Genomic DNA, 72,089 nt, shown 5'->3' with positions numbered 1-72,089 from the left:
GAATCAAAGGCTTTGGCATAGTCAATAAAACAGAAATAGATGTTTTTCTGGAACTCTCTTGCTTTTTCCATGATCCAGCAGATGTTGGCAATTTGATCTCTGATTCCTCTGCCTTTTCTAAAACCAGCTTGAACATCAGGGAGTTCACGGTTCATGTATTGCTGAAGCCTGGCTTGGAGAATTTTGAGCATTACTTTACGAGCATGTGAGATGAGTGCAATTGTGAGGTAGTTTGAGCATTCTTTTGCATTGCCTTTCTTTGGAATTGGAATGAAAACTGACCTTTTCCAGTCCTGTGGCCACTAGTAAGGAGGAATTTTAGTTCAGAACGCTTACTGTAATGGGGGAGGAAGAGTACTTTAAAGAGGCAAGTAACTATTGCAATACGGAGGCGGCGTTGACCGAAAGACCTGCAAATTTCTTCAGAGTTAGGCAAAAAGGGTTTTCCTTTCGCAGAGCAGTAAACAAAGCTAGAGAGACCCAGGTGCAAGGAAGTGGGATGAAAAGATGGTGAGATTAGATAGTGGATCAGAGATTGTTTTATCCTGAGGCTAGTTTATTTTCTGGGAAGGATCCTTTAAGGGGCTATATACTAGTTCAGGCTGAGGGTGAACAGGAGTTCAGGGCACTGGAGAGGGGAGAAAAGCTTAACAGAAAATTTGGTTAACAATAGCAAGTCTTATTCTGATTGATCAATAGGGACAAGCAGTTCAGCTACGCATTTGTAAAACAACAACGAATAAGAATTTGGAGACTGTGTGACCTCAAAATAAGCAAACAAGGAAGGCATCTGCACCCTTACAAAATCTTATGGGGAGGGGTGGGTCCTTGCAAGGAACACAAAGGGTGTGAGGATTTCTTAATCTTCACTGGGCTCAGGTTAAATTCCATATTGTCCAGGAAGCAGGTTTAGAAGTCAAGCAAATTGGTTAAGGTCACACAGCTAAAACAATGCTGAAATGAGACTCAGATAAGATCTGATAGACTCCAAAACCACTGTCAACTAAGGGCTTCCCTCATAGTCAGTTTGTAAAGAATCTGCATGCAATGTAGGAGACCGGGGTTCAATTTCTGGGTTGGGAAGATTCCCCTGGAGAAGGAAATGGCAATCCACTTCAGTTTTCTTGCCTGAAAAATCCCTTGGACAGAGGAGCCTGGCGGGTCCCAAGAGTTGGATATGACTTAGCAACTAAACCACCACCACTGTCAACTAAAGTCAACTAAAAAGGATGCACAATGTGAGAGTTGTGAGTTAAGTTTTATCTGGGGGCAAAATGAGGACTGCAGGCTGGGAGACAGCACCTCAGAGTTCTGAGAAACTGCTCCGAAAAAGTAGTGGAAGAATGTCAATATACGGTGATTTTGGTGAAGGGGAGTTCAATGCAATCAAGCACTTATTTGACAAAAGGTTTTCTGCTAGTTAAGAGGAGCTGATGTCATCATGAAGGGATTTAGTGCTCTTCTAGATATGAGGAGATACAAGGACTGGAATCCTGAAATCAGTTTCTGAAAATATCTAACTATCTAAAGATCTGTTAAACCAGTTTCCCTGGGGCACAAGGTGCCTCACTCTATGTGACACGAGTGTATGTTCCTCGGTTCTTTGTCTCGTCACAACAAAGATTTGGAGTGACAGACGTTAAAGCCCTCTCGTCGTGTCACAGCTCTCAGGTCTTGGATAGACCGTGTTATAGCTCTCAGGTCTCGAATGGACCATGTTATAGCTCCTAGACAAATCAGTGTTACAGTTCAGTGTTACAGCTCTATTTTATTTAGAAGATAGCAAGAAAATCTATCTTCGAGGCGTGAGGGCACATCGATTCAAAGACAGGAGGAGAAGAGCGTCCCAGCACACGGGAGAGAGAAAGAGAGCTGGCTCTGGCTCCTCTATTTATATGCTTATTTCTCCCTGGGCCTGTCCTGTGTAAATTGGGCCAGCCAGGAGTGTTGTTTGTTTTACCTGAGGTCCTCACTGGTTCCTTGGACCTTTGTTTGTTCTATTTTCGCAGGCTTTCCCCTTCCTTGTCTTTTAGCCACCGCCATTTTGGACTCCTTTTCCCTGTTCTACCTACCTGACACTCTCCAACTGAACTACCTTCAGGGCGTGTTGAAGGTCAACAACTCAACAGCATAGGATTCAGATAGCAGATGGCAAATGTCCTTGTTGTTGTTCAGTCACTGACAAGTACCCATTTGTACTTGCCAACTCCTATGGGCCTCTCTAGTCTAAAATTGTATAAATGGGTTTATCAATTGGAGCATTTCTCATATCACTAGGTGGTGTCTTGGTCAGGTGTACCTAGTAGGTTCTTATTGCACAGAACTGTCCCATTTTGCCGATGATGATGGTGAAACTGTGCAACTCAAATTGGGACTTGAACCCAAGGCCTTTTAATTGGGGTCACACACCTGATCTCAGAACTTAATGAAACTCAAGTTCCTTATGTATCATCACAGAGAGAATTCAGGAGAGCAAAGTGTGAGAAGTGGATTTCTGTAGAGTGAAACACTCCACAGAGTGTGGGTCATTTCAGAAGGCAAGAGGCATTTGGGTATGGAGGTTGTCAGTTTTTATAGGGATGGGTAATTTCATAGGCTAATGAGTGGCCAGTCTGGTCACATGGACCACAGCCTTGTCTAACTCAACGAAACTATGAGCCATGCCATGTAGATGGACGGGTCATGGTGAAGAGCTATGACAAAACGTGCTTCACCGGAGAAGGGAATGGCAAACCACTTCATTATTCTTGCCTTAAGAACCCCATGAACAGTATGAAAAGGCAAAAAGACAGGACACTGAAAGATGAACTCCCCAGGTCGGTAGGTGCTCAATATGCTACTGGAGAAGAGTGGAGAAATAACTTCAGAGAGAATGAAGAGATGGAGCCAAAGCAAAAACACCACCCAGTTGTGGATGTAACTGGTGATAGAAGTAAAGTCCGATGCTGTAAAGAGCAATATTGCATAGGAACCTGGAATGTTAGGTCCATGAATCAGGGCAAATATGAAGTGGTCAAATAGGAGATGGCAAGAGTGAACATCGACATTTTAAGAATCAGTGAACTAAAATGGACTGGAATGGGTGAATTTAACTCAGATGACCATTATATCTACTACTGTGGGCAAGAATCCCTTAGAAGAAATGGAGTGGCCATCATAGTCAACAAAAGAATCTGAAATGCAGTACTTGGATGCAATCTCAAAAATGACAGAATGATCTCTGTTCATTTCCAAGGCGAACCATTCAATATCACAGTAATCCAAGTCTATGCCCTGACCAGTAATGCTGAAGAAGCTGAAGTTGAATGGTTCTATGAAGACCTGCAAGACCTTCTAGAACTAACACCCAAAAAGATATCCTTTTCATTACAGGGAACTGGAATGCAAAAGTAGGAAATCAAGAAACACCTGGAGTAACAGGCAAATATGGCCTTGGAGTACAGAATGAAGCAGAATTAGCAAAGGCTAATAGAGTTTTGCCAAGAGAACGCACTGGTCATAGCAAACACCCTCTTCCAACAACACAAGAGAAGATTCTACACATGGACATCACCAGATGGAGAACACCAAAATCAGATTGATTATATTATTTGCAGCCAAAGATGGAGAAGCTCTATACAGTCAACAAAAACAAGACTGGGAGCTGACTGTGGTTCAGATCATGAACTCCTTATTGCCAAATTCAGACTTAAATTGAAGAAAGTGGGGAAAACCACTAGACCATTCAGGTATGACCTAAACCCTTAGGTTTGTACAGTGGAAGTGACAAATAGATTCAAGGGCTTAGATATGATAGACAGAGTGCCTGATGAACTATGGATGGAGGTTTGTGACATTGTACAGGAGGCAGTGATCAAGATCATTCCTAAGAAAAAGAAATGCAAAAGACAAAAGAGTTGTCTGAAGAGGGCTTACAAATAGCTGTGTGCCAGGAGCCACCACGGGAGATCCCACCCATGACAGGGTCACGTGGAAGAGAACTGTTAAGCAAGGCTTCAGGACTCAAGGGCTCCCTAGGCTTTCTCGAGCACCTACCCCCAAACCAGAATCTGTCTGTTTTACTATTTCATGACTTTCACCAACTCCTCTGACATTAACAGAGGGCTATCCCTGACCACTTTCTCTGGAGAAAATCAACTTAGGGCTATAGCTAATAAGTCTCCTGGACATGAGAGGAATATTTCAAATCAAATCCCCTCTGTTAGCATTCTAGCTTGCTTGGCAGGTATATCCAGACTCTTGCAGCTACACATATGATTATTTACAGCCTCCCAACTATGAGAGGCACAGAAAGCCTAAAACATAGAGCCTTTCAAAGAGTTAAAAGTTATTAGAGTAGGGCTGGTGTAGGATTTCATTATTGGGCCAATGCTTGTTGCTAAGTTCCCGTATCTCTTATCCACTGTGCACCTGGGAGTGCATTAGTTAACATAGTTGGAATGTAAGAAAAACCAAATAGTAGCCTTGAAATTAACCACATCAGACTTCTGAGGTAATTGGTTCTTTCTTGTAACTCACTGCACCTTTGCTCGGTGAGAAATGTGACTCTGTTTGGCATTTTCTGAGGCTGACATAGATTAGAAATATAAAGAAAAAACACTTTGAGCGAAAATAAGTTTTCTGGTTGAGCAGCCTTTATCAAAAGAGGGTCATGAAATGTTCATAGGTCTCCAAGGCCAGAAGATAATGTACACAACATCATTTGTGGGAAAGATTTGCAGAAAAAATCCTGGTTTCGATAAGGGCAAAACTGCTGGAATGTTTGGGCTGACTCTGTATGACCTTGCATCTTTCATTTCCCTCTATGTATAAGGCAAGGTATAAAAGTACCTTTTGAAAAATAAAGCTTTTGGGCCCTGCTCACCGAAGCAGCTTGGTTTCCCCGTGCGAATCATTCTCTCTCTCTCCCTCTCCCTCTCTTTTTCAGACTAATCCCTTGGAGCACAGAGGCTCCCTGCATTCACTTATCTGCCTGGATTTCTAAGACCTGAATGGAAAGACGTTCTGCATCTTCACTCCCTCGGGAGACCAGGAGGGCACCTGTGGCCTCCATGAACAGGGCAAACTTCTTGTCTCGGAGTTTTATTGGCTTTCTATGTAAACCAAGGAATGTCAGCCTCTTTCTCTCCTCTATTTTCTTATCTTCAACATTCTTTCCTTGTCTCTCTCTAAATCTATCACTGACACCATTTCTCCTTTGGGTTTCCCTGGATCCTTCACAGGCTGGACCCCAGTGGCTGTGAAAAGAAGAGAAGTGAAAAGCAAAAAAGAAAAGCAAAGATATAACCATTTGAATGCAGAGTTCCACAGAATAGCAAGGAGAGATAAGAAAGGCTTCCTCAGTGATCACTGCAAAGAAATAGAGGAAAACAATAGAATGGGAAAGACTAGAGATCTCTTTAAGAAAATTAGAGATACCAAGGGAACATTTCATGCAAAGATGGGCACAATGGCATGGAACTAACAGAAGCAGAAGATAGTAAGAAGAGGTAGCAAGAATACACAGAAGCACTATACAAAAAAGATCTTCATGATCCAGATAATCATGATGGCGTGATCACTCACCTAGAGTCAGATATCCTGGAATTCAAAGTCAAGTGGGCCTTAGGAAGCATCACTACAAACAAAGCTAGTGGAGGTGATGGAATTCCAGTTGAGATATTTCAAATTCTAAAAGATGATGCTGTGAAAGTGCTGCACTCAATATGCCAGCAGTTCAGTTCAGTTCAGTTCAGTTCAGTCACTCAGTCGTGTCCGACTCTTTGTGACCCCATGAATCACAGCATATCAGGCCTCCTTGTCCATCACCAACTCCCGGAGTTCACTCAAACTCATGTCCATTGAGTCAATGATGCCATCCAGCCATCTCATCCTCTGTCGTCCCCTTCTCCTCCTGCCCCTAATCCTTCCCAGCATCGGAGTCTTTTCCAATAAGTCAACTATTTGCATGAGGTGGCCAAAGTATTGGAGTTTCAGCTTTAGCATCAGTTCTTCCAATGAACACCCAGGACTAATGTCCTTTAGGATGGACTGGTTGGATCTCCTTGCAGTCCAAGGGACTCTTAAGAGTCTTCTTCAACACCACACTTCAAAAGCATCAATTCTTCAGCCCTCAGCTTTCTTCACAGTCCAACTCTCACATCTATACATAACCACTGAAAAAACCATAGCCTTGACTAGATGGACCTTTGTTGGCAAAGTAATACCTCTACTTTTGAATATGCTGTCTAGGTTGCTCATAACTTTCTTTTCAAGGAGTAAGCGTCTTTTAATTTCATGGCTACAATCACCATCTGCAGTGATTTTGGAGACCAAAAAAATAAATTCTGACACTGTTTCCACTGTTTCCCCATCTATTTCCCAGGAAGTGATGGGACCAGATGCCATGATCTTATTTTTCTGGAAAAGGTCAGTTTTCATTCCAATCCCAAAGAAAGGCAATGCCAAAGAATGCTCAAACTACCAAACAACCCAATTGCACTCATCTCACATCACTAGTAAAGTAATGCTCAAAATTCTCCAAGCCAGGGTTCAACAGTACGTGAACTGTGAACTTCCAGACATTCAAGCTGGTTTTAGAAAAGGCAGAGGAACCAGAGATCAAATCGCCAACATCCACTGGATCATCAAAAAAGCGAGAGAGTTCCAGAAAAACATTTACTTCTGCTTTATTGAGTATGCTAAAGCCTTTGACTGTGTAGATCACAAGAAATTGTGGAAAATTCTTAAAGAGATGGGAATACCAGACCACCTGACTTGCCTCCTGAGAAATCTATGTTCAGGTCAAGAAGCAACAGTTAGAACTGGACATGGAACAACAGACTGGTTCCAAATAGGGAAAGGAGTTCGTCAAGGCTTATTTGATGAACTTATTTAACTAATATGCAGAGTACATCATGAGAAATGCTGGACTGGATGAAGCACAAGCTGGAATCAAGATTGCTGGGAGAAATATCAATAATCTGATATGCAGATGACACCACCCTTATGGCAGAAAACAAAGAACTAAAGAGCCTTTTGATGAAAGTGAAAGAGGAAAGTGAAAAAGTTGGCTTAAAACTCAACATTCAGAAAACTAAGATCATGGCATCGGATCCCATCCCTTCAAGGCAAATAGAAGAGGAAACAATGAAAACAGTGAAAGACTTTATTTTGGGGGGGCTCCAAAATCACTGCAGATGGTGACTTTAGCCATGAAATTAAAAAACACTTGCCCCTTGGAAGAAAAGTTATGACCAACCTAGACAGCATATTAAAAAGCAGAGACATTATTTGCCAACAAAGGTTTGTCTATTCAAAACTATGATTTTTCCAGTAGTCAAGTATGAATGTGAGAGTTGGACTATAAAGAAAGCCGAGCACCAAAGAATTGATGCTTTTGAACTGTGGTGTTGGAGAAGACTCTTGAGAGTCCCTTGGATAGCAAGGAGATCCAACTAGCCCATCTTAAAGGAAATCAGTCCTGAATATTCATTGGAAGGACTGATGCTGAAGCTGAAACTCCAATACTTTGGCCACGTAATGCAAAAAAACTGACTCATTTGAAAAGACCTTGATGCTAGGAAAGATTGAAAGTGGGAGGAGAAGGGGATGACAGAGGATGAGATGGTTGCATGGCATCACTGACTCAGTGTAAACCCATTTACCACAGATAAGGATTCAAAGCCACATGGCTGGGACTTGAACCCAGCCAAAATCCAGGTTGGGACTTGAACCCATGTGGCTTAGGCTTGAACCCAGCCAAAACCCACAGTACCTGGTTTTAGGACCTAATGAACCTCAGATTCTTCATGTCTCATCACAGAAAGAATTCAGTGAGACAGTGATAGGTAAGAAGTGGTTTTATTCAGATACAGAGAGAAGCACACTCCATAGACAGAGTGTGGGACATTGCAGAGGGTGAATGTGGTGGTGGTGTAATGTGGCATGGCTAGTTTATATAGGCTGGGTAATTTCATATGCTAATGAGTGGGAGGACTATTCTAACTATTTTGGGGAAGGGGGCAGAGAATTCTTGGATGTGGGCCACCACCCACTCCTTGGTCTTTTAACAGTGCCTTGGAACTGTCATGGCACCTCTGGGTGTGTCATTTCATTTGCGGATTTAGGATCAAGGTCTTGTCTGCCATCTTGGTCCCATTTGATTCTAATAAGTTTATGTTGTCTTTGGGCTATGTCATTCTTTTGAAAGTTATGCCCTGCCCTGAAGGGTTAATAGGGTAGCAGAAATGTGCCTGCAAACGGGGCTCTCTGCTCAGGCTGAGCGTCCTTGCATACGAGGCGTTCTGCCAAAGAGTCTGGACACAGCCTTGAGTTTAATGGTCTCTTGCAAACGAGGGGAGCATTCCCTTCTTAAGATAAGAAGGAGATGGGGGCTTTGGGCAGACTCTGCAGTAGACAAAGATTTCACTCCCCTTTGCTACATGATAACATGTATGCACCTGCGCTGTGCTGAAAAGGCTTATTCATGTAAGTCTGGAATTCTGCCTAGGGGGCTTTTATGATAAAAGGCAATTAGTTTTTTGCCCAGTTCTGTTCCTCTGGCCAGAGTGGTGTCCTGTCTGTCTCTTGTGTGTCTCATATGTTCTGTGTCATTTCACTCGTAATCACCGGTAATCTACACTGCCCCTTTCCCTCCTGTTACAAATGGACATGAGTTTGAGTAAACTCTGGAGTTGGTGATGGATAGGGAGGCCTGGTGTGCTGTAGTCCATCTGGTCGTGAATGACTGAACTGAACTGAACTGAATTCCTCCACTCATGCAGTTCATTCCATTGAGTCGGTGATACCAGCCAACCATCTCATCCTCTGTTGTCCCCTTCTCCTCCCACCTTCAATCTTTCCCAGCATCAGGGTCTTTTCAAATGAGTCAGTTCTTTGCATCAGGTGGCCAAAGTATTGGAGTTTCAGTCTCAGCATCAGTCCTTCCAATGAACACCCAGGACTGATCTCCTTTAGGATGGACTGGTTGGATCTCCTTGCAGTCCAAGGGACTCTCAAGAGTCTTCTCCAACACCACAGTTCAAAAGCATCAATTCTTCGGCACTCAGCTTTCTTACAGTCCAACTTTCACATCCATACATGACTGAAAAAACCATAGCTTTGACTAGATGGACGTTTGTTGGCAAAGTAATGTCTCTGCTTCTTTTGGGAAAGAGGTGTGGATTTCCAAGTGTTGGGCTACTGCCCACTTTTTGACCTTTTCTTGTTGTCCTTGGAACTGTCATTGTACCTGTGGGTGAGGCATCCTGAGGTGTTACAATGATCATACACTGAGGCTCAAGGTCTGCTGAAAGTTGAATCTCCCTGCTATCTTGGATATAGTTAGTCCTAACCAGTTTTTGTCATGTCCTGTGGCTGTTATTTTTTTTAAAGGTTGTGCCCTGCCCACTTCTCTCCTGTTTCAGTGTGGGTTGGAGTACGTCGTGAATTCACTGCTATTACATCTTTTAAAATATGTTTACTCCCAATACTTTTAGACGCTAATGAAAGAAATTGTAAGACCACAGAAACAGAAGGAGAGACATTCTATTTTCTTGTATTTAAAGAATACAAGAGGGAAGTGGGCAGAGTATAACCTTTAAAAGAACGATATAGCCCCGGGACACAACATAAACTGATTAGAGGCAAATAGGTCCAAGATGGTGGATGACTCAGCTTCCACTAGACCTTGAGCCTCAGTATATGCTCACTTTAACACATCAGCAAGCTAAATGGCACACCCACAGGCATCATGACAGTTCTAGGGTCAACCATCAAAGACCAAAAATTGGGGCAGTGACCGAATTCCTGGAAATCTCTGCCCCTTCCCTCAAATAGTTGCAATAATCCTCCCTCTCATTAGCCTATGAAATTACCCAGCCCATAAAAGCTAACCACATCACATTTTGAGGCTGCTCTTTCTTTCTGAGATGGTCCACACTCTGCCTGTGGGAGTGTATTTCACTCTAAATAAATCCACTTCTTATGTATCACGTTGTCTCTCATTGAATTCTTTCTGTGGTGAGACATCAAGAACCTGAGCTTCACTGGGCCCTGAAATCAGTGTGTGATCTCAGTTGGAAGACTGTGGGTTTTGGCCGGGTTTGAGTCCCAGCACATGGGTTCAAGTCCCAATTTGAGATGAATGGTTTCAATACCACCCAAGGCAATCTACAAATTCAGTGGAATTCCTGTCGAATTACCAAAGGCATTTTATATACAACTGGAACAAAAGAATTTATATGGAAACACAGGAGACCCAGAATAGCCAAAATAATCTTGAGAAAGAAATGGAGCTGGAGGAATCATGCTTCCTGACTTCATACTATATTATAAAGCCATAATAATGAAAGTACTATGGTACTGGCACAAAAAAATAGAAATATAGATCAATGGAACAGGAAAGCCCAGAAATAAACCCACGTAGCCATTACTCAATTAAGCTATGACAAAGGAGACAAGAACAATGGAGAAAAAATAATCTCTTTAACAAGTGGTGCTTGGAAAACTGGACATAGCCAGAACCCTCTTTGACATGATGTAAATTGCAGCAATATTTTTTTGGCTCCATTTTCTAGAGTAATGCAAACAAAAGCAAAAATAAACAAATGGGACCTCATTAAACTCAAAATCTTTTGGACAGCAAAAGAAACCATATCCAAGGAAACAAAACAAAAAGATACCCTAAAGAATGGGAGAAATCATTTACAAATGATGTGACCAACAAGGGCATGATTTCTAAAATATATGAACGGCCTATACAGCTCAATAGCAAAACACAAACAACCCAATTAAAAAATGGGCAAAAGATCTAAATAGACATTTCTCCAAAGAAGACATACAGATGGCCAACAGGCACGTGAAAAGATGTTTAACAGCACTGATTATTAGAGAAATGCAAATCAAAGCTACAATGAAGTACCACCACTCACAGGTCAGAAAGGCTAGCATCAAAAAGTTTACAAACAATAAATGCTGGAGAGGATGTGGAGAAAAAGGAATCTTCCTACACTGTTGGGGATGTAAATGGGTGCAGCCACTATGGAGAGCAGTATGAAGGCTCCTTAAAAAACTAAAAATAGTGTTACCATATGATCCAGCAATCCCATTCCTCTGTATATATCTGGAAAAGGCAAAAACTTTAATTTAAAAAGACACATGCACCCAATGTTCATTCAGCACTATTCACAATAAGCAAGATATGGAAGCAACCGCAATGTCCAGAGACAGATGAATGGATAAAGATGTGGTTCATATATGCAATTGACACCTGTGCGTGCATGCTAAGTCACTTCAGCCGTGTCTGACTCTTTGCAAGCCCGTGAACTGTGGCGACCACGCTCCTCTGTCCACGGGATTTTTCAGGCAAGAGTACTGCAGTGGGTTGTCATGCCCTCCTCCGGGGGATCTTCCCGGCCCAAGGACTGAACCTGCATCTCTTACATCTCCTGCGTTGGGGGGCAGGCTCTTCCCCACTAGCACCACCTGGGAAGCCTATGAACTAGTACTCGGCCATAAAAAAGAATGAAATAATGCCATTTGCAGCAACATGGATGGACCTAGAGATTATCATACTGTTGCAGAAAGGAGAACTCCTTCCAGGGCCCAAGAATGGGCTCTTGTCTAACACTTAGAAGTGAATTAGCCGAGGAGACACGTGCGCTGACAAAACAAGATACTTTACTGGGGAGAGGCACGTGGGCAGAGAGCAGCAGGGTAAGGGAAACCAGGAGAACAGCTCTGCTATGTGGCTTGCAGTCTCGAGTGTTATGGTGATGGGAATAGTTTCCGGGTTGTCTTTGGCCAATCATTATGACTCAGGGTCCTTCCTGCTGGTGCATGCATTGCTCAGCCAAGAGGGATGCCAGCAAGAAGGATTCTGGGAGGTGGAAGGACAGGTAGTATCTCCTTTTGACCTTGCCTGAATTCTTCTGGTTGGTGTTAGCTTATTAGTTCTGTGTTCCTTACCAGGACCTCTTGTCATAAAGCAACTCATGCAAATGGTTAGTATGGTTCCTGGCCAGGGTGGGTGGTTTCAATCAGTGTGCTTCCCCTAACAATACTAAGTGAAGTAAGTCAGACAAAGACAAATATAATATGATATCATTTACATGTGGAATCTAAAAAGATGATGCAAAAGAACTTATTTAGAAAACAGAAATAGACTTGCAGACATAGAAAACAAACAAGGTTATTAAAAGCGAAAGCAATGAGTGATAAATTGGGAATTTGGGATTAACACATACACAGTACTATATATATAATGGATAAACAACAATGATGTACTGAATAGCACAGGGAACTTTTTTCAATATCTTATTAGAAAAACCTAGAATGGAAAAGAATCTGAAAAAGAATATATATATATATATATATAATAAATATATATAATATATATATATATATACAGGTGACTTCCCTAGTAGCTCAGTTGGTAAAGAAATCTGCCTGTAGTGCAGGAGACCTGGGTTCGATTCCTGGGTAGCGAAGATCCCATGGAGAAGGAAACGGCAACCCACTCCAGTATTCTTGCCTGGCAAATCCCATGGACAGAGGAGCCTGGTGGGCTACAGTCCACGGATTCGAAAGAGTTGGACATGACTTAGCAACTAAACCATCATATATGTATACATATATATATGTTGTTGTTGTTTAGGTGCACAGTTATGTCCAACTCTTTTTGCCACTCCATGGACTGTAGCCCTCCAGGCTCCTCTGTCCACTAGATTTCCCAGGCAAGAATACTGGAGTAGGTTGCCATTTCCTCCTCTATGGGATATTCTTGACTCAGGGGTGAAACTGGCATCTCCTGCATTGGCAGGCGGATTCTTTACCTAACAAGCCACCTGGTAAGCCCACTTGCATGATTAGATTTAGGTTAAACATTTTGGGCAAAAATTCTATATAAGTGATGCTGTCTACTTCTGCTATCATTCCTTAATCTCACAACTGTGACTCTATATTCATTTTCTTCTACTTTTATCCGTAATGCCATTTCTTTCTTGCTTTCTTGGAGAAGAATCTCGTCTAGCCCTTCTCCTTTAGTATTACTCTTTTATCTTCCCTCTGAAGATACATTTTTCAAACTGTGGGTGTTAAGTCACTAGTGTGTAGTGAAGTACATTTAGGGGATTGTAACTAGCAGTTTAAAGAACAAAATAAAATAGATTTAGAATGAAAGAAAAAATATCCGAATGCATGGCACATGGTAAGGATTAACAGCACTTTTATGAAAACTTTTCTTTCTGTTATATATATGTAAAATCACAATTTTTACTGGGGTTAATGGTCAAAAGAGTTTGGAAAGGCCTGCTCTGGAATGTCATGTTGGGCAGAGGTCTCGGTTCTGTTGAAAACACAGGTTTACAGATCCAGTCTATGGCTGAACATCAAAGTCTTCAGTATTCTTCACTTATCTCTGACATCTATCTTTGGATTTATCTACTGACACACTTCCCTTTTCTTTTCTTTCCTTCTCGTCTCTAAATATTGTGGGCAATCCTGCTATCTCTCAGAGGTGCCATGGCAGGCCGTGATTCAGTGTCTTTGAGGTGTGAGGTAAATAATTATTATTGTTGTTGGGAATCTTGTATTTCTCTCTCTCCCACTGTTATTACGATGGTAGGCATAGTGGAAACAACAATGATAATGCTAATATCATTATTAGCATTGATATCAATTAGCATGATTAGCAATGATAATAATAATTCATGGAGCCTGCTGTGGGTCAGGCTTTGGGGGCAGAGGACTGGTGAGCACCCATAAGAAGACCTCTTAGGGGGCAGCGTTCAGTGTATTCTGCAGGAGACCTGAGGCTGGTCACACATGTTCTTAACCCAAGGGGCTCTGGTTCTCATGACACTGAAGGAACTTTGGTTGAAGTCTTTGAGTCTGTGATGGCCTTAAGCCTTCCTTTCTCTTGGACTCATATTCTTTATCTGTAACATGAGTGGGATTGGATTAGACCATCTCTATGGTTCTTATCAACTTTACTCCCTGTGACACCCTTTACCAACAGATGAAGAGTCTCTTGCTAATTGGGAAACATATCTGGCAGCCAAATTTTGAAGAGTAAGAGTAGAGGAGAGATATGTTCTGAGACCTTGTCGAGATTGGGGGGAGGTGGTAGGGATGGAGGGGATAAGTGGTGAAAACAGTGGCAGTTAAAGGGCATTAAGATGGCAACTGGCTTCCCTGATAACTCAGTTGGTAAAGAATCCACCTGCAAGGCAGGAGACTCCGACTCAATTCCTGGGTCAGGAAGATCCCCTGGAGAAGGGATAGGCTACCCACTCCGTTATTCTTGGGCTTCCCTTGTGGCCCAGCTGGTGAGGAATCCACCTGCAATGCAGGAGACCTGGGTTCAGTCCCTGGGTTGGGAAGATCCCCTGGAGAAGGGAAAAGCTACCCACTCCAGTATTCTGGCCTGGAGAATTCCATGGATGTATGGGGTCGCAAAGAGTTGGACACAACTGAGCAACTTTCACTTTTTCATGATAACATAGTCTCCCAAGGAGACCAGGGACAGGAGAGAAGCTTTAAGAGAGAATTCAGGGAGTTACTAAAGACTGACTTCATCTGCTATAAACACAGACTACTTTAGCTGCTGTAAACACCATGCAGTGCAAGTTTTAAATATATACTTGAGTTCAACAAGAAGAGTATGCAATAGATTTGACTGACTCTAGGTATGAATGAGTGTGTTGGGTGAGTCAAGTACTGGCCACATGAAAATGTCCATGAATGACTGTAAATACAACAGCAGTTGTCCTTTTGGGCTGCAAATAAATTTTACTGAGTCAGTAAGAAAAAAGAAAAAAAGAAGAGTATGCAAATAGCCTAGATTAAGTTTCTCTTGGGGATATAAGAATATCAGTGAACCTCACAAGAGGTTTAGACATCTCAGGTCCAAGTACATGGCAAGCACAAGCAGCTTATTCTTCTTCTGACCTTGGACCACTGTGAGTCATTGAATCCTGAAGAAATGGAAAGGTTGCCTTCAACATTTAAAAATAAGTCTGCATGCTTACTTGCGTCATTACAACACCATAACTTAGACAGTACTGGGGAATTATTGTGCGCTGGCAAGGGAGGTTGCCATTCAGGAAGTCAGTGTGGAGGTGAGTGAGAGGGGCTGAAGGAAGGAAGGGATGGGCTGTCATCCACTGGGCTTTGGGGCCTCCAGTTGCTGCCCGTGGCTCCTGGCCAGGAACACAAGGTGGGGAGGCAGGATTCTCGGGTTCCAGCTAAACTCTTAGCAGACTTGCAGGGTGGCCCCATCTGAGTACCAGATAGGATGGGATACATTTATGCTCCCAACATGAGGTGAGGTTGGTAATAATGAGACAGATAATCAGTGGGACTCTCTCTTCCCTGGTAGAGGCATGGTGACTTGCGTAGCAAGGGGCCAGGTGAGCACATTCTTACTAGAAGGACAAGAGATAGGAAGAATGCCCTTGGTTCACCTAGGCTAGCCCAAGACGACCTCAAGCTACCCAGAGGGGAGTGGTACAACCCTCTCAGGACGGAGGCATAGGGTGCAGTCCAAACTGTGCACAGGGATAAAAAAGCTAAGATGTATTTGATAGGGAGATGTGAAGAAGATATTACACCTCCTGGACAAACACACAAGGGTGAGATGTCTGAATGTGGTGGGGGGAGGGTGGTGGAAAAGGGAAAGGAACTAGCTAGCAGGTATCCAAAGAGCTGCCTGGAATACAGACAGGTTGTCTGCGCAGGAACTGTGGTATTGGAGAAGACTCTTGAGAGTCCCTTGAACAGCACGGAGATCCAACCAGTCCATCCTAAAGGAAATCAGTCCTGAATATTCATTGGAAGGACTGATGCTGAAGCTGAAACTCCAATACTTTGGCCACCTGATGCTAAGAACTGATTCATTTGAAAAGACCCTGATGCTGGGAAAGATTGAAGGTGGGAGGAGAAGGGGACAACAGAGGATGATATAGTTGGATGGCATCACTGACTCAATGGACATGAGTTTGAGTAAACTCTGGGAGTTGGTGATGGACAGGGAGGCCTGTCATGCTGCAATCCACGGTGTTGCAAAGAGTCAGACACGACTGACTGACTGAACTGAAGTGAAGTGAAGGTTTATATCTTTCCAGACATGACTAAAAAGGAAAAGGAGGACCTGCTAGTTCTAATAGGAAAAACCCTGAAAGGGACTTCCCTGGCGATTCAGTGCTAAGACCCTGAGCCTCCACTGCAAGGGTCATGGGTTCAATCCTTGGTCTGGGAACCAAGATCCTGCATGATGCATAGTGTAGCCAAAAAAAAAAAAAAAAGAATCCTGAGAAAGAACTCTGATTGTCCTGGCTTGGGTACCAACTAAACTTTGGTCTAGCTGCTGTCATGAGGTGGCTTAGGCACTAAGATGGACTCTGCCTCATACATGTGTACCTGATGGTCAAGACTGCGGGTCTCTCATCAGATAAGGTGTGGGAGAGGAGTTAATGGATAGAGTTTTTTAAAATAGCCACTAACATAAATAAACAAATTCAACACATTGTTATGAAAAATAAGATAACAATAATATACATACCATAGCTAGTTCAATAAAGATAATTAAAGTAAGCTATCAAAAAATGGACCTAAACTTAGATAATAATGGAGAACTACAATTATTAAAATATTATGTAAAATGCCATGCTAATATGTTTGAAAACCTTGATAAAATTCTTTTTTAGAATAATATAAATTATCAATATATGTTCAAGAAACTTCAGCATAGATGAGTTCTTTTGAGTCTTCTAAGAAAAGAATTCTCATGATATATTAAGTGTTGGATAGCAGAAAATTTTGTGATCTGAAGAGACAAGTAGAGAATGAAAGATTCCCCCACCAGCAAACAAACAAACAAAAAGGCCTTATAGACTAGTGAATGAACGTGAATGCAAAAACTAAGGGGACTACTTCTGAATAAAATCTAGGAGTAGATTAGTTGATTATTTCAGGTTTTAAAGTTTTTGTTTTTAATGAAAAATTGTGCATTACAGTAATTAAAATCATTTGAAAGTGAAAGTCACTCAACCGTGTCTGACTCTTGGGACCCTATGGACTATAGCCCACCAGTCTCCTCTGTCCATGGAATTCTCCAGGCGAGAATACTAGAGTGGATGGCCACTCCCTTCTCCAGGGATCGAACCCAGGTCTCCTGCATTGCAGGTGGATTCTTTACTTTCTGAGCCACTAGGGAAGCGCCCAAATTTGAACAGCAACAAAATGGCACTCTGATTAAACAGCATTTTACAGCCTGCAGGACACCCTGGGCCAACTTGCTTGCTTTTTTTTTTTTTCCCCACCAGCTTTTTATTTTAGATTTATTTTAGATTAACTTTTTCCTTTACCAACAACCAAGTTCTTTTCCTCCCTTGCCAGGCAGGCAGGCAGATGGGAGAGGCAAGCCCAAGCTTTTGCCAGTAGTTCTCCATTCTTTGATGCGAAAAGGGGCAGCACAATCATTTTAACTTGCACCATCCTCTTTGCATCTACAGAGTCGAACAGTTAAAGAAGTAAAATAAAAAAGCAAGGCTTGTGGCATGTACAGTGCACTTTGGTTACGACTCACTTGCTGGCTTCTCTTGTTCAAGCGTTTCTTTTGAAGGCAGGGATTTTCCTGTTGTGTTTCTGTTTCCTTCCATTTCTACTTGTCAAATTTCTCAGTCTCAGTCATACCGGGTTTGTCAGACACGGTCCCTTGATGAAGTGGAGTGAGGCTAGGGGAGTCCAGTCTGCAGTGGCCACAGCCTAGTGTAGGAGTATAGTTAAAGAATAAAAGTTGTGTTCAAGTAAGGTTTGTTCGAGGAATGCTGATATAGCTCAATATAAAAGATCTGTTAGTTTATATTGTTCATTTCATCACACCCACAGGTTAAAGGCAGCAAAAGTGATCCAATGATTATTTCACTTAGTTCAAATATAATTAAGTTGTGCTCATGCTTAAAACACAAGCATGGCTTCCTAACACATTTAATGTTAGTCCAGTGTATCAGGCCCTTAATATTAGTATACAATCAGGCCTCTTTCTATAGTCTTGTCCCACCCCATCCCACCTCCATCCCACCTCTCCTTGGTGTGCTGTGATCCAGCCCTATCGGCCTGTTTCCTTTTTCATTTGCACTAGCTTCCATCACATCACATTTGCAGGTGCTGTTCCCTCCACCCACAACACTCTTCCTTCTCATTTAGGCTTAGCTAATGCCTTCTCTTTTTTCAGGTCTAAGTATAGTCTTTGCTTTCTCAATACCTGTGGCAGATTCATGTTGATGTATGGCAAAACTAATACAATACTGTAAAGTAATTAACCTCCAATTAAAATTTAAAAATTTATATTTAAAAAATAAATAAATAAAAAGTAAAAAAAAAAAAAAAAGGAAAGAAAAAAATCTTTCCTGGGCTTCTCTGGTGACTTATGGTAAAGAATTCACCCATCAGTGCAGGAGACACGGGTTCCATCCCTGATCTCGGAAAATCCCACTTGCTGTGGAGCCAGTTAACCCCTGAGCCACTACTATTGAGCTGGTGCTATCGAGCCCGGGAGCCACAACTATTGAAGCCCGCGTGCCCTAGAGCCTGTGCTCTGCATCAAGAGAGAACACTGCAATGAGAAGACCAAGCACCGCAACTAGGGACAGAGGGAACGGCCCGCACAGAAGCAAAGACCAAGTGCACCACATATAAAAATGTGTGTGGGTGCATGTATATATGTGTGATGTGTGTGTGTGTGTATGTGTGATATATGTGTGATACGCATGTATATATATGTGTGTGGGTGCATGTATATATGTGTGATGTGTGATGTGTGTGTATGTGTGATATATGTGTGTGCATGTGTATATATATGTGATATGTGTGTGTGCCTGTGTATATATGTGTGATATGTATGTATATATGTGTGTGTTCATGTATATATGTGTGATGTGTGTGTGCATGTGTATGTGTGTGCATACGTATATATGTGTGATATGTGTGTGTGCATGTGTATATATATGTGATGTGTGTGTGTGCCTGTGTATATATGTGTGATATGTATGCATATATATGTGTGTATGTGTATATATGTGTGTATATATACATATGTGTGATATGTGTGTTCATGTGTATGTGTGTGCATATGTATATATGTGTGACATGTGTGTGTGTATATGTATATATATAAATCTTTCCTTACCTCTCTAATCAGTGAAATCTTTCCTACTCTTGTGCTCTTCAAGCTGTAATGTATAGATTCTGTTAAGATACATGTTAAGATATAGATCCTGACTGGGGAGGCCTGAAGGGACTGGAGTTTCTATTTTCTAGTAAGCTTCCTGGTAAAGCCCTTACTGGTGGTACATGGACCATACACTGAGTGTTGTGACCTTTTTCTTTCTCACACCTATTGTGATTGTGCTTTTACATTCATTGTGTGATTTAAAAAAAAAAATATATATATATATATTTATTTTACTTTTGGCTGTGCTGACTCTTTTGTGTTGGACTTCCCAGATGGCTCAGTGGTAAAGAATCCACCTGTGATGCAGGAGATGTGAGTTCAATCCCTGAGTTGGGAAGCTCCCCTGGGGGAGGGCATGACAACCCACCCCAGGGTTATTGCTGGGAAAATCCCATGGACAGAGGAGTCAGGTGGGCTACAGTTCATGGGGTCACAAAGAATCCAACATGACTAAAGCAAGTGTGCGTGCACACAAGGGAAGCATTAGGAGCACACGCGGCAGATAAAGCATTTATATAAGGAAAGAGACCAACCAAAGAAAGAGACAACTCAATAGGAACCTGAGCAGCTCACCACAGGAAAAAGAAATACACATGGTCAGTACACAGTGTTGTTCTGACTTGAATTGTAACAAAAAAGATACATTGAAGTCCCAACCCCGAGAACCTTGGATTCCTCCTTATCTGGAAATAAGGTCTTTCCAGAAGTAACCAGTTAATGCAAGGTCATTAGGGCGGGCCCTAATTCAACAGGACTGTGCGAAGTCACTTCAGCCGAGTCCGACTCTTTGTGGCCCTATGGACTGAGCCACCAGGATCTTCTGTCCATGGGATTCTCCAGGCAAGAATGCTCGGGTGGGTTGCTGTGACCTCCTCCAGGTTCTCTCTCAGACCCCGGGACTGAACCTGCGTCTCTTATGTCTCCTGCATTGGCAGGTACATTCCTTACCATTAGTGCCACCTGGGAAGCCCCAAATATGACTGGTATCCTTATAAAAAGGAGAAATTTAGACCCAGAGACAGACATACACAGTGAGAGGAGCACGCAAAGAGACACAGCTCAAGTTTCCCAAGGAAGGCTCCCAGAAGCTGGGAGAGAGGCCTGGAACAGATCCTCCCCTAGAACCTTCAGAGGGAGTGGGCTCAATGCCACCAACACCTTGGCTCTGGGCTTCCAGCCTCTATAACCTTGAAACAGTACATTTCTGTGGTTTTAACCCATCCAGTTCATCATAGTTTGTTACAATAGCCCTAGGAAACCAATGTACTGTGAAATAAGATTCAGTTTCACTAGAAATTTAAGAAATCAAAAAGAAAACAGAGCACTGTTTTTTACAACATTGTTCAGCTTCTGAGGTGGTGGCAGGATAAAATCAACTATCAGTGAAGATGAAAGGAAAATGGAACGTTTATACAATAATAGTGGATGCAAAGGGTACAACTTATCCATAGCACAAGGAAGGCCATTTGCAGTGTATATAAAAACCATAAATACATGAAACCTTCTAGACCCAACAATTCTTCTAAAAAGAAAAACCTAAGGAAATAATCAGACATGTTTGGAAAGATATGTGAACAAGGATGATTAGCACTTCAGTTCAGTTCAGTTCAGTTGCTCAGTCGTGTCCGACTCTTTGCGACCCCATGAAGAGCAGCATGCCAGGCCTCCCTGTCCATCACCATCTCCCGGAGTTCATTCAGACTCAAGTCCATCGAGTCAGTGATGCCATCCAGCCATCTCATCCTCTGTCGTCCCCTTCTCCTCCTGCCCCCAATCCCTCCCAGCATCAGAGTTTTTTCCAATGAGTCAACTCTTCGCATGAGGTGGCCAAAGTACTGGAGTTTCAGCCTCAGCATCATTCCTTCCAAAGAAATCCCAGGGTTGATCTCCTTCAGAATGGACTGGTTGGATCTCCTTGCAGTCCCAAGGGACTCTCAAGAGTCTTCTCCAACACCACAGTTCAAAAGCATCAATTCTTCGGCGCTCAGCCTTCTTCACACTCCAACTCTCACATCCATACATGACCACAGGAAAAACCATAGCCTTGACTAGACGGACCTTAGTCGGCAAAGTAATGCCTCTGCTTTTGAATATACTATCTAGGTTGGTCATAACTTTTCTTCCAAGGAGTAAGCGTCTTTTAATTTCGTGGCTACAGTCACCATCTGCATGATTTTGGAGCCCAAAAAAATAGTCTGACAGTTTCCACTGTTTCCCCATCTATTTCCCATGAAGTGATGGGACCAGATGCCATGATCTTAGTTTTCTGAATGTTGAGCTTTAAGCCAACTTTTTCGCTCTCCTCTTTCACTTTCATCAAGAGGCTTTTTAGCTCCTCTGCACTTTCTGCCATAAGGGTGGTGTCATCTGCATATCTGAGGTGATTGATATTTCTCCCGGCAATCTTGATTCCAGCTTGTGTTTCTTCCAGTCCAGCGTTTCTCATGATGTACTCTGCATATAACTTAAACAAACAGGGTGACAATATACAGCCTTGACGTACTCCTTTTCCTATTTGGAACCAGTCTGTTGTTCCATGTCCATTTCTAACTGTTGCTTCCTGACCTGCATACAGATTTCTCAAGAGGCAGGTTAGGTGGTCTGGTATTCCCATCTCTCTCAGAATTTTCCACAGTTTCTTGTGATCCACACAGTCAAAGGCTTTGGCATAGTCAATCAAGCAGAAATAGATGTTTTTCTGGAATTCTCTTGCTTTTTCCATGATCCAGTGGATGTTGGCAATTTGATCTCTGGTTCCTCTGCCTTTTCTAAAACCAGCTTGAACATCAGGGAGTTCACAGTTCATGAACTGCTGAAACCTGGCTTGGAGAATTTTGAGCATTACTTTACTAGCATGTGAGATGAGTGCAATTGTGCAGTAGTTTGAGCATTCTTTTGCATTGCCTTTCTTTGGAATTGGAATGAAAACTGACCGTTTCCAGTCCTGTGGCCACTGCTGAGTTTTCCAAATTTGCTGGCATATTGAGTGCAGCACTTTCACAGCATCATCTCTCAGGATTTGAAACAGCTCAACTGGAATTCCATTACCTCCACTAGCTTTGTTCGTAGTGATGCTTTCTAAGGCCCACTTGACTTCACATTCCAAGATGTCTGGCTCTAGATTAGTGATCACATCATCATGATTATCTGGGTCATGAAGATCTTTTTTGTACAATTCTTCTGTGTATTCTTGCCTCCTCTTCTTAATATCTTCTGCTTCTGTTAGGTCCATACCATTTCTGTCCTTTATTGAGCCCATCTTTGCATGAAATCTTTCCCTTGGTATCTCTAATTTTCTTGAAGAGATCTCTAGTCTTTCCCATTCTGTTCTTTTCCTCTATTTCTTTGCATTGATCGCTGAAGAAGGCTTTCTTATCTCTTCTTGCTATTCTTTGGAACTCTGCATTCAGATGCTTAAATCTTTCCTTTTCTCCTTTTCTTTTCGCTTCTCTTCTTTTCACAGCTATTTGTAAGGGCTCCCCAGACAGCCATTTTGCTTTTTTGCATTTCTTTTCCATGGGGATGGTCTTGATCCCTGTCTCCTGTACAATGTCACGAACCTCATTCCATAGTTCATCAGGCACTCTATCAGATCTAGGCCCTTAAATCTATTTCTCACTTCCACTGTAAAATCATAAGGGATTTGATTTAGGTCATACCTGAATGTTCTAGCGGTTTTCCCTACTTTCTTCAATTTGAGTCTGAATTTGGTAATAAGGAGTTCATGATCTGAGCCACAGTCAGCTCGTGGTCTTATTTTTGTTGGCTGTATAGAGCGTCTCCACCTTTGGCTGGAAAGAATATAATCAATCTGATTTTGGTGTTGACCATCTGGTGATGTCCATGTGTAGAGTCTTCTCTTGCGCAGGCGGCGGCTGCGGGCCGGCGCACTAAGCGCGGCTGAGAGGAGCTACCCCATATCCGAGGTCAGGGGCAGAGGTCTAGAGTGCCAGGCTGCGACGGCGCAGGAATGGCCAAGAGGAGCTACCCTGCGTCCGAGGTCAGGGGCTGCTGGGAGGAGCTACCCCGCATCTGAGGTCAGGGGCGGCGGCCGAGAGGAGCTACCTCTTGTCCCAGGACAGTGGCGGCCGGGAGGAGACACCCCATGTCCGAGGTCAGGGGTGGCCGGGAGAAGCCACCTCATGCCTGAGGCCAGGGGCAGTGACCCTGAAGAGCCACCCTGAGCCCAAGGCCAGGGGTGGCAGCTGGGAGGAGCCACCCATGCTGGAGGCCAGGGCCGGGGGCCGGGAGGAGCAACCCGAGGAGCAGTGGCTGAGCAGGCACAGGAGGGCCTAGAGGAGCTATCCCACGTTGAAGGTAAGGAACGGCGGCGGTAAGGAGATACCCCTCATCCAAGGTAAGGAACAGCGGCTGTGCTTTGCTGGAGCAGCCGTGAAGAGATACCCCACGCCCAAGGTAAGAGAAACCCAAGTAAGATGGTAGGTGTTGCAAGAGGGCATCAGAGGGCAGACACACTGAAACCATACTCACAGAAAACTAGTTAATCTAATCACACTAGGACCACAGCCTTGTCTAACTCAATGAAACCAAGCCATGCCTGCGGGGCAACCCAAGACGGGCGGGTCATGGTGGAGAGGTCTGACAGAATGTGGTCCACTGGAGAAGGGAATGGCAAGCCACTTCAGTATTCTTGCCTTGAGAACCCCATGAACAGTATGAAAAGGCAAAATGATAGGATACCGAAAGAGGAACTTCCCAGGTCATTAGGTGCCCAATATGCTACTGGAGATCAGTGGAGAAATAACTCCAGAAAGAATGAATGGATGGAGCCAAAGCAAAAACAATACCCAGTTGTGGATGTGACTGGTGATAGAAGCAAGATCCGATGCTATAAAGAGCAATATTGCATAGGAATCTGGAATGTCAGGTCCATGAATCAAGGCAAATTGGATGTGGTCAAACAAGAGATGGCAAGGGTGAACGTCGACATTCTAGGAAATCAGCGAACTAAAATGGACTGGAATGGGTGAATTTAACTCAGATGACCATTATATCTACTACTGTGGGCAGGAATCCCTCAGAAGAAATGAAGTAGCCATCACGGTCAACAAAAGAGTCCGAAATGCAGTACTTGGATGCAATCTCAAAAACGACAGAATGATCTCTGTTCGTCTCCCAGTCAAACCATTCAATATCACAGTTATCCAAGCTTATGCTCTAACCAGTAACGCTAAAGAAACTGAAGTTGAACGGTTTTATGAAGACCTAGAAGACCTTTTAGAACTAACACCCCAAAAAGATGTCCTTTTCATTCTAGGGGACTGGAATGCAAAAGTAGGAAGTCAAGAAACACCTGGCGTAACAGGCAAATTTGGCCTTGGAATGCGGAATGAAGCAGGGCAAAGACTAATAGAGTTTTGCCAAGAAAATGTTTAGCACTTATAATATTCCATATTTGGAAGCAACTAAATGTGTAAACATAGAAAATTGATTAATAACTAATGAAAGTGCTATATAATGGAGTACCCTGCAGACAAAGAATGAGGCTGAGGAAGCAGTTTCTATTGATGTGGAAAAATGCATATTTGATTGATTGAGTTACTTGTGAAGTCAAATAAGAAAATATTCTGTGCAGAAAGATTTTATATCTATAAGAAACAAACAGGTTTATATGCACAGAAGAAAGTTTGGAGGGTTACACAGTAAAATGTGTTAAGGTTTGTTACCTGTGGGTGGTGAAATTATTTTCTCCTGTATGTTTACATTTTCTTCAACACATACGTCTGCCTTGGTTATATAAAAAATATTTCACGTTAGAACATTCCACCATAATTAATGAGCAAGAGTTAGGACTCTTAGGGTTGCCAAGTGTGACGGTTTCTGCCACGCATTAGCGTGATTCAGCCATAGGTATACATATGTTCCTTCCCTCTTGAATCCCCACTCCTGCCTCCCCATCCCACCCCTCTAGGTTGTCACAGATGTCCGACGTTGGGTTCCTTGCATCATACAGCAAACTTCCACTGGCTGTTTATTCTACATACGGTAATATATGTGCTTCAGTGCCATTCTCTCAAATCATCCCACCCTCTCCTTCCCCCACTGTGTCCGAAAGTCTGTTCCTTTTTTCTGTGTCTCCTTTGCTGCCCTGTTAGCAGGATCTTCAGTACTACCTTTCTAGGTTCATATCCTGGCATTAATATATGATATTTGTCTTTCTCCTTCTGATTTACATCACTCTGTATAATACGCACTAGGTTCATCTACCTCGTTAGAACCAACTCAAACACATCCCTTTTAATAGCTGAATAATATTCCATATCAGCAATACTTAAAAATTATTATTATTATATTTTTCTATCAGGTGCCTTCCCCACAAAACCTTAAGGCCACATTACCGCTCAGATGTAGCAGGTGGACAAAAAGGCAGCCTGAGAAAGCTCTGACCTCCAGCAGGGAACTGGTGCTGCAGGTTGGGTTTCCATCTCGATTTCATCTGTAGTCACAGCTCTGCCCAGATTGTCTTAATGACAGGCTCTCCTCACTTGGTTTTCTGAGTGACGTGTATCTTAGAGGTGGGAAGATACACAGAATGCTGTTCTAATTCCAGCCTTGCTCAGTGCCTCCTTGCTGGGGACCTGCCTTAAGTCACTCTATCTTTGTACCAATAATCTGATTATTGTAATGAGATTTTTTTTTTCTTCATACCTCCTTCAACTCAAAGGAAACACCCTCCTACTCAGTGTCTCCGTCTGTTCTGCTCATATGAATCACTTTAAGGGTTAACAGAATTATCTCCCCTCTGTCTGTAGCTTTGGGAAAGCAGATATGTGCATGTGAGCTGGAGAACAGAAGACAGGTGGGGCACACTGGAGCTTTGATTTCTGTTCTGATGGGTTGCTGGAGAATGCTTCTGTTAGAAGAGGCATCCTGGTAGAAGTTAATCATGAGGATCTTTGGTTAATCTCTCCATATATACGTATGTACCCACACATAGGGTATACAAGATGTTCTATAATTATTAGTTATTTTATTATCAGGGATGATTCTGGCTGACTTTTTGCTTTGATTCTGCTGAACACAGTGAAGTGGAACAGAAAAGATTAAGGACAGACATTGGAATAGCTTTTGCTCTTCAAGCGAGATTTGGGACCAGAGCTTAAGCCTCCCAATCAATGGAGCAGGTCCTGCCTTGTCTTTTTGCTGCTTATAGACCACTGCAGGGAGAAATGACCCCTGGTGTGTGCCAGGCACATTAATAACCACCTTGGTTCCTAAGCGCAATATTGCGTGACCTCACCATGTGACTTTTAGGACCCCAAAACATATTTGATGAAACTTGTTGTTGTTCAGTCGAAAAGTTGTGTCTGACTCTTTGTGACCCCATGGACTGCAGTACGCCAGGCTTCCCTGTCCTTCTCTATCTCCTGGAGTTTGCTCAAACTCATGTCCACTGAGTCGGTGATGCTATCTAACCATCTCATCCTCTGCCGTCCCCTCCTCCTCTGGCCCTCAGTCCTTCCCAGCATCAGAGCCTTTTCCATTGAGTCGGCTTTTCACATCAGGTGGCTGAAGGACTGGAGCTTCAGCATCAGTCCTAGAGAATCAGTTAATAAAGAAATTTTCCTCAAATTTACAAGTTTTATAACAGTTTGAGGTGTACTGGCACATTTGCAGAGTTTTTTTGAAGGCAGAAACAGGTGAAATTGTGTTTTTCTGTCTACTTTTCAGTATTTCGCCAAATTTTCTTTAAGAACAATGCATAACTTTTATAAATGTGAACATCATGAGAAAAAAGAGAGCCCTGAACCCAAAAGCTCCTGGGCTGACGGCTGAGGTCCTCACATCTGAGCTTCTGCCCCATGTGGAGACCTTTACCACGAGCAGGTTGCCCTACCCTGGGTCAGGTCACAGCCAAAGAGGTGGCAGGTCACAGACCTCCCTGACCCCACAGTCCTTCTGAGTTCATTCAAGGATGGGCAGCTGCTCTTCTGCCCCTTGGCCACCTCCTCTTTTTCCAATACAAGCAGGTGTGGGGGCCTTTAAGCCTTCCTTTTAGCTCTACCCACCCCCAGCTCCATCCCTCAATGGCAGATGGAGCAAGTGGGGCAGTCAGTCAAACTCATAAGGCCTAGTCATCCGGAGTTGAGGCCCAGGGATCTCATTGTTTTTCAACCCAAACCTGATCGTATTTGGAGGTGGGGGGCAATTTTTTCACACCAGAAACAAATTGCTCTCTGAGCCTTGCAAACCCACCTTGAAACTCTGGATCATACCCATCTATCCAGGTACAAACAGTCCACCCAATGTTTCTCCAACTGGGGAACTGCTGGGGGCCTCAGTGTATTCTCAGAGTTTGTGCATCCTGTAGAAGTTTTTAATATTTTCATTTTATTAATACTCTTAGATAAAATAATATAAATATATAAAATATTTAAAGCTATTTTTGTAAAATATAAAGTAATGCTTTATACTACCCAGCTGACCAAATCGTGAATAGGTTCTTCTGTATAACTTCAGGGTTCATGTTTTCACGTTTGCATCTTTGATTACTGTCACTTTGGCTCTGAAGTGATTCCCCAAAGTGATAATTTTTTAAGTTTATAAATTGAAGTATTGGGACTTACCTGGTGGTCCTGGGACTCCACACTCCCAATACAGGAGGTCCAGGTTCAATCCTTGGTCAAGGAATTAGACCCCACATGCTGCAGCTAAGACTTGGTATAGCCAAGTAAATACTTAAAAAGAAGAAATGGAAGTGTTTTCTCTAATCATAGCCTTGAATAGGCTAGTGGAAAATCTTCAAAATCAGCCTCAGGCCTGGAACTTTCCTCAGAAGTAGTCTATGCGGTTCTCAAATGTGGACCTAACTGCCCTAGGTTGTTCTGCCCAAGCCCACTCCCTCTGCTGGGGACTCCCCTTTCCTGTGCTCACCTTGATGCCTCTCAGCTGTCCCCTGCTTCCTAGGCTTCTCTCATTGTGCCCCCCTAATTAATTCAGGGTTCAGCTGGAGCCCTCATGAACACCTGACTCAGTTGTGGGCTTTGCTGTGGGTGAGTGAGGGCCTTGGGCCAGATCTGTGGGTTCAGGATGAACAGAGGGGCCAGAGCCTCTCCCAAGCAGGCTTACGGTTTTCATGTGTATCTCAGGTCTCAGCAGCAGGGGTCACTGCACGAAAGATTATAACCAGGTGGCAGCTTTTCAACCAGCCTCCTGGTGTAACAGGGGAAATCAGCAGCTTAGCACCAGTTGTTTATCCCATGAGGGTCTGTTTAACTATGTGCACAGGGGAGCTGAATGGAATTGACTTCATCGCGGCTTCTGCTAGCATCATCACCCACTCCCCAAGTTTTGCTGAGACTAAGGACACAGATTAGACCCACCCAATTAGACTGCAAGTTATTTATAAACTCACTCAATTGTTATGCATACTAAGAAAATAATAAAATCTCAAAATAAGGCCCAAAGATAAGATCTCTGTTTTAGATACTTAACATGTCGCAAGTTCCAGCAATAGCTCGGCTCTTCTCACCCTCCCCACGACTCCGAGTAGCCTACCAGTCTGTGTGGGCCCCAGAGTCCCCTCAAGGTCAGAGAGGTGATCGTATACTTAGCATGCCTATGAATCTTCTCCAAATCTTTTTTCCTCCTGAGATTGTGAAACAAAACCTTTACCATCCTGCAGGTCATTTACTCTTCTGGGACTCAGCCTATCCAACTGAAAATGGGGCTGGATCCATGTTTCTAAATTTTTCTTCTATGAGGTGATTCTGAAATCATAAAACCAACCAAACTCTCAAAATAATACAGACGGTATTTTTTTCCTTAAACATATTTAAAAACATGTAATAAAATAGGAACACACACATATGGCAATGATTATTATGTAGTAAACTATCTTTAAGGGATGGCGAGCCCAGCCTAGGCACACAAGGTGGGGACGTGCTGCACAGGTGAGCAGTGATTATGATGGTGATGGTGGGGTCCAGACCCACTGTCCATGCGATGATCACTGCTCCATGCGAGGCTTTCTGTCTTATAGTTATTGTCCAATTTTATCATGGTTTGCGCCTTTTGTTCTTCATGCAATAAAAATAGTTGCGTTTTTCTTAGTATTTTCACTCCAACATATGAATATACTTGGGATCATTTTGTGTAGCGTTTTCCTCTGTGAGACTGTTTTGGCTGATTAGTTGAATCCAAGTGATTCCACTCACATTCTGTCAACAGATGATGATTTTTAAAAAAATTACATGTCAAATTTCTTAAGAAAGCACACTGGTTATAAGATCTGTTTATTTCCTTTTAGATCAGGGAATCTATATTCATGTGGATATAATTCAGGGAATGAAAGAAGAAAAAAAGTTCAGAGGCCCCATTCAGTAGGAACTTAGGGATCTACCAATCAAAGCAAAGTGTGTGCATGTGTGTGTACATGTGTGTGTACACCTGGGTGCACAATGTGCATACACCTGGGTGCAAAGTGTGTGTGAAGGAAAAACACTCAGAACAGGAAGACTTGGAGTAACCGGAATGGACAGGGCCTACTCCCAGAGCTTGTCAGGAAACACCGTACCGAAGGGACTGCTTCCAAGGCCACCTGAACACAGAGAGACAGACACAAGCACACAGACACAAACAGAAACGTACTCTGAAACACACACACTCAGACAGGACTAGAGAAACACACGCAGATATTCTTTTATAAGAAGGTTTTAGTCAGGTGCAGGCATGAGAGGAGACAGAGGAGGGGCTCAGGAAAGCAAAGTTGATTGCACTCATGAGTCCTAGAGACACAGGGTGTTGTGCAGGGCCACAGGGAGAGAGACACCAGGACTGTGAGGAGGCAGGAGTGAGGGATGGGTTTTCTCGGGGCTTCCACGAAAACAGCAAGGCAAGGCAGGGTGAGCATTTTAGAACTGGTCAGTTTGAATAGTTTCAGTGGGCTTTAAGGTTGGTTCCAAGTCACTGGAGCAGGCTGGGTACCCCTATCAAACTTGTAAGACCTGGTCATCCAGAAGTGAGCGCCAGGGAACCCTTTGCTGCTTATCAATCCAAATCTGCACTTATTCAGTGCAGGGGATGGACAATTTTGGGGGTACCTGGCCTAGAGGATTAAGGCATAGAAATATTGCCTCCAGGTCAAGGAGATGTGACCTGGCTCCAGAACATTTAGTTTGCATCCTGGCTGGATCCTTTGCTATCCTCAGATATGCAAATAACACTACCCTAATGGCATAAAACGAAGAGGAACTAAAGAGCCTCTTGATGAAGGTGAAAGAGGAGAGTGAAAAAAAAAAAAAAAAAGATCATGGTATCCAGTCCCATCACTTCATGGCAAATAGATGGAGAAACAATGCAAACAGTGACAGACAATTTTTCTTGGGCTCCCAAATCACTGTGGACAGTGACTGCAACCATGAAATGAAAAGACACTTTCTTCTTGGAAGAAAAGCTATGGCAAACCTAGACAATGTATTGTAAAGCAGAGACAGTACTTTGCCAACAAAGGTCCATCTAGTTAAAGCTATGGTTTTTCCAATAGTATGTACGGATGTGAAAGCTGGACCTGAAGAAGGCTGAGTATCGAAGAATTGATGCTTTCGAACTGTGGTGCTGGAGAAGACTCTTCAGAGTCCCTTGGACAGCAAGGAGATCCAACCACTCTATCCTAAAGGAAATCAGTCCTGAATATTCATTGGAAGGACTGATGCTGAAGTTAAAGCTCCAGTACTTTGTCCACCTGATGTGAAGAGCCAACTCATTAGAAAAGACCCTGATGCTGGGAAGGACTGAAGGCAGGAGGAAAAGGGGCCAACAGAGGATGAGATGGTTGGATGGCATCATTGACTCAATGGACATGAGTTTGAGTAAACTCAAGGAGATGGTGAAGGACAGGGAAGCCTAGCGTGCTGCAGTCGATGGAGTCACAGATTCAAACACAACTTAGCAACTGAACAACAATGAAAGGAGGGGCTGTCTTTCCATGTGGTCTCTCTACATGGGCTAGTTTGTGCTTCCTCACAGCATGGCAGCTTGAGGGTACTTGAATTGGTTACATGTGGCTAAGGGCTCTAAAGCTGAAAACAAGAAAAACGGTAGCCTAGCTTTGCATCTAGCATGACTTCCTCCATAATCGCAATAGAATATATTGATATTCTTCTCCAATAGAAGAAAATATAATATAAAAACCACCTCTTTTAAAAAAATATTTATTTATGCACTGAGTCTTCATTGCAGTGCAAGGGCTCAGTAATTGCAGTGTGCTTAGTTACCACGCCACATGTGCGGTTTTAGTTCCCCGACCAGGGATAGAACTTGCATCTCTTGAATTGGAAAGCAGATTCTTAACTACTGGACCACCAGTGAAGTCCCTAAATCCATCAAGATGGAGTTTTGGTGTTGGGTGGAGTGCCATATTGTAGGCAGAGTAGTTGAGATGGGAGACACTGCCGTCTGTGGAAAATGCAATCTCCCACACCCTCCTAGAGGGTACCATTGCAGTTTGGACAATCGTCCTCTAGAGGGCACTCTTATGATATGACATTGGCTCCATTTCACTATGAGAAATAGGGCGGAGAGATGGGTGGGGTGATGGAAAGAGAGAAAAAGGAATTTGGGTGTTGGCTAAGGTGGAGCAGCTCATCCTTTCTGAACTGGTCATTCTTTCTGTTGCATAGAGCATGCTGGCAGGGATGTGTGTATGCGTGTGTGTGGTCATGTGGCTATCGTAGGACGAGGAGGGCTGGTGACAACTTTAGGGCTTTATGCCTGTGTGCGCTCCCCATTCCCCACCCCTTTGCCTAGCAGAAGGCCTTGTACAGGGATCTGCTGCGACAGCTAGGCATAAAGTGCCTGTGGGTCACCAGGCAGAAGCAAGTTTTCCCAAGCTTTGGGAAAGGAGAGTGCCACCCGTAGCGCCTCCATGGAACCTGCAATTCCCAATAAACTGTGCCTGGCTCCATGCCTGCAGTGCTCAGAGACTGGGATGGTGGTTATTTGGGAGAATATGGAAGGTAAGTTAGTAAATGAGCCTGTCCAGGAAGTGTGTATACAGTGAGAAGAGACTAAAGGTGATCTATAGCCTGATACAGGAGGAAAACCTGGTGAGAATGGTGGCAGGGGCTGGGATAGAGTTTTCAGGAAGAGGGAGTGGGCCTGAGGGTCAAGTATGGCAGCAAAATCGAGACTGAAGACACCATCAGATTTGGCAACATGGAGGTTGTTAGTGACTTTTATGACGTTTTGGGGAAGCCAGCTGGGCAGAGTATTACAGGAGTTTAGTAGTGATGGGAGGAAGGAGTAAAAGGGTGGAAACTGGAGAGGTGGACAGGTCCAAGAACTGTTTTTTAAAAATCTTGGCCACAACTAAACACGTGGAAGGGAAGGAAAGGAAACAGGGGAAGGGAAACCAGACTAAAGAGGAGTAAATGATACATCCTGGTCCAGAGAGGAGTGGAGTCTAATGCTCAGACCAAGCCATGAGGCTTGGAAGGTGGCCAATTTTTAAGGAACTTGAAACAAAGAAGAGGTTGAGGTTTAGGGAGAAGGGGTGATGAGCTGAGCTAGTTCAAGTTGCCTCTGCTTCCAGAGTGAGAAGTGAGAAGGGGTAAATGGCTTGAGAAGAATTCATCAGCCTGTTGGGGAGGAATGAAAATCTGTTTAGTTTCAGCTCACACATATTTAGGACCTATTCTGTATAAAGTGTTTTCAATGAAATTGCTTTATCCTTTTCCAACAGTGTGTGAAATAGGAAGTATCCCTATTTGCAGGCTCTAACCTCTTCCTTAGTCAGACACGACTAAGCGACTTCACTTTCACTTTTCACTTTCATGCATTGGGGAAGGAAATGGCAGCCCACTCTGGTGTTCTTGTCTGGAGAATCCCAGGGATGGGGGAGCCTGGTGGGCTGCCGTCTATAGGGTCGCACAGAGTCGGACACGACTGAAGCGACTTAGCAGCAGCAGCAGCAACCTCTTCCTTGGTGAGTTTCTTGCTTCATCTAAGCTTGAAAGGAGTATGGCCATGAGGAAAAGAGGGGTGTGCTGGTTCCAGGTCAGTCCTGGAGCTCAGAGAACAAACCGTAGTCTTAAGTCATTTTCTAGTGTTCTCTTTCCTTGATTTTCTTCATTTTTTCTTCCTCTTCTCTCCTCCTCAGGTTGCTTTCAGGAACTTCAAAGTCTTCTGTGTCTGAAGACCAGTTTACCTGCTAAGAGCATCCTTTTTAATAAAATAACCAACAACTGGGAGTATTCTGTAGCTTTTACTATATATTTACATGTGGGGGGTGTGTATGTGTATGGGTGTCTGTGGTGGGGGTAGATTTTGGTGGCCTCTCTTATCTGATCCAAGAGCACCAAGCTTAGACCCAGCTCAGCTCTTCCTTGTCTTCCTCAGGACAAGCAGCTGAAAGAGCTCTGGGAACCGAAAAATACCAGCCTGCAGATGTCCCTGCCTGTAAGGAATACCCAACCAACCCTAGGGCCAAAGGATAGGGACAAGAAGCAGAGGACTACTTAGTGATTTCTGCTTTGCTCACCTCAGTCAATGGGCCTGTACTTTAGGAGTAGAGAGCTAAATGCTTAATGGGACTGTCTGGGCCATAGGCTGGCAGTGGCTGCCTCTCTCTATTGAAGGCCATGCTCTTGGACAGTTCTTTTTCGTATCTGTGGGTCTCTTTGGGTTACAGTGACCATTCCCCCATTCTTCTCCAGAACTAGAGATAGTAAGAGGGCCCCACAATTGCTTCACAGGATACAATGCAGGATTGTTGCTTTCCCTTAAGCTTGTCCATGTTGCTGTAACTCAACACTTTATCTCAGTCAGTTCAGTTCAGTCGCTCAGTACTGTTAGACTCTTCACAACCCTATGGACTGCAGCACACCAGGCTTCCCTGTCCATCACCAACTCCTGGAGCTTGCTCAAACTCATGTCCATCGAGTCGGTGATGCCATTCAACCATCTCATCCTTTGTTGTCCCCTTCTCCTCCTGCCTTCAATCTTTCCCAGCATCAGGGTCTTTTCCAATGAGTCAGTACTTTGCATCAGGTAGCCAAAGTATTGGAGTTTCAGCTTTAGCATCAGTCCATCCAATGAATGTTCTGGGTTGATTTCCTTTCGGATTGACTAGTTTGATCTCCTTGTAGTCCAAGGGACTCTCAAGAGTCTTCTCCAACACCACAGTTCAGAAACATCAATTCTTTGATGCTCAGCTTTCTTCACAGTCCAACTCTCACATCCATACATGACCACTGGAAAACCCATAGCTTTGATTAGACGGACCTTTGTCAGCAAAGTAATGTCTCTGCTTTTAAATATGCTGTCTAGGTTTGTCATAGCTTTTCTTCCAAGGAGCAAGCATCTTTTAATTTCATGGTTTCAGTCACCAACTGCAGTGATTTTGGAGCCCCCCAAAATAAAGCCTCTTGATCTCATTCTCCTCAATTAATTCGCTGCTGGGTGTGCCCTTTCTTTTCCCCTCACTCTTTCTTGAGTCCTTTGTGCCCTGGTTGTAGTTTTATGAAAGTCTTGCCCAGCTTTAGGAGTCCCAGTGGGCCTTTCAGATGTTGCTTCCCTGAGGCCCTTCCTTGAGGAACTTGGGGCTGTGAGGGTAGAAGAAGGAGGCTTTGTAAGCAATCATGCAGGCCCCTCATTCTTTCTCCCTCTCCTCCATTTCCCCCACAGGCCCTAAAACCCTTAAGAAGCCCAAGGATGCTCTGGAATGAACAGATGATGGATAGGTCTTTTAGTCTGTTCAGAGGGCTCAAGGCCCTTTAGAATAGGAATCAGAATAGGATAATGCCTGGGACCTGACCTTTTGTTACCAAGACTGTTTCCCCAGAACCAAACCCCGACCCCTCTCTTGAACAGAAAACAATTACTCTTACCTAAGTTTCAAGAAGAAGCTGCAAATAGAAAAAATAACGAAATCTGCTTAGAACCAACTAAGCCCAAGATACCAGAAGACTTGACTTCCAGCAGACCTTGAACCTCACTACACACTCATTGTAATATTTTAGCATGCTAAATGACCCGCCACTGCCATGACAGTTGATAACTGCCATGACAACAACCGGAAAGCCTAAACCAAGACTGAAAAAAGAGTTGCATCAGTTCTGGATTCAAACCACACCCCAGTTATCAGATCACTCATGAATATTCATTTCTCCCACCCTTTCCAATTCCGTCCCCTTTACCTCAACCCTTCTATGTATTTGGTGTCTCCACCCAAACTGGGTTGAGAAGTTGATTTGTGAGCTACGTCCCCCTTCTCCATGCTTTGGCCATTGAATAAAGCTTGTATTGTTCCAGTCTCAGCACTGGTTTTGTTATTGCTATGAATCTAACCGGGAAAAGAACTTCCTGGGTTGGGAAAAGAGGTCTTGGGCCAGGCCAGGACCCAGGCATGGGTCTGGTTGACCAATTCGGTAACAACTTTATCCACTGCCTCCATTCCCCTGTTTTTCCCTCTTAGTGGAGGCTCCAGACTTCTTATACCACAGGGTGTGTAGGGGCAGTGAGGTCTGGTTGGAAGAAGGTTGAGAAGACTTAGGTTCAGCTTTCCTTGAAACTGCCACTGCAGGGGTTTGCTGGAGATTTGGCATTTTATGAGGAGGCTTGTAGGGAGCAGTAGTGAGAATGGGGTGTTGATGAGATTTTAGAGGGAAGCTTTGAGCCTTGCTCACTCACTCCTTAGCCCTGCCACTTGCTCCCCTTTTGCAAGAAACTGGTGATGCCAGTTCCCAAATAAAAAATTATCAATTTAATGTAATTTAAGTTGTGGGGGATCAAATCTTGCCACTCCAAAATGTCTCTTTTGCATGCAAATTATTTCGAGCTGGAAACAATCAAGGCCCAAAAGACTCACGAAAAAGCTTTGACCTTCTCCCTAACTGTCTAAAAGAATGCAGACAGAGAATATATCCCAAGAAAGAAGTTATCACCATAGATAACTATAGTATGAATTAGGTGTACAGATAGAGAAATGCAGGAGACGCAAGAGATGTGGGTTTGACCCCTGGGTTGGGAAGATCCCCTGCAGAAGGAAATGGCAACCCCCTCCAGTATGCTTGCCTGGGAAATACCATGGACAGAGGAGCCTGGTGGGCCACCATCCATGGAGGGGCAAATAATCAGACACAACCAAGCACACATGTACGCATGTGCACAGGGAGGAACCTAGCAAAGTCTCTCTGTGCAAATTCCTGTGTCCCACTGTCTCTGCATGGCCCAGCAAACATTTATTTACCAAACATTTGCTTGTCCATCTCTGTGTCAATGGCCTTCCTCCCCTCTGAAGTCCCGAATCACCACCCTCAATATTCTCTTTTGTCTTTAGCTGAAGGGAGTATTTAAACTAAGGTTTCAGCCATTTTGGCTTGTTACTCAGTTTTTCTGGGCCTCTTCCATGTGTACGTGTTATTAAACTTTTGTGTGATTTCCTCCTATTAATCTGCCTCTTGTCAATTTAATTCTTAGACCAGCCAGAATAACCTAAAGGGTAAAGGAAAATGTCTTCCTTCCTGACAAGGTGAAACTTTGAGAAGGATTTTGATGGAATTTAACAAAACTAATGTTAAAGGTGTCAACTACGAACTGACACTTACCATAGTCACTTGCATCTACCTCTACAAGGATTAAATCACGTGCTTCTGCAGCTGCTGATTTTTAATGCCCCTTGAAAGGAGTTCAGGGTGAAGAGCAGAAATGAGACACTCTGTGCTTGAGGTCAGAGGTGGGGTAGGGGAATGGGAGTGGGGTGGAGGGGGTAGAAATGGGTGGGGGTCGGGGAGGAGAAGGGAACTGACAAAACAGGTCTTCTGATAGTTAGATATTTTCAGGAGCTGATTTTTTTTTAACTTTTTATTTCAGAAATATTAAGATTATGGTACACAGAATTGCTTATAAGCATGTTGGTTAGTCCTCTTGAATTGAATCTGCGTCTCCTGCTTTGGTAGGCAGATTCTTATCCTCTGCGCCACCAGGGAAATCCCAGGAGCTGATTTTATGAGTCCAATTCTTGTTTGTATCTCCTCAAAGCACTAAAATCCTTCATAGTGATGACTGCTCCTCATGACTAACAGCAGCTGCTGCTGCTACTAAGTTGCTTCAGTCGTGTCCAACTCTGTGCGACCCCATAGACGGCACCAGGCTCCCCTGTCCCTGGGGTTCTCCAGGCAAGAACACTGGAGTGGGTTGCCATTTCCTTCTCCAATGCATGAAAGTGAAAAGTGAAAGTGAAGTCGCTCAGTCGTGTCCGACTCTTAGAGACCCCATGGACTGCAGCCTACCAGGCTCCTCCATCCATGGGATTTTCCAAGCAAGAGTACTGGAGTGGATGACTAGCAGAAACCTGCCTAAAAGAATATATGCTTGATTGCCTGTATCTCCCCTTCAGCAAAATTTCATATACACTGACCTCCCCACAACTGCTCCCTGACTCTTTGGAGCAGTTTCTCAGAGTTATCTGAAATGCAGTCCTCATTTTGCCCCCAATAAATTTAACTTGCAATTCTCATATTGTGCTTTTTTTTTTTTTTTTTGGTCCACACAAAAAGGGTAAAGGGTCAAGAAGAGCTAAGACAATTTTGAAGAATGTATTGAGAGTATTTTCCTTTAAGTTATTAAGACATCATAAAACTGTAGATGTTACAACTGAATTTTGCAGAGGGATGAATTTCTGAGATCTCCATTTGTATATGGGAACTTGAATTTCATGGCAGAGGCACTGTAGGTTATGGGGAGAGGTAAACTATTCAATAAATATGCTGGGACCAGTGGCTCTCTGGAGAAAAATAAAACCCCCACCTCACATCACACGCAAAAAAAGTCTCAGTTAGATTAAAGGCCAACTGTGGAAGAAAAGCATTAAAACAAACATTATTTTTACGGAGTAGAGATAAATTTCTGAAACAAAACAAAAAGCTCCTATGAACTACTGAGGAAAATTGTGTTGTTGCTGTGTCCAACTCTTTGCAACCCTGTGGACTATGGTCTGCCAGGTCCTCCATCCATGGTTTTTCCCAGGCAAGAACACCAGAGTGAGTTGCCACTTCCTTCTCCAAGGGATCTTCCTGACCCAGGGATCAAATTTGCAACTCCCGAGTTGGCTGGTGGATTCTTTACCACTGAGCCACCAGGGTAGCCCATAAAGGAAAATTAGACAACATTAAAATTCAGTCAGTTGTTCAGTTGTGTCCGACTCTTTGTGACCCCATGGACTGCAGCACATCAGTTTTCCCTGTCCATCACCAACTCCCAGAGCTTGCTTAAACTCGTGTCCATCAAGTCAGCAATGCCATCCAACCATCTCATCCTCTGTTGCCATAAAAATTAAAACCTTGCAAATACTAAAACACATCATAACCAAAGTGAAAAAAAGCAAGCTAATAGACTGAGTGAAGATATCTGCCATGTATATAATAATTAGTACCCAGAATACACACCAAGAAATAAAAAACAAAGAACCCAGTAGAAAATTGCTGTTTGGATAAAAATCAGTGACTCACAGAGAAAGAACTGAGTATTCATAAACTAATGGATAGATGCTCAACTGGTAATCAGAGAAATGCCCTCTAAAACAAGATAAGATTCGGTAATGGTCATGCTAGAAAAGAAAAAAATAATCAACTCTGATAGGCTGAGAGCTGGAGAGCAGCTGGTAAATGGGAACTCTCCCACATTGCTGGTAGGAATGTAAAGCGTTTCAACTGTTTTGAAGAATAATTGGTCAAAGTCTTGGGGGAGATGAATATATGACTTATGACCCAGCAATTTCACTCTAGTGTATCCTCCAGAAAAACTCACAGTAGTGCACAGGTCAATGTGAGGAAAAATGGCCACTGCAGTTCCTTTGCTAAGGGAAAAAGTGGAAACAACCTAAATGACCTTCAGTAGGCGCATGCTACATTTTTGTTTTTGTATTGTTTTTAATCTCTCTTTCTCTCTGGATCTGGTGGGGTGAATGTGGTAGAGGGGCCCAGGACTGGGATCAACACGGCAAGAAGCACAAGTAGGGCCAGTGCCTCTTTGAGGAACAGGTACAGAAGCCTCTGAAGCTGGTTCTAAAAGTGGGAGGAAACGAGGCCACTGGCAGGTCAGCACACAAAAGCATATCGGCTTGTCTAAAGTGTTCACAAGCTAGAAACAAGATTGCTGGGAGAAATACCAAAAACCTCACATATGCAATGACACCACCCTTATGGCAGAAAGTGAAGAGGAACTGAAGAGCTTCTGAACGAAAGCGAAAGAAGAGCGTGAAAAAGCTGGCTTAAAACAACATTCAGAAAACTAAGATCGTGGCATCCAGTGCCATCACTTCATGGCAAATAGATGGGGAAACAATGGAAACAGTGACAGACTTTATTTTCTTGGGCTCCCAAATCACTGCAGATGGTGACTGCAGCCATGAAATTAAAAGATGCTGGCTGCTTGGAAGCAACCTAGACAGCAACCTATGACCAACCTAGAGAGCATATGGCAAAACCAATACAGTATTGTAAAGTAAAATAAAGTAAAAAATAATAATAATAATAATAATAATAATAAAAACACACACAAAAATAAAAATAAAAAGCAGACATTGCTTTGCCAACAAAGGTCTGTCTAGTCAAACCTATTGTTTTTTCCAATAGTCACGTATGAATGTGAGAGCTGAGCGCCGAAGAATTGATGCTTTTGAACTGTGGTGTTGGAAAAGACTCTTGAGAGTCCCTTGGACTGCAAGGAGATCAAACCAGTCAATCCTGAAGGAAATCTAGAATAATCACCACCAGCCCATACAAGCACCATAGGATAATTTAGAACTAATGTGTAATATGCTTTACAACAACAGATATCATTTATTACAAAGACGTGAAGACACTGTTGCACTCAGATGAGCAAACTCTAAGCCTAAACCAAACTCAGGTTCTGAATCAGTGCATAATCTTTATGGCAGACTCACAAAAGACTAGAGAGTGAAAAGGTGAATCAGGTACCTTGCAGAGAGGGAAGGACCACAGCTGCCAGCTAAGGGAGGAAGAAAATCTTTGAAGACTGATGCGGAAGTCTTCAAAATTTCCATGGAGGGAAGTAAAAAGAAAGAAATGTGCTTAAAGATAATTATAAAGCAGTAGTTCTGAGGGAGAACAAGGGCCCCTATGAGGTGTATGAGGCAGACTGGCCCCATAGTTGGAAGATGCAGAGGAAAGTTGACTGGAAGGTCAGCTGAGTTGGAAAGACCACGTGGCTAACTACACAGAGACTTCTCCATTCCGAGGAGCCAGAGGTAGGAGAATCAGGCCAGTGTCCTGGAAGTCTGGGGATGGCTTTGGTCTGCTGTGAATATGGATGAGGAGGCAAACTGAATCCCAAGGCACCACTGTTTTGAGGCTGTGAGTCATGCCCAAGGGCATATTGTCCTAGCATCACAATGGGAGAAGATAAGAATTACTATTTCCAGTTTGCAGACTGAAACTGAAGCTAAGAGAGGTTAAGTGACCTGCTCCTGGTAAAACTGTCCCAAGCGTTCCAGCTGGGCGTGGCTCCCAGACGTGTGTGACTTCAGTCACAGGAGGCCTGCAGGAAAAGGTGCGTAGAAATCAAAGGGCTCCGGTGGATGGCGTGAAGGATTTGTTGCACTAAAAGATGTCTGTCTTCGTTTAATTAGTTAACTCATTCTAGGGAGGCGGCTTCAGTGTAATTCTCCTTTTTATAGAAAGGTCAGCCGGGTGGGTCAGGCAGCTGAGGAATGCATGCTTTTTCGTGAGTTCAGGCTTCCTGATTCATGGGGTGAGATTTAGCTTTCTTATGGCCTCTCCGAGAAGGATGAGCTCATTGGTGGTGACAAGAGCAGTTCTCTGTCCTTCTTTCTTTTTTCCAAATGCTGGGAGAAGTGGGATGTGAGCTCTCAAATGTCACAGAAGCTTACAAAATGCTGACTCCCGAATGCCAGGCATAACTGGGGTTGGCTCAGAACGTGGAGACAGGGCAATACCATCATCTGCTAAGAATTCATTGTTAGGCAGCTTGCCTGGGACACAATGGCAAGCCTGAAACAGGAGGCATAGATGTAGGGTGGGGTGGGGGCAGGCAACCTGGGATGTGTCTTTGAAAACACAGCCTTCTGGGGGGTGGGGTAGGGGTAGGGAGAGGAGCAGTGCAGGATTGGTCAACAGGCAGATTGTATGTGGGTTTAGGGCACCAAGAAGCAGGGACACTAAAACCTCTGATGGAATAAAGCAAAACAAAACATATACCCAGACAAAGAACGGGAGGGGGGAGCACTTGTTTGAAAAGATTTGCTATTCATTGCTTTAAAAAAGCACTGAAGTAGTCCTGGGAAAATTCAGAACTTTGTTTAGAATCACAAGTGGTGGGTGAACACCATGACCTTTGCAGAGTTTAGGGTGCTATTTAGATTAGGAGGTCTTCTGGGTTGAATGGTGCCAGACTCCCTTGTGGGCAGCAGGGCAGAAATAGCCTGATGGATATGCCTGAGCTCCTGAGTAGAACCCTGACTCTTTCCCAAAGGGCTCTAGAGGGTGAGCAGTTGAGGTGGGATTAGAAGTTATTTTATTTGTGTCTTTATTCTTTGTGTATTCTCCAAATTTTCTCCTGTGTATATGTATATTTGAAAACAATTTTGTTAAAATAAGATCACACAATCTGTTATTGAGTTCTTCCTGAGCATAATTATGATTTATAGTAAGAATGACCATCACTGCTTTTGGAGTGGTTTTTTTTTTTTCCTCTGCCTTCATACACAAATATATAGAAACACACAGATGACAATCTGATTGTTTTGTGTGGCTTTCAAAAAACTGAAATGACATTGGACTGTACCTTTCTTTCTTCAACTTGCATTTTTCACTCAACAGCATGTCTTCTAACTGCAGCATGCTAGTTTGTAGTATGGCTTTCTTTGATTGATTTAGCTGTTCCCTTTTTCTTAGACATTTAGGGTTTTTTTTATTTTGCACTTCTGCAAGCAATGCTTTAGTCAACATCTTTGATCCCAGTTAGCTGGACATGTGTACAAAGGTCTCCTCAAGGCAGATAGAGAGGAACAGTGGGTCCTAAGATTTTAAATTTTAATAGATACTGGCAACTTGCCCTCAATAGGAGCTGTAATAATTGACATGCCCATAGCAGTATGAAAGAATTCATTTCCCACAACTTTGTTAACACTTGATCATAAGGAAAAATATTGCCAGTCTAATGAATGAGATGTCTCATTGGTTTTCTTTGGCATTTCCCTGATTTCAAGGGAGGATATTTTTATTTATGTATTCATCCTTTCCTGTATTTAAATTTTTCCTCAGGAAACACATGCTACTTTCATACTATTGAAAGGAGTACTGTTTTTCTTATTCTCCTCTTCCTCCTCCTTGTTGTTGTTGTTAAAATAGCCACAGCCATATAGATGACTCTGCTCTGGCTTAAGTCAAATGCCCATTTCTGGCACCATCAGTGTTAGGAAGCAGGAGAGCCTATTGCTGTGGGGAGGTGAGTGGGTTCCCCTGATTGGCTTGCGCTGCACTCCTGCAGCTGGGGAGGGACTCAACCTCAAGTCCTTGTGGCCATGGCTGAGCAGAGGAGGGATCTATTTGTGCCAGGACCCTTTCAGTCCTGATGTTCTCTAACTCTAAGAGGTACTGGGAGAAGGCAATGGCACCCCACTCCAGTGTTCTTGCCTGGAGAATCCCATGGATGGGGGAGCCTGGTGGGCTGCCGTCTATGGGGTCGCACAGGGTAGGACACGACTGAAGGGACTTAGCAGCTTAGCAGAAGAGGTACTGAAACTCTGTTCACTTAATCCATGATCTTTTTGTTGAAAAGAACAGAGATCTGCTCAAGCCAGATCAAGTGATAAATTGGATTTATTTGGGAGTTGGGGAGGAAGTAGGTGGTATCTCCCAGAACACAGGGCAAGTAATAGAGCTGGGCTACTGTTTTGTTTCCAGGCAAATTATTTTTTGAGATTGAGATTGCCTTGGCCAATATTTTATTTTATTTGTTTATTTTTGGCTGTATCCAGTCTTAGTTGCAGCATGCAGGGTTGGCAGCAGGATTGTCCATTGCGGCACACAGGCTCTCTAGTTGTGGCTCACGGGCTTAGTTGCCCTGCTACAAGTGGGATCTTAGTTTTCCAACCAGGGCTCAAACCCACATCCCCTCCACTGAAAGGTGAACTCTATCCCTGGAACACCAGGGAAGTCCCCCAATATTTTATTTAACATAGATTCACTGTAGGAATTATAATAATTTTACAAGCCAATAGCATACAGGATAATGTTGCTTAATAAGCCAATAAAGAAACATCCTTCAGACCAATGATAGATTAACTACACTGTTGTTCCTGGCAAGGGGAAATGAAAGGAATAAAGTCCAAATTTAGTTCAAGGTGTACCTTCCTATCATTTGGTTCTCAGGAGAGATGGCTCAGCCTAGGGGTCCCCAGCCCCCTGTTAGAAACCAGCCTGCACAGCAGGAGGTGAGCAGCAGGCAAGCTACTGAGGCTTCATCTGCATTTACAGCCACCCTCTATCACTCCCATTACCTCCTGAGTGCCACCTCTGGTCAGATCAACAGTGGCATAATATGTAATTTGCTTCAATCATCCTGTAGCTCCACCTGCATGCCCCCCACCCCAACATCTGTGGAAAAATTGTCTACCAATAGTTAAGGACAGGAAAGCCTGGTGTGCTGCAGTCCTTGTGGTCACAAAGACCTGGACACAACTTAGCGACTGAACAACAGGGTCAGAATGAATACACATTTCCTTTCCCTTCCTCCTACCCTGGGCCCCAAACCCCAATTCTGGAAATCTAAACTAAGTGTTTTTTTTTTTTTTGCACAAAGGTGTTTTATAAGTCATATATATGATACTGATAACTTGAAATGGGCAAAATGCCTTGTACTCAAAGGATGGCTAAATAAACTATGTACATTCAATAGTCAAAGCTATGGTTTTTCCAGTAGTCAAGTCTGGATGTGAGCGTTGGACCATAAAGATGACTGGGCACCAAAAAATTGATGCTTTCAAAATGTGGTGCTGGAAAAGACCCTTGAGAGTCCCTTGGACAGCAAAGAGATCCAACCAGTCCATCCTAAAGGAAATCAACCCTGAATATTCATTGGTAGCATTGATGCTGAAGTCAAAGCCCCAATACTTTGGCCACTTGATGTGAAGAGCTGACTCACTGGAAAAGACCCTGATGCTGGGAAAGATTGAGGGCAAGATGAGAAAGGGGTGACAGAATATGAGATAGTTGGGTGGCATCATTGACTCAGTGGACATGAGTTTGAACAAACTGTGAGAGACAGTGAAAGACAGGGAAGCTTGACGTGCTGCAGTCCATGGGGTTAGCAACTGAGCAACCAAACAGTGACAAATTCTGTGGCATATTGGGTTGAAGTTCATTAAAATTTAGAAAAAACAGGGAACATGGACAGTATGATATAATAATAGTAAGTGAAAAATAGACTGTATTTGTGCATAAAGTATGATCACAGCTATATATATAAACCAAAATGTCATATGTATATATAGATATGGTAGTCTGCTTGTCATTTGACAATAGGTGTTTCTCTCTCTCCTCTTTTTCTGTATTTTAAAATTAAAAAGAGACACATAGATTTTATAAAGGGAAAAACCTAAAACTTTATTTGAAAGGAGACAGCTTGGGCCTCTTGAGCCCTGGGCCATGTGATTTATGGTTTTTCTTAGTAATGTCTAAAAGTCATCGCTGCTAGACTCTGAGTCCTGGGAAGAAGTTAATTACATGCTGGCCGGAGTGCTGTGACAGTTCCAAGAACTGGCCTCAAGGAGACAGAAACAAACCAACCCTGGAACTGCAAAACTAAACGTACTAAATGTACATTTAGTACACTTGTAATGTGCTCAGAACAATCAAGATGATGCTGGTCAGACCACAACATGACCAACTTCAAGAGGACTGTCAGAGCTGACTGCGCTGATTCTGAATGTAGCCCCCTCTGTCTCTAAAAGCTCTTGCCCACTGATTGCCAGTGAGGGCAAGTAGGTCTTTGGACAGGCGTCCACCCCCTTCACTCCCACCCTGGTTGCTGGCATAGAAAATTAAGCCAACTTTCCTTTTCACCAATCTTGTCTCTTTACTGGCTTCTGAGCAGAGAGCAGCTGGACCCCACTTCCGGTTATACTTTGGCTCAGTTCCTGCACCCACCGCTTTGCCAGCATCCAAGGAGCAGGGGCCTCTGGGCTGAGGAGCTCGGTCCTCCATATGGATTGAGAGCAGCGGCGTGCCCCATCCAGTTCTTCACTACAGAGAAGTATCTTCTCTGACTCACGGTTGTGTGTTTCTGCATTTGGACTGAGGATTTGCTAAAACCGGAACATTTTCTTCTGAGAGAGTTGAGGACGCGTATGTGTGTGTGTATGAGACAGATAGACAGAGACAGAGAGGGAGAAAAAGAGGGAATAAAATTCTGAGCTTAATAAATCTACTGAGAGGGGGAGTCCAACCCACCTAATAGCCCCTGGTACCTGTCTGTGATGCATCCTCATTTGATCATTGAACACCCTGAACTTCCCAGATTTCACCTCTTCTCTCCTTTACCCAATTCTATCCTGCCAGAGGAGGTTGCCCTCATCCAAGTGGCACACTGTATCCCTTGCGGCACTCATGTTCTTCAGACTCTGGCCCAACCTGCTTATCACTGAGATTTTCAGTCTCCAGGGGCTGTCAACTGGCTTCTCACATCACCAGAGCTCTTCTACACAGCAAGTGAGCTTCCCCATCACCTCTTCACTTTGCTCGGAGATTTAGACATCAGCAGAATCAATACATAATGACTGAAACTCGGTGATGATAAAAGCCAGGAAGAGGTGCCATGGAAGCGCTCTGGGACTTGATAAATCAAGGGAGGACTGTTAGGGAAGGCTTCAGTGAAAAAGGAAGAGTGAAGGGGTGAGTATGAGTTAGGCAGCTGATGTGAGGTGGGTGCAGTGGTCAGGACTTTAATTTGAGCTCCAATCTCTTGGACATCTTGCTTTGGAGTAGGGCCCAAGATTCTGCATTTCTAATGGGCTTTCACATGTTACCTGAGTTGCTGGTATCAGGACCTCATTTTGAGTAGCAAGATTCTGTGCCAGTGATTCTCAACCTTGGCTGCATGCTGAAATTACCTGGGAGGTTTGAAAAATACTGATGCCCGGTGCTACCTCCAGAGATTTGGATTTGCTTGGTCTTGGATGAGGCCTAGGCATTCAGGTTAAATGAAACAAAACAAAAAACATCCCCCGCCCCCTGGGGAATTCTGATCTACCATCAGAGTTGAAAATCCATGATCTCAATTCAGTTCAGTCGCTCAGTCGTGTCCGACTCCCTGCGACCCCACGAAGAGCAGCATGCCAGGCCTCCCTGTCCATCACCAACTCCCGGAGTTCACTCAAACTCACATCCATCAAGTCGGTGATGCCATCCAGCCATCTCATCCTCTGTTGTTCCCTTCTCCTCCTGCCCTCAATCCCTCCCAGCATCAGAGTCTTTTCCAATGAATCAACTCTTCACATGCAGTGGCCAAAGTATTGGAGTTTCAGCTTTAGCATCAGTCCTTCCAAAGAACACCCAGGGCTGATCTCCTTCAGAATGGACTGGTTGGATCTCCTTGCAGTCCAAGGGACTCTCAAGAGTCTTCTCCAACACCACAGTTCAAAAGCATCAATTCTTCAGTGCTCAGCCTTCTCCACAGTCCAACTCTCACATCCATACATGACTACTGGAAAAACCATAGCCTTGACTAGACGGACCTTTGCTGGCAAAGTAATGTCTCTGCTTTTGAATATGCTATCTAGGTTGGTCATAACTCTCCTTCCAAGGAGCAAGCGTCTTTTAATTTCATGGCTGCAGTCACCACCTCCTTGATCTAGGAAGAGCTAATAGTATGAGTGTTGCTATTATGTGCTCAGACTCTCAGTCATGTCCAAAACTTTGTGATCCCATGGACTGAAGCCTGCTCGTCTCCTCTGTCCATGGAATTTTCCTGACAAGAAGACTGGAGTGGGTTGCCATTTCTTCCTCCAGGGGATCTTCCTGACCCAGGGATGGAACCTGTGTCTTTTATGCTCCTGCATTGACAGGTGGCAGAGAAGGCAATGGCACCCCACTCCAGTACTCTTGCCTGGAAAATCCCATGGACAGAGGAGCCTGGCAGGCTGCAGTCCATGGGGTCGCGAAAAGTTGGACACAACTGAGTGACTTCACTTTCACTTTTCACTTTCATGCATTGGAGAAGGAAATGGCAACCCACTCCAGTGTTCTTATCTGCAGAATCCCAGGGACGGGGGAGCCTAGTGGGCTGCCATCTATGGGGTCGCACAGAGTTGGACACGACTGAAGCGACTTAGCAGCAGCAGCAGCATTGACAGGTGGATTCTTTACCTCTAGTACCATCTGAAAGCTACTGAGTATTGCTACTACCACCCAGAAATGGCTCAAATTGACTTACAAGAGCCAGTTCCTAAATTCTCAGGAATTTTGTGAACTGCTTATTAAACATGCTGCTGCTGCTGCTAAGTCACTTCAGTTGTGTCCGACTCTGTGTGACCCCATAGACGGCAGCCCACCAGACTCCTCTGTCCCTGGGATTCTCCAGGCAAGAACGCTGGAGTGGGTTGCCATTTCCTTCTCCAATGCATGAGGGTGAAAAGTGAAAGTGACGTTGCTCAGTCCTGTCCGACTCTGAGCGACCCCACAGACTACAGCCTACCAGGCTCCTCTGTCCATGGGATTTTCCAGGCAAGAGTACTGGAGTGGCCATTGCCTTCTCCAGATTATTAAACATAGGCATTATTAAATATTAATTTATATAAATTTAATAAAGTATATAACTATAATAAGCACAAACACATCACTTACTTATTTTCCTATATTTTTACTATACCATGTTTTTAAGGGTATTTTCTTTTGCTTTCTGTATGGTGGAAATACTGCATAGAAGTATACTGAAAATCTTTCCAACTCATTGTGTAGTGACTTAATGTTAGTAACTGGAAAACTGACTAAGGTGTTGGTATTTATTTAGTGTTAGTATTTATGTCACAGAAATTAGCAAAGGCTACAGATCAGAGCTTGCTTTATATTATTTTTTAATTTTTTAAAATTAAAAAAATTTTGTTGACTAGGCTAAAGTTATGGAGGAACTATTAATAACTGAGATGAAACTTACATGTGTAGCATATCTGTAGCTGTTACATTGTGAATAGAACAAAAATAAAAAAATATTCTTCTAGTATTATAATGAGAACATCAACTATAAATGAAATATCATCCAACACTCAGAACTATACTCATCTGATAATTGCAACCTTAGGCTAGCTATCCATACAAGAGGTTGCTAAAACTCAGTGAAAGCCTTCTTGACTTACTGATTAATTGGCTACACAGCATTTACAATAGAGTATTTTATGACTATTTGTAAATTGTGTACTACCCATCCTTTCTATCAGTAAAATGTATATGCAATCAGGCCACCTCATTCAAACTGGTTACTGAAAGTTTACCAGTACCACACTGAGTTGGAGAAAGATAGGGAAGACAGACAGGTCCTGGAGGTGTCCTCTTGGATTCCCGGCCACAGTTAACATGAGGCCTCCAGCACCCAGGAAGGCAAAGGTGCAGCCTTCCTTTCGGGTTCTTGCATTTCCTTAGTTTCCTTCTCCTACTTTTGCTTGGAACCTTTTAAGTTCATCTGGTTCCCATGGTATCCCTCTGAGTGTCTCAAACTCAGAATCTCCCCATCTTTGCCACATTCCTTTGGGTTGCTAACTCTCCCTAAGAGGCTGCCTGGGATTCCCTGGGAGAACCCAAAGTGACAACTTGTTTAGCACCAGAGCTCCTAGTTTGTCTGAGTGAAAGGATTCAGTTCAGTTCAGTTCAGTTCAGTCACTCAGTCATATCTGACTCTTTGTAACCCCATGGACTGCAGCATGCCTGTCCATCACCAACTCCCAGAGTTTACTCAAACTCATGTCCATTGAGTTGGTGATGCCATCCAACCATCTCATCCTCTGTCATTCCCTTCTCCTCCTGCCCTCAATCTTTCCCAGCATCAGGGGCTTTTCAAATGAGCCAGCTCTTCACATCAGGTGGCCAAAGTATTGGAGTTTCAGCTTCAACATCAGTCCTTCCAATGAACACCCAGGACTGATCTCCTTTATTATTTTTTGCTTGTTTGTTTTCACACAGTTTATTCAGAAGTTTAGAAGATAAAATGTGGGCACCCCCCCCCACCGCCAAATCATCCCATGCCACTTTCCAACATACAAATTATCACCCTCCTATTCTCATTACCCATGCTTACCACATACTCTTGCAAAACACACGAGGGTCAAGACCCCAACTATTTGGTAATCCAAAGAAACGACATAGTTACACAAAAGACTCTCACTTCCTTTTCACCAGAAAACCATGAATGAAAGAATAAGGGGCAAACACATAATCTTCATCCAGAGTTAATATTTCCCTAAAATTATTTTTCCTTCCTATAAGTCATTAAAACTCAAAGCAGTTTCACTTACTACTATCACTTTGATATTCCCCCCCTTTTTTTTTTTTCCTGAATGGCTAAGCTAGGACATACTTTCCTTTCATAGCTGATGTTTACAACCTCAAGACTGGCAGGAAGCCGTATCCCAGTTGTGACTTGGCCACAACACTCTGCAATACGCAAAGTTATCACATAGGTGCAAATGACACTGTAAGAGTCATCAAAATTTTTTAAAGCAATAATGCATTGACATGGAGCCTCCATATTTTTCTGATGCAGCAAAAATTCTCTAAAGGTGGTGGCAGCTGTGAAAGAAAAGGCACTTCGTGCTAAAATTCAGAGGGTCTCTCTTCAGAGACCATCCCAGCAGAGAGGCCTGGTCAGCCAGGCCAGCAGGTGACCCTTTAGGGTGGAGAGGACCATCCCCTAGGAAGGCATCTGCAAAGGAAAAATTTGTAGTCATGATTCCAAGGCAAAATGTTTACTTGAAGTGGGGAGAGGAGAAACACTGAGAATACAAATACAGTCGCACCAGGGACTGAGGCGTGAACTGTACAAGCATCTGGAGGCTGGCTCTGCACTATGTACTGGGCTGGTTCCCCCACTGCTTGCAAGGAGATCCTGGAGACAACAAGAGCAGCACCTTAGCCAAGAGGGTTCCAGGCTGCCTGCTTCCACCCAGGCTCCCCCTGCTGTGTTCCCAGGAAGGAGCCAAGGTCCTGTTGGCAGCACTTGTGGGTATTGCTGGTCCATGGCAATATCCAAAGGGATTTTCTGATACAGTTGTGAAGAGAAGGTGAGGATTTTCCACGTGATCTGAGACTCCTTGGCAATGCCCAGCAGCCTTTGGGCCTTCTATGAGCAACGATGGATCAAGCTGGCCTCCTCCATCAACACTCAGGAAAGCAGCATGAGAATTTTAGATGGGCAGGAGCAAATAACTCAAAATGGATTGAGGGTCTTAATCCTTGTACCATAAATAAAGTGCACCATGACTGGAGGCTATAAAAAGCCACTTGCCAGAGGCTGAGGTCTGGGGAGAAACCACCATAACCACCCATTCAGAATGGCGGATCATCTTCCTCAGCCAGAACGCTGGCTGCCGACACCCTTTATTGCTTTATTTCCTTTAGTACTATGAAATTTTAGCCGTAAAGAAGAAAAAAAAATACTTGGTGGCCTTGACAGAAAGCATGTCACAGAAACACAGAACTGGCAAATAATAAGTTTATGTTACAGTCTTAAAGTTGGATGACGGCTGTTTTTCCCCCTTCATTCTGATGAACATAGGAAATTTTGAGGGTTTTTTTTTAAACATCAGATTGGCTCATGATGATTCTAAAGAAACAGGACAGCTGTTCATGCCCAACATAGTAGAAACGGTTGTCTTTGTTCTACTGGTCATCAGATGTGTTATGGAAGAGAATCCACTTACTATCACCATGTTCACCACATTGGTGCGTTCCGTGAACTTCCTGGAAACTCCAAAAGAGTACGTGAGAAAAAAACCATGATGCTGTACAAAGAACTCGATTTAGGATCCCATTTCAAGAAAAACCCTTTTAGCTGCTTTCAGGAAGGTATTGCCCCACCCCCCACCCCTCCGCCCCATGCGGTCAGGCCCTCAGAGCACTTGTAGGTGTAATTGATGAAGACCCAGTCTTTGTTCTTGCAGTCTGTCTCAGGGTGATTACTTATTGCCACTGTTGGCTTAAGAATATCAGATTCTGGAAACACATCGAAGTTTGAGGTATCATCAATGCTTTTGATTTCAATAGATATTGCAGCAGGTCTCTCTCCGATATGTTCCCAGACAACACCTTCAAAAAAAGAATTATTTTTGATTTCCTCAACTCCAGGGGCTCCAATTCTATGTTGCCATTCACAGCAGAATCTCAAAATTAGATCCTTGGCTTTCTCAGAAATAGCAACCTCTGGAGGAAAAGTCAAAGTTTCTTTCCAGTTCATCACTTTCTTACATATCTCTTGAGGGGTTTTAGAACAGAAAGGTGGGAAGCCAATGAGCATTTCATACATGATCACCCCCAGTGACCACCAATCACAGAGCTTGTTGTACCCGGTCTGTGCCTACTGTGGAGAAGGCTAGCTGATGTCTATTTCTTTTCCAGGTTTCTGCTTTCCTTTTGGAATTCATGTTCTGAAAAGGGAAATCACTGAGGAGGCTGTGGTTCAGATTCCTATAAAATTCTGTCCTATGTGCTTTTTTCAGTCCTGTGTAAAGGCCAAAGTCAGAAAGCTTCACATGGCCCTTGCAGTCCAGGAGAAGGTTGTCTGGTTTGATGTCTCTATGGATGAACCCAAGTTAGTGAATAGAGTCTATGGCTAACACTGTTTCTGCTATGTAAAACTGAGTCTCTTCTCTCAGCGTGCCATTTTCTTTTATCAACAGGGTCATCATGTCCCCTCCAGGCAGGAACTCCATGATTAGGTAGAGGTTTAGCTTATCCTGAAAACTATAGAACATTTTCACAACCCACAAACTGTCTGCCTCTGCTAGAATGTCACGCTCCGCACGAATGTGGCCAGCCTGCTCTTTTTCAAGCATACCTGCTTTACAAAGTATTTTCATTGCATACACATGGCCTGTATCTTTCTTCTGAACAAGCCACACCTCACCAAAGGCTCCTCTGCCTATTACTTTTAAGGATTCAAAATCTTCCAATCCAAGTCTTGCTCTCTTCAAATGAAGAAACTGTTTCCTTCCGAGCACTTGCTGATCTCCGGAGTCGTTTCTCTTCAGCCTTGAGGCCTTCTTCTTCCATCACTTCTTCTAACTTCTTTTGTCTCATTTCTCATTCTTCATGTTGAGCAATAAGGTTGCTATAAAAATTCTCCAGTGTCACTTTGATCATTGTCACCCTTTCCTTTGTATGACTACTCATGGACGAGCAAGGTGTCATTGCCTGGCCAGCATCAAGGTCCTTTCCCATGACTCGGCTCTTCACACCAGGTGGCCAAATTACTGGAGCTTCAGCATCAGTCCTTCCAGTGAATATTCAGGGTTGATTTCCTTTAGGATGGACTGGTTGGATGTACTTGCAGTCCAAGGGACTCTCGAGAGTCTTCTCCATCCAACACCACAATTCAAAAGCATCAATTCTTTGGCGCTCAGCTTTCTTTAAGTTCAATTCTCACATCCACACATAACTACTAGAAAAACCATAGCCTTGACTAGATGGACCTTTGTTGGCAAAGTAATGTCTCTGCTTTTGAATATGCTATCTAGGTTGGTCATAACTTTCCTTCCAAGGAGCAAGCATCTTTTAATGTCATGGCCACAGTCACCATCTGCAGTGATTTTGGAGCCCAAGAAAATAAAGTCTGTCACTGTTTCCAGTTTCCCCATCTGTTTGTCATGAAGGGATGGGACCAGATGCCATGATCTTACTTTTCTAAATGTTGAACTTTAAGCCAACTTTTTCACTCTCCTCTTTCACTTTCATCAAGAGGCTCTTTAGTTCTTCTTCACTTTCTGCCATAAGGGTGGTGTCATCTGCATATCTGAGGCTACTGATATTTCTCCCAGCAATCTTGATTCCAGCTTGTGCTTCATCCAGCCCAGCGTTTCTCATGATGTACTCTGCATGTAAGTTAAATAAGCAGGGTGACAATATACAGCCTTGACGTACTCCTTTTCCTATTTGGAACCAGTTTGTTGTTCCATGTCCAGTTTTAACTGTTCCTTCTTGATCTGCATACAGATTTCTTAGGAGGCAGGTCAGGGGGTCTGGTATTCCCATCTCTTTCAGAATTTTCTACAGTTTGTGCTGATCCACACAAAGACTTTCGCATAGTCAGTAAAGCAGAAGTGGGTGAAAGGATTAAGCATCTCATTTTTCTCAAGAGAGTGTAACTTCCTTGTATGTAACAGATTGTGATTATAATAGTAGTAGCTAATATTTACTATATGTTTTTATTACTAATAGTAGATGATGTTTTTGAGGAGTTACTCTGGGCAAGGTGCTCTGTTAGGAGCTTGACATGTGTTGCCTCTGATGCTCACCACCATCTGTGAAATCATTTTACAAGTAAGGAAATTAAAGCCCATAGAAATTCAGTAGCTGAGGGTCCTATTGGCTAGGACTTAGATTCGAATCCAAGGTCCGTGTGACTTCAAAGACAGTTACTGAAAACTACTATTTTATGCTGGGCATGCTCTCTTGTCTTCTCTACAATGTAAGAGAAAAATTGATTAGCTGACATTTTTATAGAGCATTACTTCTCTTCCCAAGAAAGCAGGCAAACTGGGCTGCTTGAGCAGGTCTTAGAGGGTTCACTGAAAATGTAATTAGACTATTTTCTGGGACATAGTCTCTTCTGACCGAGCGGGTTATTTGATGAAACAAAGCTAACCTCCCTGATCTTTTCCTGTCAGACTGATTCCCAGGAGCAAACTAACAGCAGTGGGGACTGACAGCTTCGAGGTCTCCCTCTGAATCTCTTCCTCTCAGTTCAGCTCTAGCCATGCCTCACCTTCTACTATTTCCAAATATTCTATACTTTAGCCAAGGTACTTTGCACCCAACTTTGTATGTATGTCCCAGGGCACTGTGAAACCAGGAATAGACAGAGGATGCCTAAACTCTTAACCTGTTATATTAATAATTAAAAATTACTTGAAGAAGTGGATGGTGGTGAAGATGTGTATGTGCATGCTAAGTTGCTTCAGTCGTGTCTGACTCTTTGTGACCCTACAGAGTGTAGCCCGCCAGGCTCCTCTGTCATGAGATTCTCCAAGCAAGAATACTGGAGTGGGTTGCCATGCCCTCCTCCAGGGCATCTTCCCAACCAAAGGATCAAACCTGCTTCTCTTACAATGGGTTCTTTACCACTAGCACCACCTGGGAAGCCCAGGGGTGAAGATAATGGAAGATAATGCCCTACCGAGCCCTTCCTTTCTCCCTCCCTTCCACTCATCCATCTTGCCTTCCTGCTTTCGTAGCAGGAAATCTGGGGTAGGTGGTCTTGCCACTCTTGGTGATTAATGAGTGGGAGTGGGCTTGTCAAGGGATAGTTTGGTGAGTCTGACTTCAGGACTCAAGGAAGGGTCCATGAAACCAAGGCAGGACCAGTAGAATGGGACTGGCAGGCCAGGCTTGGGGAATGGTGCACACTGGGGCAAGGGAGAAAACTTGGGATGGGCATTTGGGCCTAGCAGCTTGACAGCAGAGGCTTGAGGTGATGAACAACCCCACGACTGAGTATCTTAAGATAACAGTTAATTATTTCTGATGATTTGTGAGTTGCCAGGCAGTTCTTCTTTGATCTCACTTGGGATCACTAATGTGGTAAACAGTCAGTGGGGCATCTTTACAGCAGCTGGAAGGGCCAAGTTGGTCTCATTCACAGTGACAGTGGGTGCTGGCTGTCAGCTGGGGTGCATCCATTCTCCATGTAGCCTCTTATCGAGGAGTAAACTCTACGAACTGGAGGACATCACTTCATGAGAGCAAAGTAGGAAGCTGCAAGGTCATTTAAGGCCTAGGCTCTGAAACTTACACAGCATCACTTCTTCCACATTCTGTTGACCAAACTTTGTTGCAAGGACTGCCCAGGTCCAAGTGGATGGAGACATAAAGTCCATCTCTTAATGGGAGGAGAGGTAACATCCTGTTGCAAACAGGGCTTGGGCCTTTACTGAAAAGACTGACCACAAAGATCAAAGCAAGTATGTGGGAGCCCCGGTATCAGAAGCAGAGTGTCTGTGCTGGTGATATCATCTCTGTTTAATTCCCACTGACATGAACCTGATAGTGGTCTCAGACTGCCTGCTCGATTCCAAATTCCCTGTTTCCGCTTTGTGCCTGGTGAGAAGGTGAGATGGAGTAGACCAGATGAAAGGACAGGTTTCCCCCAAGTGGGTGGAGCTTCCTGCCTGCCTGTCCCCAGGGTGGCAGGCTGAACCTCACTGCGATGCAGCCTCAGGCCCTTCCCACACAGAGCTGCTCTCTGGCCAAGCTTACAACCCAGGAGCAGTGGGCGCTTCACAGACAAGATGAACACCCTTAGCAACAGGCAGCTGTTGTCCTGGAAGGAAAAAGGGAAGGCCCTCCTGTGCCCCTGTGTCCACTGGAAAGCCTATCATTGTTTGGGGGTGTCTGAGCTTTACATGCTTCAGGGGAGTTCAAGTCTGGTGTAGTCAGAGGAAGGGAGCGTAGGACTGGGGACATGGTGACCACAGGCCAGTCTGGAATTTCAGAAAGCCCTTGGCCTGCCTTCACACCATATGGAGGGGTAACCGGGCAGAGCTTTCTCCAACCAGGACTGTACCTTTGGCAACTGAGCAGTGACAGGAACAAGGGAAGAGTCTCGATCAGCTGCTACTGATATGGGTCTGTAAACTCCCGCTGTCATTAAGGCAAAGAGAGATGGGGCCCTCCTGCCCCTCGCCACACCAAGCTTACTCCTCCCAGGCCAGCAGCACTCACAATGAGCTCATGGCCACTTCTCCAGTTTGCTTTGCAGAGGACATTTAATCTATTTTAGGCTAAAGGTGATAGAGCCCAGGACCCTGGTCCTTCCCCAGCAAACATGACCCAGCTCTGTCAGTTCTGGCTCCAGAGAAGTTTTAAGCAAACGTTACTCTCCTTGGGGGACTGCCAGATCCCACCCTGTAGCCCCTTCAGCGCCAGAGCCAATCCTAGGTGGCTCTCCTCCAGGGGACTAGAAGGATTACTCCTTTCAGGCTGGGCCAAATGGCATTTCCTGTTTCAAAGAAGAGAGGCTTATTGTGGAGAGGTCTGTAGCAGCTTTGGCACCTGCCAGGGGAAGAGGAACATACAAAGTAAGTCACGGAATGCAACTTGACTTTCTCTTGAAATGCAAACGAGGCTTAAAAATCCTAGGGATGTGCTTCTGGGCACAGTTAGCACCTCGAGATGGGCTGAACCAGAAGATGCTGGGGGTGAAAAGGGCGAGGGTTTGGTATGAATGGGTCCACGTATGCGCAGGGGCGCAGGCATCCATGCAGAGTGGATGCATACGAAAAAAGGTTTTCAGAATCTTTGAAGGTCACTGATTGCCAAATTCAGACTTAAATGGAAGAAAGTAGGGAAAACCACTAGACCATTCAGGTATGACCTAAATCAAATCCCTTATGATTTTACAGTGGAAGTGAGAAATAGATTTAAGGGACTAGATCTGCTAGACAGAGTGCCTGATGAACTATGGAATGAGGTTTGTGACACTGTACAGGAGACAGAGATCAAACCATCCCCATGGAAAAGAAATGCAAAAAAGCAAAATGGCTGCGTGGGGAGGCCTTACAAATAGCTGTGAAAAGAAGAGAAGCGAAAAGAAGAGGAGAAAAGGAAAGATATTCCCATTTGAATGCAGAGTTTAAAGAATAGCAAGGAGAGATAAGAAAGCCTTCCTCAGTGATCAATACAAAGAAATAGAAGAAAACAACAGAATGGGAAAGACTAGAGATCTCTTCAAGAAAATTAGAGATACCAAGGGAACATTTCATGCAAAGATGGGCTCAATAAAGGACAGAAATGGAATGGACCTAACAGAAGCAGAAGATATTAAGAAGAGGTGGCAAGAATACACAGAAGAACTGTACAAAAGAGGTCTTCACGACCCAGATAATCATGATGGTGTGATTACTCACCTAGAACCAGATATCCTGGAATGTGAAGCCAAGTGGGCCTTGGAAAGCATCACTACAAACAAAGCTAGTGGAGGTGATGGAATTCCAGTTGAGCTGTTTCAAATCCTGAAAGATGATGCTGTGAAAGTGCTGCACTCAATATGCCAGCAAATTTGGAAAACTCAGCAGTGGCCACAGGACTGGAAAAGGTCAGTTTTCATTCCAATCCCAAAGAAAGGCAATGCAAAAGAATGCTCAAACTACCGCACAATTGCACTCATCTCACACACTAGTAAAGTAATGCTTAAAATTCTCCAAGGCAGACTTCAGCAATACGTGAACCATGAACTTCCAGATGTTCAAGCTGGTTTTAGAAGAGGCAGAGGAACCAGAGATCAAATTGCCAACATCTGCTGGATCATGGAAAAAGCAAGACAGTTCCAGAAAAACATCTATTTCTGCTTTATTGACTATGCCAAAGCCTTTGACTCTGTGGATCACAACAAACTGGAAAATTCTGAAACAGATGGGAATACCAGACCACCTAACCTGCCTCTTGAGAAATCTGTATGCAGGTTAGGAAGCAACAGTTAGAAATGGACATGGAACAACAGACTGGTTCCAAATAGGAAAAGGAGTACATCAAGGCTGTATATTGTCACCCTGCTTATTTAACTTCTATGCAGAGTACATCATGAGAAACGCTGGGCTGGATGAAGCACAAGATTGCCACGGGAAATATCAATCACCTCAGATACGCAGATGATACCACCCTGATGGCAGAAAGTGAAGAGGAACTAAAAAGCCTCTTGATGAAAGTGAAAGAGGAGAATGAAAAAGTTGGCTTAAAGCTCAACATTCAGAAAATGAAGATCATGGCATCCGGTCCCATCCCTTCATGGCAAATAGATGGGAAAACAATGGAAACAGTGTCAGACTTTATTTTCTTGGGCTCCAAAATCACTGCAGATGGTGACTGCAGCCATGAAATGAAAAGACGCTTACTCCTTGGAAGGAAAGTTATGACCAACCTAGACAGCATGTTGAAAAGCAGAGATATTACTTTTCCAACAAAGGTCTGTCTAGTCAAGGCTACGGTTTTTCCAGTGGTCATGCATGGATGTGAGAGTTGGACTGTAAAGAAAGCTGAGCACCTAAGAATTGATGCTTTTGAACTGTGGTGTTGAGAGGACTCTTGAGAGTCCCTTGGCCTACAAGGAGATCCAACCAGTCTATCCTAAAGAAGATCAGGCCTAGGTGTTCATTGGAAGGACTGATGCTGAGGCTGAACCTCCAAAACTTTGGCCATCTCATGCGAAGAGTTGACTCATTGGAAAAGATCCTGATGCTGGGAGAGATTGGGGGCAGGAGGAGAAGGAGATGACAGAGGATGAGATGGCTGGATGGCATTACTGACTCGATGGACGTGAGTCTGAGTGAACTCTGGGAGTTGGTGATGGACAGGAAGGCCTGGCGTGCTGCAATTCATGGGGTCGCAAAGAGTCGGACACGACTAAGTGACTGAACTGAACTGAACTGGACTGACTGCCCTTTCCTTTGATCCTGGACTTTTCATCTCCTAAACCTACCAGTAGAAGCTCACTGGGCTGCCCCAACCTTATAGGAGCAGAGTGAGCAACACTCAGTTTGCTAAGCTCTTGCTCCCAGGCTTTGGCTGGCACAGCCCAGGATCCAGGTGTTAGCCGCTGCCTGAGAAGACTGGTCCTCCTAGTTCAAGGCTCATGGCGGTTCCTTCTAGGGTATCTGCTCATGCACTTCCCCTCTTTCAACACTACTCATTTAAATCGGTCCCTTTAACCGAGGCAGTTGCAGTGCCCAGAGCCTAGATTTCCCCTTACTGGGGGATGAAGGGTGACTGGGTGGAAGAGAGGGGCTGACAGTGCCAGTGAGGGCTGGGAATTGAGATGACTGATGGCTCAGGGTCTGCTCAGGGTCAGAACAACTTGGCATCTAGAAGGGTCTTTGAGGGAGAGGGTGGGAGAGGGAGTAGGAGTAGGAGACGGAGAGGAGAACCCAGGATGGTCTGCCACAAATCTGTCCGACAGGAGGAGGGTGTCCATGGGGGAGGAAGGTAGTGTGTGGGGGAGGGTGGCGGAGGGGGCAGAGGTGGGAATGACTGAGATGCAGGATGGTGCCAAGCCCACAGCTGGGATGGAGCCCCTGAATTTTGGGGGCTGTAACCTGGTGATCTGGCTCCTGCCTTTCTTTCCAGCCACACATCTGGTTATTTGGCCATTTGCCTCTTATACTTCAGCCATACAGAGCTGCAGGGTCCACAAGTTCGATCTTTTTCTTCCAGGCAAGTGCTCAAGCTATATCCTTGTCTTAGAAAGTTCTTGTCTTTTTCTGGGAGTGGAAGAACCATTTGTCTTGATTCAGCTTAAAGGTCTGCAACTCCAAAAACCTTTTGCCAGGTAGAGTCATGAGTGTCTCCCTCCGCAGTCCCCAGCCCCTTCAGCACCTCCCAGTTACGGCAATTATCATTTTGTTGTGTAATTCCGTGCCTGTGCAGATTTCTCACTGGACTATAAGCTCCCTGAGTCAGATGAATTCATCTGATTACCTGTTTGAGCATTAAACTTCATCTTTTATGCGGCTTGTCTTTTGGGGCCAGTGACTGACATCTGTTAAGCCCAAAGTTTTGGAATGTTGTTCTCGTTTGTGTAATTCTGGAAAGTTCTGGAATGAGGTCCTGGTAGGGCTCTCGATTTAAATAAAGGTCCTGGTACTATCTCTGACAAGACAGGTAATAAGCATTCACTAAACCAACTAATGAGCATCTTGGTGGAGATTAAAGGCTGGGTAGGTGTTTTTCTAGCCTATACATATAATTTAAATTTAAATCTTTATTTATTTTACACTGATTTGTCTAGAAGCTGTTTTCTTAGGTGCAAACACTGAGCCACGCATATTTTCACTGTAAAAAGGAAACATAAAATATCCGTGAAATGCAGGAGGCCCTTCAGCTCCTGGCAAGCTGTCAGTTCCATATCAGGGAGGAGGCCTGGGGAGGCCTTGGGTCACTTATTGTCTTGCAGGTGCTGTGTGTTTCCTAATCCCTGCTCTACCTGTTTCTCCATGTCTTAGGTCTTGTTTTGAGTATAGAACATCTTTTATTCTTTCCTCTTCAAAGATTTTCTTTGGACTATGAAAGCAATTCACGTTAACTGTAAAAATGGGCCAAGTACAGAATGATATAAAGATGCAGAAACCAAAAAAAACCCTACTCAATATTCAGTACTTACTGGCAATCACTATTTTGTCTTGTTTCTTTCCATTTGATTTCCTTTATATTTTTGACATATATGTTGTAGATGTCATTTTTCAACATTTTTCAATATTTTCAATATTCAATTTTCAATATTATATCTTGTTTTCTTCATCTGACACTACTTCTTAAGCAAGTTTTTGGTCATTTAAGCAAAAAACTTTGTAAACAGAATTATTTTTATTTATTTTTTTTACTTTATTGAGGTATAATACATAGTTTATATATATTACATAAATATAATACATAGTTGATATATACATGTCACAGGTATACAATATAGTGATTCATATTTTTTAAAGGTTTTATTCCATTTATAGATATTATAGAATAATGACTGTATTTCCTTGTAGCTTGCTAATTTTACACTAATAGTCACAACTTTAACCTCCACCCCCATCTTGCCCCTCCTCTCTTCCCTTTCTCTATTGGTAACCACTGGTTTGTCCTTTATGAGTTTTTGTTATTTTCTGTTATAGTCACTAGTTTGTTTTATTTTTTGGATTCCACATATAAGTGATATCATACAGTATTTTTCTTTCTCTGTCTGACATTTCATTTAGAAAAATCCAGGTCCATCTTTATTGTTGCAAATGGAAATTTTTCATTCTTCTTCATGGCTGAGTAGTATTCCATTGTGTGTGTGTGTGTGTGTGTGTGTTTGTGTGTGTATCACATCTTCTCTATCCATTCATCCGTTGATGGACACTTAGTTTGCTTCCATATCTTGGCAATTGTAAATAACTCTATTATGAACATTGGGGTGCATATATCTTTTCAAATTAGTGTCTTTGTTTGTCTTGAATATATGCTCAGGAGTGGAATTGCTGGGTCATATGGTAGCTCTGTTTTGAGAACTTTGAGAATAAATCTAATTTTTAGCAGCTGACTGACATCCTGTTTTGCACGTTGTTGTTGTTCAGTCGCTCAGTCACGTCTGACTCTTTGCGACTTCATGGGCTACAGCACACCAGGCTACCCTGTCCTTCACCATCTCCTGGAGCTTGCTCAGACTCATGGGCATTGAGTCAGTGATGCCATGGCTGCATCTCATCCTCGGTCGTCCCCTTCTCCTCCTGCCTTCAATATTTCCCAGCATCAGGGTCTTTTCTTATAAGTTGGCTCTTTGCATCACGTAGTCAAAGTATTGGAGCTTCAGGTTCAGCATCAGTCCTTCAAGTGGCTATTCAGAGTTGATTTCCTTCAGGAGTGACTGGTTTGATCTCCTTGCAGTCCAAGGGACTCTTCAGAGTCTTCTCCAACACCACAGTTCAAAGGCATCCATTCTTCCACACTCAGCCTTCTTTATGGTCCAACTCTCACATCTATACATGACTACTGGAAAAACCATAACTTTGACTATACAGACTTTTGTTAGCAAAGTAATATCTCTGCTTTTCAATATGCTGTCTAGGTTTGTCATAGCTTTTCTTCCAAGGAGCAAGCATCTTTTAACTTCATGGCAGCAGTTACCATCTGCAGTGATTTGGGCTTCCCTGGTAGCTCGGCTGGTAAAAATCTGCCTGCAATGTAGGAGACTTCAGTTCGATTCCTGGGTCAGGAAGATACCCTAGAGAAGGCATAGGCCCACTCCAGTTTTCTTGGGCCTCCCTCGTGGCTCAGACAGTGAAGAATTCGCCTGCAATGTGGGAGACCTGGGTTCAATCCCTGGGTTGGAAAGATCCCCTGGAGGAGGGCATGGCAACCCACACCAATGTCCTTGCCTGAAGAATCCCCATGGACAGAGGAGCCTGGTGGGCTCCAGTTCATCGGGTCGCAAAGAGTCATATATGACTGAGCAACTAAACACAGCAACTAAACACATACGTGTGTCTATTTTGCATATAGCTAATGAATAATTTTTCAAAGGTAAAAGTATGACTTTAATACAAAGTGAACATGTGTCAAAGATTTTCTTTAAATCACTAATGAATGAGGGAACAAGTAAGATGCTACACTTGGTTCAAAGGAGAATTTAAACAACTATACCATAGCGAATGCTGAAATAAATTTATGAATAGATATAAAACTGTCCTGTCTAGAGGGCAATTATCAGTTGCATTTCACTGGATTCAGTTTGTTTGCATTTCTATGGATAGAGGGAATTTGCCTTACTATCAGTTTCTACAGTTTACATAGTTGGGTGCTCAATCACTCAGTTGTGTCTGACTCTTTTCGACCCTATGGACTGTAGCCCACCAATTGTAGAATAGCTCAAAGACAGTGAAATGCAGTTATGATCAAGTAGTCCTTTCTGGTCATTTGGAAGTCTTTTACAGTTTTCCCTGTGAGGTGTAATAGGAGTTTACTTAGCCTTTAGGCTTGTGCGTGTAGTGCACCTGTGTGAACGTGTATGCCGTGCAATGCCCGGATATCTCCTTGGTTGAGAGAGATGCGGCCAGTTGCTGAAGATCTGGGGCTCACAGATCCTCACTGGCAGAGTAAGGATAGCTTAGGTGGTTTCTTAAAACCGTTCCAGAAGTTCTGATGTCCACAACTAATTACCTAGAGGCAAAGGTCCACACGGGACACTTAGCTATATCTTTGCCTAGCTCTACTCATCCTTCCTTTTAGCAAGATCATACAGGTAAAATATTTAATTCTAAGTTCTCATATTAAAGTCGTATTTATTAGATTGTGAGATTAAAAAAATATTTTGAATTGAGGGGTAGCAAACATCCACTGGATCATCGAAAAAGCAAGAGAGTTCCAGAAAAACATCTGCTTCTGCTTTATTGATATGCCAAAGCCTTTGACTATGTGGATCACAACAAACTGAGGAAAATTCTTAAAGAGATGGGAATACCAGACCACCTGACCTGCCTCCTAAGAAATTTGCATGCAGGTCAAGAAGGAACAGTTAGAACTGGACACAGAACAACAGACTGGTTTCAAATCTGGGAAGGAGTATGCCAAGGCTGTATATTGTCACCCTGCTTATTTAACTTCTATGCAGAGTACATCATGAGAAATGCTGGGTTGGATGAAGCACAGGCTGGAATCAAGATTGCCAGGAGAAATATCAATAACCTCAGATATGCAGAGGACACCCCCCTTATGGTAGAAAGTGAAGAGGAACTAAAAAGCCTCGTGACGAAAGTGAAAGAGGAGAGTGAAAAAGTTGGCTTAAAACTCAACATTCAGAAAATTAAGACCATGGCATCCAGTCCCATCCCTCATGGCAAACATATGGGGAAACAATGGAAACAGTGCCAGAGTTTGCTTTAAATCACTGCAGATGGTGACTGTAGCCATGAAATTAAAAGACACTTGCTCCTTGGAAGAAAAGTTATGACCAACCTAGCCAACATATTAAAAAGCAGAGACATTACTTTGCCAACAAAGGTCCATCTAGTCAAAGCTGTGGTTTGTCCAGTAGTCATGTATTGATGTGAGAGTTAGACTATAAAGAAAGCTGAAAATGGCTTTCTTTAAAGAATGCCATTTCGGAATTCTTTCTATAAAGAATGCCGACAAATGGATGTTTTTGAACTCTGGTGTTGGAGAAGACTCTTGAGAGTCACTTGAACAGCAAGGAGATCCAACTAGTCCATCCTAAGGGAAATCAGTCCTGAGTATTCATTGGAAGGACTGATGTTGAAGCTGAAGCTCCAATACTTTGGCTACCTGATTTGAAGAACTAACTCATTTGAAAAGAGCCTGATGCTGGGAAAGATTGAAGGCGGGAGGAGAAGGGGATATCAGAGGATGAGATGGTTGGATGGCATCACTGACTCAATGGACATGAGTTTGAGTAAGCTCTAGGAGTTGGTGATGGACAGGGAGGCCTGGTGTGCTGCGGTCCATGGGATCGCAGAGTCGGACATGGCTGGGCGGCTGAACTGAACTGAACTGAAAGCATTGTCATTGGTTGCTGTTTTATATCTTGGCACATAAAATAATAGTGATTGATGATGCTTTCAAATTGATGAAATATACTACTAGCTTTACAGAAAGGAAAAAGAAACCCTATAAAAGTAAACAGATCACTAGACAAATTAACATTTCAAAAATGTTTAATAAAATCTAAACCAAGACAACAAACAAAATCTAGGAGCCTTAGAATTAAGAAAATAAGACATTTGCCTTTGGTTAGTGGATGAAGAAAGAACTAGAACATGAACTTCCATCAATCTATTGGGTAATCCAAATAAAACAAAACCAACAACCATTCAAAACTTTATTATTTTTTCCTGATGGCAAATATGGAATGTTATTTGGTCATAAAAAGGATTAAGCTACAATGTGGATGAACCTACAAAACATGCTGAGTGAAAGAAGCCAGACACAAAAGGTCACATATTGTATGATTCAACCCATATTTAATATAAATCCAGAGTAGGCAAAGTTATAGAGACAGAAAACAGAGGAGTGATCACCAAGGGCAGGAGGGAATGGTGAATGAGAAGTGCCTGCTTAATAAACGGGAGATTTCCTTTAGGGATAATGAAAATGTTTTGGAACTAGATGGTTGTGATGCCCAACATTGTGAATATATAAAATGTTACTAAGCTGTATGATTCAATTCAGTTCAGTTCAGTCGCTCAGTCATGTCCCACTCTCTGCGACCCCATGGACTGCAGCACACCAGGCCTCCCTGTTCATCACCACCTCCTGGAATTTATAAAATGGTTAAAATCATAAATTTCATGCTATGTGTATTTTGCTACCATAAAAATTTTTTTAAAAATCACTGCCATCAAAGTGATACTTGTTGAAAAAAATTTTTAAACATCTGAGTTGTAAAATAGAGAAAATGGAAATTATATCGGTAAGTTTTTTTAAACAGTTGAATGTGTTTATTTAATTTTGGCTTGCTGGGTATTGCTGCACGGGCTTTTCTTTAGTTGCGGCAAGCAGGGGGCTCCTCTGCAGCTGCAGTGTGCAGGCTTCTCATTGCAGTGTCTTCTCGCTGCAGAGCATGGGCTCTAGGGTGAGCGGGCTTCAGTGTTTGCGTCTTGCGGGTTCAGTAGTTGCGGCTCCCAGGCCCTAGAGCACAGGCTCAATAGTTGTGCTCTACTGTGGCCCACAGGCTTAGTTGCTCTGAGGCAGATGAGACCTTCCCACATCAGGGACTGAATCCTTGTCTCCTGCATTCGTAAGTGGGTTCTTTACCACTGAGCCACCAGGGAAGCCTAGTAAAAAAATTTTTTCTCAGTATTGAGTTTCTTGGTGATTGGAGCCTGCAACTTACTGTCTGTTGCTTTTTGTCTCACTGAATCCCAGGACTTAACAGTGAGGCCCACAGTGACCCAGACACCTGCAGTTCTTCCTTGCTGCTCTTATGGAGTCACTCCCATCCTTGCAATGGCTTCTGGGGATCCATTCAATGAGATGGGCAATCAGTCTTGGGGCCTTTACCAGCGTCTCTAGTGCAGGCCTCAGAAGTCTCTGAGGTGGATAACTCCATCTTCCAGAGCCTAAGCCATCATTTCAAGTCCTTTTCCCATTTCCTTACATCTTCATACATGTACATTAGAGCACAGAGGTATTCACAATTCAGGGATAAAGACAAGAGCCCATAAAACTCCCCCATGAGGGCCTCCAGGTGCAGTGAGAGGAGACCCTTTCCTTGCATGATGAGAAGTTGCCAGGAGATACCTCAGAGAAGGTGGTCTGAGGAGTGAGGGAGAGAAGATAAAGTTTCTCAGGGGCTGAGCCCTGAAAGGTGCTTAGAAATTATACATGTAAAGTTCTATTTTCTGAGAACTGTTGCTTAAACCTTCTGTGCATTTCTACCACAGGAGCCATAGTTCTTGCTTCTGAACCATTTTGAACAAGTAGGAAGTGGGGATGGAGAGATAGTTCCAGAGACAGAGAAGAAGGGCTGAAGACCAGAGGCAAGAGAGAGACTGGTATGTGGGAAGAGCTGAAAAGATTTCAGCTGGGTTGGTGTTAGAGTTTGTGAGGATCCCAGGGTGAGAGGTGGGCTGAAGGGTCCGAGCATGGAAGAGCTTCAAGGTTTGACTAATTTATCCTAGGACCACAGTGAACCATTTTGATGCCTTATTTTCCTTCCTGGACACAAGAACATTTAAGAAGGTGTTTGTGGCTCAGCTGGTAAAGAATCCACCTGCAATGCGGGAGACCTGGGTTCGATCCCTGGTTTGGGAAGATCCCCTGGAGAAGCGAAAGGCTACCTACTCCAGTATTCTGGCCTGGAGAATTCCATGGACTGTATAGTCCATGGGGTCATAAACAGTCAGACACAACTGAGCAACTTTCAGTTCACTTTCTCTTTCTTCCTTAAAGGCCACCTGTGTCTATATTGACAGTTGTTCCAGCATAAAAGCTCTTCTCGGTAAGTTTGTTGGAGGCTCCTCGCTCTCCCAGCAACCTCTTGTCAAGCAAGGACAGGAGTTCAGCCTACCACTCCCAAGTCTTCATAGGCAGAAGTCATAGCCATGCTAGTCTTTTCCCAAATTACTTTTCTATCAAAGAGCATGTGGCTCTTCCCACTTCAGTACTTCCCAAGTTAGACACTTTACCAAGCAGTCAGTTCCCTGCCTTGGGTTATAAATCAGGTTGTAGCCCCCCTGGCAGGTGGGCAAGGGCCAGGGGCCAAGATTCTCACTATGGTTCAATGTGCAGACTTTGGTTTAGCCGCTGGTTTGGGTCTGTATTTCAACCACCCCTTTCTTCAGATTCCAGGGATTTCGAGTTTATCTGGTTCTCTTTCTGTAGAGACTACTCTTCCTGGAGGTGGGAAAGGGTTGTCATCTGTTTGCTTACTCAAGGAAGGGATCAGTGCAAGTTCAAAGGGTTCCATTTATGGACTTTCCATCACTGTCTCTCATTTAGCACCATAGTTTATTCCTCGTTCTGTGGTACAATGTGCCTCCCATCTCTGAGCATTTGGAGTTCTGCTTAGAAAAGATCTTGATTCTAATTGGTACTCTTTCTTCAGGTACTCCTGTTTCTTCTTGGCCTCAGCAGTTTTTTTTCTTCTACTTACTCTATTATTATCTAGGCTATAGGTGGCTCTTAATTTCATCAGAATTGGAGTTTGTCTTTCATTCTCATTGTTTTCAGGTGATTTCTGGAGGAAGGAATGCCTTTAGTCCACTCTCTTAAATCTGAAAGTCTTCGAAGCTTCTATTTTACGTAGTTAAAGATGTTCATTTTTTCCCTTATTGCGGTGGTTCTCAGTCTGGCTTTGTATGAGAATCACAGGGAGGCTCTTAAAAAAATACCATTGACTTAGCCGTGTCACAGATTAATTCAGATTAATTCCACTCCTGGGAGTGAGCCAGGGTCCCAGATAATTATGAGCCACAGATTGGGCTGAGGCTTAAGATTTCTACCATAAGGTTCTTCACACCATCATTATTTTTTTTTTTTTTTTTTTTTTTGAGCCTGGAAAGACTTTTCTAAACCAAAGGTTTATAAATCTCCTCTGTATTTTCTCCCTCAGGTCTATTCTTTTGTACCAAGGATTCTCCAAAGAAAAAGAGTGACTAGAATCACTAGAATAGAAAAGTAGAGAGAAAGAGAGTGAGAGAGAAGAGGGTTTATTATAAGGAGTTGCTCACATGATTATTGGGGCTGGTGAATCCAAAGTCTTTAGCACTTTGAGTTTGGAGGCTGACAGACTTCTGTAGAGCCAGAAAGAGCTAGTGTTTCAGTTGAAAGATCTGCTGGGCAAGAGAATTCTTTTTTACTTGGGGGAGGGTCAACCTTTCAGTTCTATTCAGGTCTTCGCCTGATTGGATATGGCCTGTGCACATTAGGGAGAGCAATCTGCTTTACTCAGTCTGCCAATTTAAATGTCAATTTTGTTCCAAAACACCCTCACAGTAACACCAACAATAATGTTTGTAGATGACTCTGGCAGTCCAGTGGTTAAGAATCCGCCTGCTAATGCAGGGGACACAGGTTTGATCCCTGGTCTGGGAAGATCTCACATGCTCCTGAGCAACTAAGCCCATGGGCCACAACTACTGAGCCCACACTTTAGAGCCCTTGGGCTGAAACTACTGATCCTACACACTGCAACTGCTCAATCCTGCACGCATAGAGCTCATGCTCTTTAACAAGAGAAGCCATGAGAGACTTACCAACTGCAGTTAGAGTTTAGCCCTGACTCGCTGCCACTAGAGAAAGCCTGTGTGCAGCAACAGAGACCCAGTACAGCGAAAAAGAAAAAAAAAGACTAATGCTGTCCAAATATCTGGGCACCTCATGGCCTAGTCAAGTTGACACATGAAATTAACCCTCATGGTGGGTTGTTTGTTTGTTTGTTTTCCATTTAGTTCTTTAGTCTTTCTGGAATTGATTTTGATATATGGCATAATATCCTTACCAAAATCTAAATTGATTTATTTTACAAATAGCCAGCCAGTTATCCCTGCACTTTATATTGATAATTCTTTTCCATTTCCATTGATTTGGGCTTCAATTTTGTTTAGTTTTACCTCGGCAGATGCTCTTCCTTTTAAACATCTTATGTTTCTTTTATATAAGATTTTTCTAGGCTACTTCACCTGACATCATGCTACATACCTTGAAGAAAAAGATAAATTCTCCCTCTACAGAAAAGAAAAACAAACAAAAAACCTCACAAATTTCATCTCCGGCAGGGCACCACTCTGCTTAGACACTCCAACCACATGGTGTAATATCATTAGCTAACTTGGCTTTGTGTGTTCCAGAGAAGCAAGTGTCCCATGGTTTGGGTTTTGGTAGTCACATCATGGAAGAAGGGTGTCTGAGTGGTGATAGGGTTTGGCCTGGAAAGCAAGTAGTGGGAGTCTAGGAGGAACATTCCAAAAATGTGGGACGTAAATTGATGGTGAAAAGAGTAGCTTGGTTGGGGATCAGGAAAATTACCTACCAGGTTATTTGCTGCCTTCATTTCTGGATCTGGGAAGTGGGTCTTACTTCTCTGACTCTCTCCTCATGGCACGTGGGAAATTGGGAAAACATTTGCAATGTGCTCAAAATTCTTTGAAGAGGAGCCAAAGAAGACTACAAGGCATTTATTCATTAAGTACAAAAGTCTTTCAACTCCCACTCTACCCGCACCCCGCCCCCTGCCCCCCCCAACCTGGGGACCTTGGTTATAAAGAAATAATGTAATGACTGTGTTGCAACATATTTTTCTTCTGGTCTGTTTCTTATTCCCCTGGAGTAAGAGGCATGGACGTTTAGACTTCCAACTGAAGGCATTGATTGGGAGGGGTTCTCCCAGAGTTGGCCCACTTTGAAAACCAGGTAATCTGAGCTGGAGGAAAAAGGCACCCCCTTCCCCCAACTGGTTAGCACACAAAACACAAAGCTTTTAACTCAGATCAGAGAGTTTGGTTGTTGGTGCTTCTGTGTGAGCCGAGGGGCTGAAGTCAGTTGAGTTAGGTTGAGAAAGGAATGGCAGGAATTGTTCACTTTTCCTAGAGTGAAGAATTTGTTGGAGTGGGGTTCTGGGGGAGACAAGGAAATTGGCCAAAACGGGAAAGGAGGAGCTGGAGAAGAGTGGAGTGTGCTAAGAATGTGCTTGAGATTTATCAGAAGCAGAGGCCTCCTTTCATGAAATCCTGGCTGTTGGGGTTGGTTGATGTGTTTTTTCCCAAACTCTAAGCTCCCATGATTCAGGACTGTGGCTTTAGTAATTATCCAAGTACTACTCTGCCCTTGGGTGTAAATGGCCAATTACCTCAAACTGTCAAAAGGGCCCAGAGGGCTCGAACAAGGATCAGTTCACCACAGTCAGGGAATGAACTGACCCAATTTTTTAAAGCTCCAGGCATAGAGCTGGAGAAAGCATGGCTTTGTGCGGATATATGAAGTGTGGAGGAGTAATGGAGTCTTTTATTTTATTTAAAAAAAAGAGCAATATCGAGAAAAAATTCGCATACATAAAATTTACCTGTTTACTGGTGTACATTCACTGGTCTTTACATACACACAGTTGTACAACCATCATCACAGTGAACTTTAGAACAGTTTATAACCTCCAAAAGAAATCCATATCCTTTAGCAACCCAGACCACCAGGTTCTTCTGTCCATCGGATTTCCCAGACAACAATATTGGACTGGGTTTCCATCTTCTTCTCCAGGGGATCCTCCTGACCCAGGGATTGAATCCACCTCTCCAGCAGATTCTTTACCACTGAGTCACCGGGGAAACTCTTCCCATTCTGGACTTTCATGTTAATGGAATCTTGTAACGCATGGCCTTTTGTGATGGTCTTCTCTCATTCAGCATAATGTTTTCCAGGTTCATCTATGTTGTAGCGCGTATCAGTATTTAATTTCCTTTTATGGTTGAATAATATTCTGTTGTATATGGATGCTACCTTTTTGTTTACCCATTCATCAGTTTACAGACATATGGGTTGTTTTTACCTTTTGACTGTTATGAATAAGACTGCCATAAACATCACTGTACAAGTTCCTATGTGGACTTATGTTTTTAATTCTCTTGAGTATATATCCAGAAGTAAAACTGATGAGTGATATGGTAAGTGGTAATCTTGAGAAAGCACTAAACTTTTTTCCGCAGAAGCTGCATCATTTCATATTCCCACCATTAATACATGAAAATTTCAATTTCCCCACATCCTAACAATGCTTGTGGTTTTCCATTTTTTTTTATTATAGCCATCATGTGATTATGAAGTGTTATCTCATTGTAATTGGAATTGCATTTTCTTAATGACCAATTGATTTAATTTTCTCATAGAGTGGGGGGTAACAGTTTCTCTTCGTTCTTTTGCTTATGGTTAGCCAGCATTATTTGATGAAAAGACTGTTCTTTCCCCATTGAATGGTCTTGATACTCCTGTTGAAAGTCAGTTAACCATAATTGACCATATATGGGACTCTTAATTTTCTGGGGCTCTTAATTTTATTCCATCAATCTGTATGTCTATCTTTGTGTTAGTATCACACTGTCTTGATTATGTTCAGTTCAGTTCAGTCACTCAGTCATGTCCAACTCTTTGCGATCCCATGGACTGCAGCATGCTAGGCTTCCCTGTCCATCACTAACTCCCAGAGCTTGCTCAAACTCATGTCCATCAAGTCAGTGATGCCATCCAACCATCTCATCCTCTGTGGTCCCCTTCTCCTCCCACCTTCCATCTTTCCCAGCATCAGGATCTTTTCCAATGAATCAGTTCTTTCCATCAGGAGGTCAAACTATTGGAGTTTTAGCTTTAGCATCAGTCCTTCCAATGAATATGTTGATTTGCAGCAAATTTTGAAATGGAAAAGTGTGAGTCCTCCTTTGTCCTTTTTCAGGATTGTTCTGGCTATTCTGATCCCATAAAACTCTATATGACTTTTACAATTATCTGGTCAGTTTCTTTAAAGAAGCTAGCAGGGATTCTGATAGGTCTTGTGTTGAATCTGTAGATCAGTTTGGGGAGTTTTGCCGTCTTACCAATGTTAAGTCTACCAATCCACAGACCAGGGACTGAACCCATGTCCCCTGCATTGGCAGAAGGATTCTTAACCACTGGGACACCAGGGAAGTCCCAAGTTTTGCATCCTTTTGTTA

General features: G+C 43.4%; 2 pseudogenes; both read right to left on the bottom strand.

The window, feature by feature from the left end:
• On the bottom strand, positions 17,559 to 49,498 carry LOC102189407 (annotated as a pseudogene).
• On the bottom strand, positions 51,263 to 52,641 carry LOC102189133 (annotated as a pseudogene).

This window comes from Capra hircus, chromosome 11 (genome assembly GCF_001704415.2).
Source record: "Capra hircus breed San Clemente chromosome 11, ASM170441v1, whole genome shotgun sequence".
NCBI classification, from domain to species: Eukaryota; Metazoa; Chordata; class Mammalia; order Artiodactyla; family Bovidae; genus Capra; species Capra hircus.
The sequence above is the reverse complement of the archived record's forward strand: the minus strand, read 5'-3'. Positions and strand labels throughout refer to the sequence as shown.